The 72,089-nt window shown below is 40.6% G+C and overlaps 2 protein-coding genes across 2 annotated transcripts; both read right to left on the minus strand.

The window, feature by feature from the left end:
* Positions 1-11,245: 11,245 nt before the first annotated feature.
* On the minus strand, positions 11,246-34,323 carry fxn (frataxin). The gene is made up of 6 exons (XM_078285293.1): positions 34,187-34,323; positions 33,961-34,044; positions 33,263-33,366; positions 23,961-24,081; positions 12,829-12,926; positions 11,246-12,484 (listed from the first exon to the last, which is right to left on the minus strand). Exons 1-6 carry the CDS (start codon positions 34,295-34,297, stop codon positions 12,346-12,348), a joined length of 657 nt encoding a protein of 218 aa, XP_078141419.1. The 5' UTR covers positions 34,298-34,323; the 3' UTR covers positions 11,246-12,345.
* Positions 34,324-42,238: 7,915 nt separating this feature from the next.
* hmgcra (3-hydroxy-3-methylglutaryl-CoA reductase a) lies at positions 42,239-58,438 on the minus strand. The gene is made up of 20 exons (XM_071902587.2): positions 58,353-58,438; positions 56,378-56,554; positions 54,105-54,216; positions 53,880-53,967; positions 53,712-53,796; positions 53,514-53,619; positions 53,069-53,175; positions 52,860-52,979; positions 51,892-52,052; positions 51,100-51,353; positions 50,093-50,250; positions 48,542-48,736; positions 48,026-48,184; positions 46,389-46,546; positions 45,701-45,806; positions 45,360-45,530; positions 45,060-45,200; positions 43,685-43,843; positions 43,409-43,563; positions 42,239-42,701 (listed from the first exon to the last, which is right to left on the minus strand). Exons 2-20 carry the CDS (start codon positions 56,540-56,542, stop codon positions 42,647-42,649), a joined length of 2,655 nt encoding a protein of 884 aa, XP_071758688.1. The 5' UTR covers positions 56,543-56,554; positions 58,353-58,438; the 3' UTR covers positions 42,239-42,646.
* Between the last annotated feature and the right edge of the window lie 13,651 nt (positions 58,439-72,089).

A 72,089-nucleotide genomic window follows, 5' to 3' on the forward strand; every position in this document is an offset into this window, starting at 1 on the left:
ACCCCTGTCAGAAATCACATCCTGGGGGAAGCCATGGAGACGAAACACATGCTGCAGTAGTAAAGTCGCAGTCTCACGGGCAGAGGGAAGCTTAGGCAGGGCAATGAAGTGAGCAGCCTTGGAGAAGCGATCTACCACCACCAGGATAGCAGTGTTTCTCTCTGATGGGGGCAGGCCAGTGATGAAGTCAACGGAGAGGTGAGACCAGGGGCGATGGGGCGTCGGCAATGGGCAGTAGGGAGTAGACCAGCGGGACGTTGCCGTGGGGACTTGTTCCATGCACACGTGGAACAGGCTGACACAAAGTTGTGGACATCCTGGGCTATGGAAGGCCACCAGAACCGCCGCTTGACAAACTTCAGTGTCCTCCATATCCCTGGATGAGCCCCACATGAGCACACGGGAGCGCACAGGTGCCGGGACATAGAGATGATTAGGCGGAACAAACTCAGGACCAGGATCCAGCTGTTGGGTGGCCTTGACCTCTCCACTCCCCAAGTCACAGGGGCGATAATGCAGGACGAAGGCAGGATGAGCTAAGGATCCACATTCTCCTCGCAGATGTTAAATTGGTGGGAGAGTGCATCGGCCTTGACATTCTTGCTGCCAGGTCGGTAGGAGAGGTTGAAGTTAAACCTGGTGAAGAAGAGGGCCCATCATGCTTGACGGAAGTTGAGGCGTTTGGCCTCCTTGATGTAGGAGAGGTTTTTGTGGTCCGTCCATACAACAAAAGGATGCTCAGCCCCCTCCAACCAGTGACGCCATGCCTCCAATGCCTCCTTCACAGCCAGAAGTTCACGATTGCCCACATCATAATTGCGCTCGGCCGGTGTCAGACGTCGGGAGAGGAAAGCGCATGGATGAAGACGAGCAGCCGGGGAGCGCTGGGAGAGAATGGCACCAACCCCAACCTCAGATGCATTCACCTCCAACACAAAAGGGAGAGATGGGTCCGGATGCCGGAGAACTGGTGCAGATGTGAAGAATCGCTTCAACTCAGAGAAAGCCTGGTCTGCCTCTTTGCTCCAGTGGAAACGAGAGGAGCTGGTCTTCTTGGTGAGAATGTTTATGGGGGCTGCGATGGTGCTGAAGCCTCTAATAAAATGATAGAAGTTGGGGAACCCCATAAAACATCTCACCTGTTTGACAGAGGTAGGTCGTGGCCATTCTGTGACTGCCTGCACCTTGTGAGGATCCATTTGGACACCGGAAGGAGAGAGGATGTAACCCAGAAAGCACACTGTCTCCTTGTGGAACTCACATTTCTCTGGTTTAGCATAGAGACCGTTCTTCATCAGCCGAATGAGGACCCTCCGGACATGATGGGTGTGTTCCTGACGGGAGTGAGAGAAGATGAGGATGTCATCAAGATAAATGAAAACAAACTGGTTGAGCATGTCACGAAGGATGTCATTGACAAGGGCCTGGAACACAGCAGGAGCATTGGATAGACCGAAGGGCATTACCAGGTACTCGTAGTGGCCGGTAGAGGTGTTGAATGCAGTCTTCCACTCATCCCCCTCCCGTATGCGGATGAGATTGTAGGCGTTGCGAAGATCTATTTTTGAGAAGATGGTGGCTCCCTGAAGATATTCAAACGCTGAAGCCAACAACGGGAGAGGGTACCGGTTCTTTACTGTGATATTGTTGAGGGGACGGTAGTCGATGCAGGGGCGCAGCGAGCCATCTTTCTTGCCGACAAAGAAGAATCCTGCCCCGGCTGGAGACGTCGACGGACGGATGAAACCCAAAGCAAGTGCCTCCTGGATGTACTCTCTCATGGTAGCAGTCTCAGGCGGAGAGAGAGAGTAAAGTCGGCCCCGGGGTGGTGTGGTGTCCACTAGGAGGTCGATGGCACAATCATACGGCTTGTGGGGAGGCAGAGTGGTGGCTTTCTTCTTACTAAAGACTTTGGGGAGATCACTGTACTCCTCAGGAACCCCGGACAGGTCGACTGGAACAGGAGGTTCGGGTGGAGTTGAACTGGCAGGAGCCAAAGTAGAGCCCAAACAGGTGGACCAGCAGGATGATCCCCATTCTTCATGCACCCCGGTTGACCAGTTGATGCGTGAGTTGTGACAAGAGAGCCAGGGAAGGCCTAGGACCAAAGGGAGCTCTGGTGAGTCAATGAGATAGAAGGCGAGCTGTTCCCTGTGGTTCCCCTCCAGGACCAGCCGAAGAGGAGTGGTGATGAACTGGACCTTGCCGGTGCCTAGGGGCTGTCCATCCAGTGCCGTGACATCCATTGCCTCCTCCAACTGGTGAGAGGGGACCAAGCTTGAGCCAATGAAGAGTCCAACAGGTTCCCTGGAGCCCCGGAATCGACGAATGCTGAGAGAACATGTGACTGTGAACCCCAAGACAAGACAGCTAACAACATCACTCTAGCGGGGGAAGTTGCTGGAAATGACCCGTCAAAAGTTCCCCCTCTACTGGCGGGTCTCCTCTTTTATTGGGCGCTTGGGACAGGAGGCTTGGAAGCAGGGGTTAAAGTGGGCCGGAACGATCCGGAACAAAGTAAGTAAAATAAATCTTATTGGCAGTTTCATACATAATAATGTGTGTGAGTGTGTAATGAGTTCACAGGGCTGCCAACTCTCACGCATTGACCGTGAGACTCACGCAATTGACATTTTTCACACGCTCTCATGCCACAAGTCCATTTTCTCACGCAGTGAAAAACAAATTCATAACTCATAACATCGCGGCGCGAAAAGAGACACTGACAGTGCACGGACAGACAAGACAGAGCAGCACTGTGCAGCAGTGAGTTATTCAGACCATCTGAATAGCGAGAAATATACACAAATCTATTATATTGTAATTTATTCCCATGCATGGTGCTCAGAGTAATCTCAGTCAGCGGCTCTTCTGCGTCTCTCCCTCTCCTCTCGCGCTGTGCGCACGCAGGCAGGAGTGAGAGTGAGTTACTATAGAGAGCCTAGGTCCCTCCCCTTCCGCTGTCCCCATGGGGGACAGCGGAAGGGGTGATGTTTTGTCAATTTAAAAGATAATTTTGCAAGTCAAGAAAGTCGCAGTTTGTCGTAAAACAGTAAAGTAACGTTTAGTTTTGTGTGAAACCGCTCAGTGAACTACATCTCTCGTCTCGCACAATATACGTCACCAACACTAACATGGAACGAAACATACGAAACACACAGGCATCGCGTTAACGTTAGCCCCCACTGTACTGAAACGATCCTAAACCAGTTTAAATCCATTCTTACTGTCTACCTTCCAGGTTGTGTATAATACTCCTGCTATCTGAGAGGGACTTAGCTTCAGCGGCTCTAGGTAGCTTGTGGAGAGAGAAAGTTATGAAGTCACTTACGCGACTTTTGGGTGTGTAGTCTTTCTAATTACGTATTTTCACAGTCTATAACTTCAACAGTTTTACGACAAACTGCGACTTTCTTGACTTGCAAAATTATCTTTTAAATTGACAAAACATCATATGTATAATTCATGGCACAATTCAAACGGGATCAAACAATTATTTGTCTCTCGCCGTTGACTACCGTACATTTTTTTTCCGAAATAAAGTCCCATGGTGGTCCACCGGAAGGGGAGGGACTTAGGCTCTCTATGGTTACGGGGACGCTCTGTGTCTCTGTCGCCCCCCCGGAAATCTGCCAAATCTCACTTTAACCCCTGCTCGGAAGTGCTCAGGAGACCCGCAGTACAAGCAACAGCCATTTCTCCTTTGTCGGTCGCGTTCCTCCTGGGAGAGACGCATTCCTCCAATCTGCATGGGCTCCTCATCAGAGGCAGCATGAGAGGTGGCATGAATGGGGACACTAACAGGAGGCAGTCGGTGACTGCTAGGTGGACCCACCGGGCGCGAAGACTTCTTCCTCCATCACTCCCGCAGACGCTTGTCGATCCGGTTGGCGAGGACCATGAGTGCATCCAGATCCTCTTGCTCCTCCCTTGCTGCCAGCTCATCTTTGATCTCCTCTGCGAGCCCTTGTTGATAAGCAGTGAGGAGGGATGCCTGGTTCCAACCGCTTCCTGCAGCCAAAGTGTGGAACTGGATGTTGTATTCAGCCCCGGACTGGATGGTCGAACACTCCCTGAAACTCAGCAGCGAAGGCAGTATAGGAGTGGGAGTCAAGAGGAAAGGAATCCAGATAAGCCCCTGCCCAGGCCAGGGGCTGGCCAAGTCTTGCTGACAGGCTTTTCAGTATTGGACCCAAGTGCAGAGAACAGACAAGAGGCAGTGGAAAGGTTCAACAGGTTTATTTTGAACCACAGGAAATACTGGAACAGGCAGGGAGTAGAATACCTACCTATACTATAATATATATATATAACAAAAACTAATCTAAGAAAATAAAATTTAAAAAACCTGTAAACTTACCTATCTCTAACTGCCGTATATGAGACCAAGACTCGGCAGACAGGGGAGAGAGGGGATTATAAAGGAGAACAGGAAAGCAGCAATAGGATGACACAGGCTACATTCTTCCCGTGAGTAATAGAAAAGAGCAGAATACTTCACGTGGATAATTGTCTCCTCCTGCCTCGTCTGCCCGGACGCGCCGTGCCAAGATGCACTGCTTCAGGACGTGCTGTGCCAAGACGCGATGTGCCAGGACGCGCCCCTTCAGGACCGCGGACAGCGGCGGTCGTAACAAGGTGTGGCTCTGTGTGAGATCCAATATGGCATTATCAGTGTGTGGGACTGAATGTTGCATTTAGCCCATAGGTGAGAGGCCATCTCTTAGTCAAAGACGCCCTCTAGAGGCTATCTCACGAAGCGACATCTCACTAAGCGTTATCTGACTGACTGACTGACGGACTGACTGACTGACTGAATGCATGACCTGAATTTGCCTCGTGATGCCCTCGGCTGCACCGTGGGAAAAACCAAAAACCAACGCTGTTTTTGACTTCATGGGTTCAAATGACGCTCACAACCTCTGCCATCCCTTCACTCTCTTCATCTTCTCAGTCCTCCTCCTTTGTACACTATCAGAAACACAATGAAATGATTGAAATTATTATTTTAAACACAGATTAAAATAAAAAAAATTTTACATTGCAAAAATAACCCAAGCTTGTATAACTGAACCAAACCCCTTAATTTTATCCCTGAAATGTCCTTAATTTCTCCATTACATAAACATTAATTATCTATTAAACATAATATAGCTTTTAAAAAGTAAGGTTAGTATCATGGGTTTATAAGGGATTTATTCATAGGTTGATTCATAGAAACATTAGTCATTAAGGGATTTTTCATGCCTTTTGTGCAGGTTTACAGGGTTATTAATGAGTTATTAATGGAAAGTTCCTGTCTCCCTGAATTTTACATTAAATTAGAAAATAAGCAGTCAAACATTAAGGGGTGCTTAAGGTGGTTTTGATGGGGTGTCTACCATTAATAACTCCTTAACTCATTTTAAGGGGATTTTGCATGAATTAAGGGGTGAACTCATGTAAATGTAAGGTTATTTTAAGGGATTACTGGTTCGTAGAGACTAGCGACTGTACCATACAGTGTCACCCTGCTGTACTGTGTGCTGTGCTTTCAACTGAGCTGCACTTCTCATATTCCAGCTCTAAGAATAGGAGTCAGTTCTACCTCAACAGGAGCATTTGCCATCTCAGCTAAAATCCATAAATCCTCATTCCGCTCACAGACGCTACGTAAACCAATCAATATATTAATCAAACAATCAATCAATGTTATTATAGATGCACTAGTCAGCAGTAGTGGCTGTGAGGAGGGACAGATTTTTTCTCAGGACAGCTTGGACCACAGACCACCTGAAATATTGTCTGTTACAACTTTTTTTCTCTTGTTTAGTCTCCATTGCTGTTTCACTTGCTAATCTACAGTGCAACAGAAAAACATTTTCTCCATGTAAGCTGTGTACTAGTTTTAGTTAGGGATACTGTGTTTTTGAAAAGCTCCACTTAAAGTGATGTTGAACTTTGGTAGTACCTTGGAGAATTGTGTTTTTTTTCTCTCTCCATTCACTGCCAGTGTATGGAGGAACAGTCTGAAAATCACACTTCTAGCACATAAATGAACGCCAACAAAGCAGATTCTGACAATATAGAAAAAAACTAGTCCTGTCACTGAATTGTGGTTAAGTGAATCTCTTTCTTTATGTTTGTTAAACCTTTCAGTTTGAACTGTAACACCAGAATCCGGTCAGAAGAAACTTATGCCGATGCAGCGAAGAAAATAGTAGGTTTACCAATAAATGTAAATAGGCGGGGAAAAAAGTGTGTTTTTTATATATTGTCAGAATCTGCGTTGTCAAAGTCCTGTCTCCCACTTTTTTTTCGCCTATAATTCATCAATAATTCTCCAAACTGTTCAGAAACCTAGATGTCCATCGCCAAGACTAATTCCTGCACATGTATTTTATCTAGCAAATAAATTTATTTTAATTATTCTGCAGTTTTAGAGATTTTTTCACTTATTCCAGCTAAAGTTTTCCTCTCTGTGTGCAGAGGAATTTCTTCATGGGAGGTGACAGGGAGAGGTAAGCTGGGGCGAAATGGAGACAAATTGCTTCACTTAGAATTGAAAAGATGAATTTGTGGCTGTTGACAGAGGCTGTGGCACGTTCCTGTCTTCAGAGGCTGAGTCAATGTTGATTTCTTTGCTCCCCAGTCCTTATCCTGTAGACACAAGATCTGAGAGAGACAGAGAGAGAGAGAGAAACTTCATAGGACTCTAACTTGCTTCTGGATGTGTGATATCCTGGCTTGTTTCCCAGAGATCACCTGTCAATCAAACAGTGTGTCCAGTACTGTGACGTCTTGTTCCTTGGATTTTCTGTTGATGCAGTTTGAGTTTCTCTTTTCTTTGTCTGTTCAGTCATGGTGGCTATCACTGCTCATGCTAACTACCCAGTTCTTCTTCTATTTATTCCAAACAGACCGGAAATGTAAAACGCATCACTTCCTGTGCGGCAGATGATTTTTCCCAGGAAAGTGCTACCAGGCACCGAGTGTTTAGAACAGCAAATGTAAAAGCTTTCATGAACTGGATATGGGTTTAGCCACTATTGTGTTATAGCAAGCAGACAGAATAACAAAATGGATATTTATTTATAGGAAAATGTTACTGATTATTACTTTAAATTGGGTTACTTAATTTTCCTTAATCACTTCTATAGCAATGTAGGCCTTTGAAAATGTAAAACTGAAATGATCAGTTATCAGAGATGATAGACCCAATCTATGACAGTCTAGCCTGGAAAGAAAGAGTAGGAGTGTGTCAAAACACTCCAAAAGCAAAAACCTTATTTTAAACACCATCAGAAGAAATTTACAACATTCTAGTTTTTTCTGAAAGCAAAGCAACAAATAAATGAACAAAAAATGTATCTGAAAGAATCAATGTGATCATTACCACAACCTGCACAGTAGTTACTCCTGTCAAAGCCACTGGGAGTTTGTGCAACTGCCAAGTAAGTAGCTGCAGGCTTTTAAATTCAGTTTAACAAAATAATGGATATATTTTAAATCAGTGATTCTCAACCTTTTTCATATCAATGAATCCCTTAATTTAGTCCACATTAGAGCCACAGAACCCCATTTGATGAGTTTTTGCCTCTCAGACCCAAATCTGAGAATATTTTTGTTGTCTAAAAGTGGGAGTATTTGTTGTGTTCTGTTATCTTTTTATTTTACTTGATTTGATTCTTCTTTTAATGCAATGTATTTTGCTTGTTCTTTTATATGAATTTGATCTTTTTATCTGTCTTTTATCTGCCTTCTATTGATGTAAAGCACTTTGAGCTGCATGTTGTGTATGAAAGGTGCAATACAAATAAAGGTTATTATTATTTTGTCCAGAATTCCATGACTATCTGTATTGTAGAGATAACAGAGAAACTATGATCAAAACAGTCATTCTTCTACATTCTCCAATTGTGTTCACTTCTTGTAAATGAAATAATGGTGAAGTTTAACAATTCATCAATTTGCTGGGGACCCCCTGGAACCCCCTCAAGGACCCCTGGTGGTCCCCAGACCCCACGTTGAGAACCACTGTTTTAAATGATCACATTTCATCTCAACCATGACTTCCTTACATTGTTCTTTATGTTTGCATATCCTTTTCATGTTGAATAAACCACCAGCTAGAAGCTTTGCTGCTTATTTGACTGGTTGTGTGGATTGTAGTATCTGCAGCAGGCTGCAGGCTCATTATTGAAATAGTAAAGCTATTTATGTGAAAAATTAACATATGGCTGAGGTGTCCAGCATCTGGAAAACACAGGTATGACAGGCTGAAATTCTGTACTAGCATTGTTGTTAAATGCAAAAAGTGAACTACAGTAAATCCTGCACTTTGATGCATTGATTTGATAATTAGTGTGCTTGCCGTAGGCAGAGCACACTCTTATTATCTCACATACTTATTAGTGTGCTTGCCGTAGGCAGAGCACACGATCGGGAGGAAAGTTAGCACACAGTAGCTGAAGCTAACTGAAGCTAAGGTAGAATCAGATCAGTATGGATGTATTTGGCCTATTATTCTGTATATTAAAAGTCTAGTGTAGAGTTTTTAATGGCTGGCTTGATGCATTTGGGACAGACGGACGGCTCTGCGGAGATCGGGACGTTAGCTGGTTTCTCACACACAGTAGCTGAAGCTAACTGAAGCTAAGGTACACACACAGAGTATGGTGGTTTCTGCGCGTCGGCCGACGCTTAACGGAGCTTCTCACGCGCTCAGTTTTTAAGCTAGAGCGGGAAGTGGGAAGTGGGAGTGGGAAGCGGGCGTAAGATAGCTCCAAAGTCGGTGAGGTTTAGCTCTAGAATTGTGATGCGTTTTAGGTTCTTGGAAAGCTGGGAATCTGTGATTTCGTTCGATACCAAACATGTTGTTGTGGAGTGATGAGAAAAGTATCCCAGTGCCTTTGAACGCAACTGGCTCTGTTTACTGAGTCTAGTCTGTCAAATTCAAAAGGGGCCAGTGTTACAATTACCTAGGTATCTGGTTAGATGAAAAATTGTCTTTTAAACCCATGTCAATGAACTGACTAAGAAAGTAAAATTTAAACTGGGTGTCTTTTTTTTTAGAAATAAGCAATGCCTTACCATGAGTAGTAGGATGCAGATTGTATAAGCAACACTTTTTATCAGTGCTTGATTAGGGTGCTGCTGGGTGATGCATTTTATAGGGATTGCTCTTGTTTTTCTTAGTAGACTTTCTTATTTTGTCTGCATGTGGATGGTCTGGAAATAACTTATTTTGTTTGTTGTTTTGTTTTCTTGTAGTTGTGTACACAGGTCTGTCTTGCAAACAAGATCTCGATCTCAATGGGACTTACCTGTTTAAATAAAGGAAATTAAAAAAATATTTTAGGACATTATTATTTAAACTCTTTGTGATCAGACACAGTTTGGACAAAATACAATTGGTTTACAGATTTACGTAGCAAAATGCTAACAATTGCAATGCTGCACCGCTTAGCAAAAGTAGTGAACGCCAAGTCTAAGGGCAGGGGCATTGCAAGGGCGGCAAGCACACTTTAAATTTTCTTTAGAAAATTTAGCTTTTTCTAGTTATTAGTGTGCTTGCCATAGGCAGAGCACACTCTTATTATCTCACATACTTATTATTAGTGTGCTTGCCGTAGGCAGAGCACACTCTTATTATCTTGCATACTTATTCTTATTAGTGTGCTTGCCGTAGGCAGAGCACACTCTTACTATCTTGCATACTTATTATTATTTTTATTCTTATTCTTCTTCCGGACAAAAGTTTAGCATGCATCTCCTCCTACAGTTTTTACAGTACATAGACATATTAAACATCAAAATGCGCGGCTCATTGAGGAATCGTGCGCTATTACTTTTCTAAGAGATCCATCGTAAGCTCTTTGAGATATTAATGATTCAATGCATTTTAAGACGCAATACACACCCATTGTAAAAGGATGAGAACCTGAGAACCGTGTGGACTCAATCACAGGATCACAGAGCCAGAAATTGAAGTTTGGTTTTGTCCTTATTTCTCCGCGGAGATCGGGAGGCTCCCACTCAGTAGCTGAAGCTAAGGTAGAATCAGATCAGTATGGATGTATTTGGACTTTTATTCTGTATATTAAAAGTCTAGTGCAGAGTTTTGAATGGCTGGCTTGATGCATTTGGGACAGACGGACGGAGATCGGGAGGTACGTCTGGTTTCTCACACACAGTAGCTGAAGCTAACTGAAGCTACGGTACACACACAGAGTATGGTGGTTTCTGCGCTTAACGGAGCTTCTCACGAGCTCAGTTTTTAAGCTAGAGCGGAGCTTTTTTATTAGCGGAAACTAGACATCCAGACGAATACGTAGGTACCAGCCATGTTATGTAACATAGCTCCAAAGTCGGCGAAGTTTTTGACAAAGGTAAATGGGCATGACTATTTTCAAACGGGTCCCTTGACCTCTCACATTAAGATATCTTAATGGCTCATTAGAACCGCAAGAGTCTTAGCTTTACAGCCATATCTGACATATGTCAGCTAAATAGGGTATATGAGCTCCAGGGTACTAAAGACACAGTGTTCTACATGCAGTGAAAAGATGTTATTCTCGCCTTTTTTTCTTTCCCTATTTCTGCACACTGTGGTAGCTAAACAGTCATGGAATTGTAGAAATTGGGCATGGCTACAAAGCTGAGACTCTTGTGAATCCAAAGAGCCCAATTGCATTCATGTGTGATTAAATATGGCCTCATAGTAACCATTTCAATGTGATGACAGCATTTTTTAAAACTTGACCTTACTGTATAAAATGACATGAAATGAAATGGTTCGAGCTCATTCATGTCAGTGCTTTGACACAGCCAGCAGATGGCGACAGAGACCATGAGTTCCCCACATCGGCTTTCTGTCAGCCTCGGCGCCGACTTTGTGATGCGTTTAGGATCCTTGGAAAGCTGGGAATCTGTAGTTTCGTTCGATACCAAACATGTTGCTGTGCAGTGATGAAAAAGTTTCCCAGTGCCTTTGAACGCAACTGGCTCTGTTTACTGAGTCTAGTCTGTCAAAATGCTAACAATTACAATGCTGCACCGCTTAGCAAAGTTAGTGAACGCCAAGTCTAAGGGCAGGGGCATTGCAAGGGCGGCAAGCACACTTAAATTTTCTTTAGAAAATTTAGCCTTTTCTAGTTTCACAATTACTGTCACAACTTTTCTGATGCTAAAGCTACCTTCAAAAGCCAGAGAGAAGTGCTAGACTCAATAGACTTAAATACAAACAAGACTGATATTACAGGAAAGCATTTTAATAGTTTTATTGTTGTATTATTTAAGTTACAATAAGACGGCAAAGGAATATATCTGAACACATTCTGAGACAAACACAATTGGCATTGGGCGCATTAAAAGTGGTATATCTGGTATATCAGTTTTCCTTCGCGTTTCAACCCCACCATGTAAAAATGGAATAGTAGATGGTAGTTTGAAATAGGTTTGTTGTTGCGTTTGTTGTTGGGAAGTGGCGTGTTATACGCGCATGTTGCATGTTGTTAACCATGTCAATAGCATGTTGTGCTGACTGCTCTGGAAACAGGGTCATGTGTTCATTGATTGTGGTGAGTGAGTGATTAGAGGGTTTGGAGAGTGAGTATTGAGGCAAAGCAGAGAGAAATCTGAGGAAAGTGCAGAAATTAAGAGTTTGGGATTTTGGAGACCGACTTTTGGAGATTGTGGTGATTGTGAATGAAGGATTGCCCACTGGCTGAATTCCACAAATTGAATCTCAAGGCTTTTCATATGTTTCAAATGAGAATGTCTCATTATCACTAGGCTCGGACAATATCCCAAATTTTATATTGCAATACTGTCCCGCCAAAATATCACGATATACAATATTATCAGGGGAGTTTTTTCAAGTTTTTTGGGGGGGATATTTTATTTAATTTCTTCCAAATGACAGCAAATCTCTAGGCTATAACAATAATTCTTATTATTAACATCCTAGAAATTTGATCTTACTATTCAAGCACTGGATGAAACAATGGCCATTTGGTGTAATTTGCTCATTCCTGCTATTTCCAGAAAAACAGGCTGATTGTGGAAAAGGGAACCCACTTGAATTAAAAAGACAAATTACATTGTTTTTGTTTTTTTTAAATATCGCAATATTCACAAAATATCAGGATATATCGGCCCAAACCTAATATCTCTAACCTAATAAAAAGCTCCATCATTGTCATTAAATACAAACTGCTTTCATACAAGGGCTCCTTTTAACAAGTTAGACTGCTACTGGACAAAAAATGTGGTACTCTTTGGTTCTCTATTGGCTAACATATCAGACGTTCCACTGCTTTAGTAGTAGTACTGGAGGCAGAAGTCATTAGCAAGCGTGGGGTGTTAGGAGTGGGGCAGGTCAGTCAGGTCCATGTTGGAGTTGAAGATGATGGAAAACTCTGTGGAAAGCAGCTGGTGGAGGCTGACGCCGTCACGAGAGTAAACCCAGCGTTCACCCGTCCAGCCGTAGCGCTTAGGTCCGCTGCAAAAAGAGGAGGAGGAATGAAGTTCAGGGCATTCGGCTGCTTTCAAGGCTGAAAAACACATACAGTATGTTCATTTACAGTACCATAGTTTTAAGCCACCTACGGAAAACTGTGAAATTTGACGCTTTGTTTTCTGGGTCCGCAATTTCCTAATAATTTCCTAGAAAGGAACTGTTCATTTCTTAGGAAGTGACTCTCCTTGCAATTGCAATCATACAAATCTAAACTAAAACAGACTCATGAGTTAAAGGATAAGGACATCTGGTGTATCTGTCTCTTTACTCCGAACCTTTTGGGTTGAACAACAGTGGTTTTTTGTGGTGATACTCTTCAGCCTTACCTGGTGGGAGAAGAAAGCCAGATCTGTTTGTTTGGTGTCTGTTTGTTAATGACGTAGGTCCCGTGCTCACCACCCACCTTCACTGTCAACACACCACTCTGTAGATGAAAAAGAGAGGATACAAGACATTGAGATGATACTGTAGAATAAGGGAAGGACACAGCAAGTACAGCAGAGAGCCTTTGACTTTGTAAGACCTTTTTTTAAATGCTAGCTGGAATTCAATTTAAGACCAGTTTAACCGCAAAAACAAAGAAGCAAAAATCTGTCAAAAAGAGCCTATTTCCGACTGAAATTAAATGAAAGTTCTAAAATTATACTGCCAGGGGCAGCATATGGAAAAGAACACTAACTGTGTTTATTAAAGCAGATGCAATGGAAACAAAACATGTTCGTCATATTGTATTAACCCTGCCAAGTATTAATCTAAGACTCCACACTCATGGATCAAACTTACTGCAATCTCGGAACCCATCGTCTATCAGTCTGACGACGATTAGACTCTGGGGGCGACGGGCAATATTTCGGGGTTTCCGGTGTAGCCAGTGGACATCCGGCCAAGACTTCCTCTTCCGTGCGCCGGTCATTGTTTACAGTCCGATTAGCAACTTGAGACGCGAGAATGGAGTTGGAGTTGAGAGATGACGTCTCATATGCAGATATCTGTTTATAGAGATTAGCCGAAATGTCGTCTGGACCTAAAACACCTACAAAAAGTATCGATGTTTGTGTATTGTGTGGAGAAACGTGCGACTTGTCGCATCTCAAGTTGCTAAGCGGACTGTAAACAATGACCGGCGCATGGAAGAGGAAGTCTTGGCCCGGATGTCCGCTGGCTACACCGGAAACCCCAAAATATTGGCCGTCGCCCCCAGAGTCTAATCGTCATCGGACCGATACACGATGGGTTCCGAGATTGAACTTACTGTGACCAACCAAGTGCAAATAAAGTAATACAAAAGAAAAAACAAATGACACTACTGCTGGTCCTCTCCACATGTTTTAGTGAAACTACACAATTCATGTCATTTGCCTTGTTTTGTTTACCCTACTTTACAACTCTGGCTCGACTAAATATGACTGAAAGTGAAGAATCTGTCCATACCGCTATCTAATTTCCTACTTGCATAAAAATTAAACTTAATCACAAAATACAAAAAATAACTCAAAACTGTATTTAAGACATTTTAAATGTAGATAATTTCAGACCTTTTCAGATTTTTAAGGACCTGCAGATACCCTGTATAGTATTGCGTGTTCGGATCTAGTAATGTCTTTGATTGAGGACAAATATCCTATGAATAGATGGTATTGCTTGCACAAGCATCTACCGAACCTTTAGATAAGCAATTCCTTTAGCTGTTAAGTTCTGCCTCCTGTCATAAAGAAAAATCTCTGTTATCTCATGCTAAAATCATCATCTCTTCCTCTCCACTCTCCTTCCTTCTCATCCACCTCCTCCTTGTCCTCCCTGCTAGGAGTTCACCTCTGGTTCTGCAGAGCTACATGGTGGGCTCATTAACGGCTGCTAATTAATGATGCTTTCCTTGTTACAGAGATGAAGTTTGGCTATGGCAACGAGGGAGTATTATTTTGGAACATAATAAAAGCAGGAAATATTCCGTTCTGTATTGTGGAAATGCTTCTTTTGGCATTTCCATTGGGACAGGACAGTATGCTTCACAGCAGGTACCAAAGTCTGCCATAATGGATTTTTTGCTACCCTGCCTTTTTTTTGTTTTGTTTACTTTTTTCCCCTAAGACCTTTTCATTTCCTGACCTATCACGATATCACGATAAACGGGTTCACTCAGATAAACAATATTGCTGCCATCAACCAATGAACTAGACAAAGGGCGTGGCCTAACACAAAATTGGCCATAACTCATTGGCCATTTGTTCAGTCATCATAAACCTTCTTCCAAATGTTGAGCAGGGTTCATGAAGCATCTATGCAACAGCATTTTAAAATCAACCTATAGGGGGCGCCACAAATGCCAGCAAATCCTAACTGAACACAAACAACTCCAGCTGCTCATTTTAACCACTAGAGGGCGAACTGAGCCGGGTTTAGTGAGAAATACGGCATTGTTGTACTTCATAACTAAATAAATACCAGTTCACAATTCAAAAAAAGTGTCTTGGTATGGGGTTACTCTTTAATAGAGTATACGACTGGGTATTACAGTGTAGCTTTCAGCCTGAAAAGGCTGGCCAGCCGAGTGAGAGCTCTTTTCAATTTACAGTGTGTTTGTGTGTGTTGTTTATGGCCCCATATGTTACTGCGAGCGGTTGAAAAGGGGGTCAGCTGCCAAGTCGGGAACACCGGCCAATCAGTCAGCGCCTGCAGAGACAGCCGCTGTCCTACCACCAGTTTAAAAAAAAACACTCAACTGCTTTATTAATCACCCTCTCACGGACAACTGACAGGGTGGAGGAGAGGAAGATGTTACAAGAGAGAGAGAGAGAGAGAAAGAGGAAGAATAGGGAGAGAGAAAAATAAAAGACAGATAAAAAGAGATCTTGAGACAGTTCCATAGATCTTTCTGCAGTGTACGTCCCACAGGAAATCAAATGCTGCCAGCAAAGTCAAACACACCAATGGCAGGCAGGAAGACAGTCCAGTGTGATGATAATAGTGGGAAACAGGAAAGACTATGGGGGGAGAGGGGATGACCCAAAGACACACACACACAATACATAAACCTGATCATACAGATTTGAAGGAGGTTCCACAGATATGATGAAGAGTGTAATGTATCTGCAGGACAGGGCATTAGATGAAGTCAACTGTGTAAACGTGATTAGCCAATGAACTACAAGCCATTATATAGTTGTAACAGGTCCAGCTGTACATCACGTCAAGGTTACATCATGGAACTATTTTTATTCAATTAGAAATTAGGCTTGGGCTGATATTCGATATTATCGAATATCGCAATATTTCCCGCTATTTCAAATATCTGGAAACAGCAGGAATGAGAAAATTATACCAAATGGCCATCGTTTCCTCCAATGCTTGAATAGTAAGATCACATTTCTAGGCCGTAATAATAATAATTATTACGGCCTAGAAATTTCTAGGCCGTAATAATAATAATTATTATGGCCTAGAAATTTGATGTAATTTGGAAGAAATAAAATAAAATACCCCCCACATATTTTGGCAGGACAGTATCGCAATATAAAATTTGACACCAAGCCTAATGAGTGCAAAAGTATAATAACGTTCAATTACTGGATCAGCAAAATTACAAGCAAGCAATAGTAAGGAGTGCAGAGGTCAGGGCCAGGGATATTCCATATATCAGCCAAACGTCCAAAATGTAAATATAAAATGCAAATCTCTATCGCATCATCTGTCACTAAGATATGATCTATCAGGCAATCAGTCATCTGGACAGACAGGGCAGCAGCTGTTATCAAGCCTTGAGACGGAGTGTGTGCGGCTGTTGACAGTATAGAACCATCAATAAAGACAAGGTGACACCCACCCAGGCCGTACCAACACACACAGAGCCCGTCAGTCTCTCCGCCGCTGATGTCAGTCTAAACAGCAGGTAATGCAATCCAACATTACATCAATTTGTAGGGCATGTCATAATACTGTATGTCCCATTTCTTTAAAGAGTAAATGAACCCCAATGATGAAAAGTAGGGTACTGCACTAGCCATCTGCTATTAGCTGGTCTTTGTGCCAGTTACGCTTTAACCACTGAAAACTTTATTGAGTCAAGTTTATGGTGCTTATGGTGAGTCGGTTGCTCAAAGAAAAAAAATATTCCACAAGGCAATAAAGACAAGGACAGGATCACAATTTATTTATAAATGTATTTATTTATTTATAAAGACTGTAAATGGAGCGTATAATAATATATAATATATTTTATTATTTTCTGTTCTTTTATGTAACTTATGTAAGTTTATATTTACATGCATATATGATCATTGCGTACACAGCTCGGACTTTCTCTACCTTTTTGTTTGTATTTTTTGTTTTTTTGTTCATAACCGGGCTGTGATACACTTTGTTCTATAGTTGCTATGTTTACAGTATTTTTCTTCTCTTTTCTGATGTATCTACATATTTATATTTCTGTCAGTTCTGTGTGTTTTGTGTTGTATTATTATTTTTGTCTATTAATAAAAAAATAATAATAATAAAAAAAAGAACAGGATCACGAGTAGGGGCAGTGACTAAGAAGAAACGCATTCCTGGAGTGCTGGAGTCAATCTTTATGTAGTTGAAAGGGAGAACTTATGAATTGTGTAAGATCCTTTAGCTTTCCATAAAGGAAGAAAGAAAATAACAAAGCTTACAATACTGCTGTTGAGTGCTCAGCTGGTGCACTCAAGAGCAGTACTGTATATACATTGCTGGAAATAGGGAACAGAAAGTGCTCTTTGATGGAGTCCATAGGCCTAAATGTTTCATATGCACAATGGAGTCTATCGAAAGAAACGGGTGATGTACACATTGCACTCCAAAGTCAATTCAACAATACATGCAAAGTTACGCTCAAACAGTTATTAGGTGCATCATTCCTGATGTGAACAGGAAAATATATCTTTATCATGTCTGTTTGGAGACGTATGAAGAGATCGTCCTTATGGGGGATAAGGGATGAATTGTAAAGTCAAAATGAAAAGTCGAAATTATCTAATTCTATACATAGTCACCCCGTCTTGCAATGTGAGCAAGTTACATGCTCCCCATAATATCTCAATCAACACAATCATCCACCGATATTTGAAATCGCTGGGAATATGATGATAATTACGAAATATCCCCATATTCGATAATATTGAATATTGGTCTAGCAGGAATGCCAAGGTCCTGTTCGGCAAGGAAACAAAGTCTCTTGAAACAGTTTTCATCCCTCTGCCACCACTACAGTGGATTTTGTTCAGGTAGGATGCATGACTCGTGTAAGTAAAGTTCTGTCTTGTTTTGGTTAAATACAAATTTGACTGAAGCTAATAAATATTTTTAGTAATTATATTGTTCATTACCCAAAATCTATCTGGATGTCAGAAGTCAGAAGACTCGTGCCTATCCCTAGTTAAAATACTGCCATGACTGACGGTGCCTGACCAACTTGGAAGTGGCCTCTCGCTCCCTTGTCTTCTCTCTTCTTGAAAAATGATCCCCTTCTGTTCTGGGTCAGAGCGGATCAGAGGTGGAGAAGTGTTTCTCTGGCCATAACTCCAGAGTGCCTTGTGTTTTTTAAGCCTACTTGCCTGCCAGCTAAACGAGGGCTATCTGCCACCGACTGGAGAAGCCCTAATTGTGTCGACTCTACTGGGCAAGAAATCAATATGGCAACAAGGCTGAACGGCAAAACAACTGGCCTCGCCTGAAAAGACTTTCTGGAGCAGAGAAAGCTAATGGGGTATGCACACACACTCACACACACACACACACACACACAAACACACAGAGTCTTGGAGAATGAACAAAGAACTTTCCTTCCTCCTTATTGGAAATTGTAATAACATGTGGTCGTCCCTAGGTCACACTGCTTTTGACCAATCCCTGTGTACCATTTCCCATCAGAAAGTGTGCTGCCATTACAATTCCAGGTTGTAGACAAAGTTGGAGTGAGTAGCAGGAATCAGGAATGAGACGCCTATATGCCACAGTAACTTGGCACATACTTTAACTCAAGAGTATATACAGCACCTGAGCAGCAGACTGACAGCATGTTGATGACGGAACACATTAAAGAGTAAAGCCAACTCGCATTTGTTCTTTTTAAGGCGGTTAAAAAGAGCTGGAGTACCTATAAAGGATACTTCCGCCCAACTCTTGAGTTTGCCACCCTTGTGACAGCTCACTTACAACACAACAAACCACACAGCTAGTACAGCTAATACAAAAGAGCAGGTACAGCATAGCCTACAGTATAGCCTTACAGACAATTCCACTACCCCTCCTTAGTGATCGACGCCTAACGGCCCTGCTCCACTAGAGCCGTCAGCCATCAAAGGAATGATTCCTTTACCAGCACTGAAAGATGCTCCACTGCTCGCGCTGCGTTCATGTTGCGTTCCGATGGCTGCGTCCAAGCGAAAAAATCACAGAGTTTCAATTCTCAATGACTGATGCACGCGTTCTCCCTCATTGAAATAAAGTTGAATTGATTGTTTTCTAGTGTATCCATTCAAAAGTCAACGCGCCCTGTGGAGCAGGGAGACGCAACACTGGTAGTGGAGCTCTAACGTAAGGATGCGGCTACGCTGATCCATTGTGTCTGTCTGTCTCCGTTCATTTCAAATCATTTTCAGTAAGAGCTGTCCATTGTCCGGATAGGACAACGGACAGATGATGCGTCCGTGTCCGTCAGATTTCCATCTGACGGACAGAAAGTTCAACCCAGTTGAACTTTTTCTGGACGGACGGATTCGTCACCATCCGTTTACCCAATCAGAGGCGTTCCTACGTTTGTTTTGGAAAAAATAGCGGCGAACACAGATACAACGGCCTGACCAAAACATTGGGAAGACTAGAGGTTTTCCAGGTCAGTTTCTTACTTAATTTATACAGTAGAGTCTGTTTCTTCTTTTTTCTATGAAGTATCACCGTTCTGAGCAAAGCTTTACTTTCCTGTACTTCTGCCTCACCACCATGTTGACGCTCCAAAACAAACCAATGGACAGAAATCTATCTGTAAATAATCCTGTCTGTTTTCTGATGGATCAGTGTGGCCACCGCCTGACTCTTCATAACATGGCTACCCCCAGCCAGAGAAAACCCCCCAAAATACAAGAAACACTAACAAATTTAAAGACCCGTACACAAATCAGAAGATACGAAAAATATCCCATACCCTTCCTCTGCATCTTAATCAATTAACCATAATCCTCTGGAACCTTTTCATACTGCCTACATTTGCAATCTAATGCTGATGTGCTTTTTAATAGGGGTTCTTTTACTGCATCTTAATATTTATCATTTATGTTTATTGTGTTTTACCTAGTTTTAGATTTTATGCACGTTATATTTGTAAATGCCCATGTATTTCAGTTATGTGCATGTACTTGACTGCCATATGGGATCAATAAAGTCATGATTTCAAGTTTTTTTGTGCTACAGTAATTGAGGAACTGATGTTGCAAGCTATTAGTACATTAAGAGCTACCTCTAATTTACACAATTTCACCTGCAAGTCAATATTATGTGCGCAAAAAATAGAAACAGAAATAAATACAGAAAACCAATCAAATATAAATAATAGTCAAGATCCTTTGGGGAGTTTGCTGAACGTTGATGTTCAGTGAAAATGAGTATCGCTGTGGTGTTCTGGGGTTTGTGCTGAGGATGATGATACACAGTACAAGGGAATCAAGGCAAGGTAAGATCATCATGAGTTTGATTTCTATAATCAGTTTGAACTTATAAAACAATAAATTCAATCATTCCATACAAATTCAGAAAACAGAATTTAAATTCAGTCGTCTGCTGGAACAAATCTCATCACTTTCAATCTAAGTCATTTACACAAACACAAGATCTCAAGTCAAGACTTTAGAAACCTTTTCAAGTCATCAAAGTACAAGTCAGAGTCAAGTCCCAAGTCACCAGAACCTAAGTCAAGTCAAGTCTCAAGTCTTCTCTTCATGCATCAAGTCAAGTCTCAAGCAATGAAAGTTGTGACTCAAGTCTCAGTCATGTGACTCGAGTCCCCATATCTGGTAAAAAAGTCAACATTGTACAAATGGATACTCCCATTAAACATGTTACTGTGACATGGAAACATCTTAAGGCTAATTTATACTTCTGCTTCGAAGTGTTGCTGTAGCTACGCTGTAGGTCTTTACATCCTCCACTTCCTACCTGTATCCGGTTAACGTCCGCCAATAGTTGAAGACAACGTGGAGCAGATCTAACACCTATTCCTAACATTCTAACACCTATTCCTAACATACCGCGATGCGACAGAGCGAAAGACTGAGCGACGCAAAAAAAAATAGAGAACATCACTTTCTATTGTCTTGTCCTCACTGGTTGCATGCGACAGACTGAACATTCAGTGCAATGTCGTTCAGCTCCGTGTCATCGCTCACTCTGTCTCTATTTCAACGACATTTCGCTGGTGTACACCCAAAGTAATGCCATTGGCCTACCGAACCGTGTGACTCGAGTCCCCACCTCTTTCAAAGGGGTCATCAATATATCCATTAACTCAGTGGTTCTCAATCCTGGTCCTCAGGAAGCAGAGCCCCATCTATTCAGGGACTAATCTACACCTGGGATGCAAGGTGAATGCATTTAACTAGCTGGTGAGATAGAAACCAGCAAGGACCAGAACCACGGCATTAAGTACATAGCCTATAGCAGCACTTGCCTACATCAATGGCTCATATATTTCCCAAAAACATCCCACTGAGCAGCACAATGATGACTGTGATGATTCTCAGTCTCTTTACATTTTGAACTCCTGCATGCACACTGGACTGTGGAAAGGCCCTGTGTGCTACAAATAGGTCCATATTTTTATGCACACGGCGCACATGTAAATATCCATTGATCTGGGCTTAGTGTCCTGGGCCTGCCGGTGATTAGAGAACACATCAATCATCAATCAATAATCTTTTCACATGGTGACCTGTGCCCTCTGTATCACTTCAGGTGGTTAACGGTAGGGCCTTCCCAGCTGCCAAAGCCTTTTCTGCTAGCAGCAAGGTGAAAACATGAGGGACTGAGGGTGTCATTCCACTCCCATAATAAAAAATCAAAGATATTTAACTATGAACAACTCAGTTTACTGTTACTATCTCCACGGAAAGAGGGCTCACACTGACATTTTCCTGCCCCTGTTTTTCTCCATGAAGTCCCATAGAAAAAAACCCAAAGATCCTCCAACAAACTCAAATTAAATTCTGAACAACAGAAACGCAAAGATGACTCACTCTGACAAATATTTCCATCTTGTTTTTCTCCATTAACTTAAACAGTAAAATCAAAGATCCTTCGACTCACAACTCCTCTTACTTTCTCAACAGAAACGCAAAGAGGACTCACTTGGACAAATTTGCCAACCTCATTTCTCCATTAACTTAAATAATAAAATCAAACATCCTGCAACAAACCTCCATTTAAACAGTTTCCTCCTAGCATTGTTACAGAAAGATGACTCACTCTGACACATATTTCCCCACCCGTTTTTCCATTAACCTCAATAATAAAACCCAAAGATGCTTTAAGAAACTTACTTTAACCTGTTTCCTCTTAGTATTGCTACAGAAAGATTACTCACTCTGACAAATTTCCCTGTCATTTTTCTCCATTAACTCCCATAGTAAAAAAATCAAAGATCCTTACATCACTGCAGAGCAAAAAAAAAATGACAAGCAACAGGAATGACTTACTTGACTTGGGTTGCGATGACTTGGGACTTGACTTGACTTGGGACTTTACTTGGGTTCTGGTGACAAGTCAAAGTCAAGCCCGAAGTCACCAGAACCCAAGTCAGTCAAGTCCCAAGTCACCAGAACCCCAAGTCAAGTAAAGTTCTATGGAAGTTAATGGAGAAAAATGTGGTCAGGAAAATATGTCAGAGTGGGTCATCTTTGCGTTTCTGTACAAGGAATACAGGGAAAAATGACAAAAAAGGAACAGAATAGTGGAAAAATAACAAAAATTAAATAAATAAAAAATATACATAAAACAATCTAAAAAAAGGACAGAGCACAAAAAATGTTCAAGAACGACAATAGGCCCTTTTCACATCGTCATGGTAACAGCTTCCATGCTGAGAAACCGTGCATCATAACTTCCTGTGGCAGAAGCATTGAGAAACAGAATGTGAAAAGGGCCTATAGAGCCAAAAAATGACAAAAAAGACATAAGTGAAAAAAAAAGAAGAAACTAACTTCAAATCAAAGATCAGTTTCCTTTCACCATCTCTACAAATTCAAAGTCAAAAGTTGTAGCCACACTCCCATAGCTCCGATGCAGAATTCCTTATTGTTTGAAAACCAACGTTTCAACAGAAATCTGTCTTCATCAGGGTATATATATACCCTGAGTGGAGTGTGGCTACAACTTTTTACTTTGAATTTCTGTTCCTGTGAGCCAGCACCCCTCTAATACTGGTGTACGTTTCAACCAACTTTTCAAGATACTATCTCTACAAAAACATGAAGAGGATTCACTTGGATATATTTTCCTACCGTGATTTCTCTCCATTGACTTCCAGTAAGTGCCATAGTGAGAAACCCAAAGATCATACAACAAACTTCCAATTTAACACATAGCCATCTCTAAAGAAAAGCAAAGATGACTCACTTGGATTTATTTCCCGTCCCTTTTTTCCTTAATTCACTTCAAAAGTAAAAAAAACCTCAGAAAACTCAATTTCTTTTCACCTAAAACGACTTTTTGAGTATCTGTACTTCCTCGCAGTACTTTCTGCAGTACTGTGTACTACTATGCAGTAGTATACCTAAATGTTGAAGGAACCAAAACAGAAAAAAATGAAAAAAGACAAGAAAAAGAAATGACAAAACCCTTTCAAGCCATGTTTCACCTATCTTTGGAAAAAAAGGAGGACTCATTCTGATATATTTCCCTGCCTCCATTTTTCTCCATTAACTTCCATAGAAGAAAAAAAGGTCCTCCTTACATTTACAATACATCTACAGAAACGCAAAGACGACTCACTCGGATTTATTTTCCTGCCCCCGTTTTTCTCCATTAACTTCCACAGTAAAAAAGCCCAAAGATCCTTACATTTACAATACATCTACTGAAAGGCAAAGATGACTCACTCGGATTTGTTTTCCTGCCCCCGTTTTTCTCCATTAACTTCCACAATAAAAAAAAACACAAAAACAAACAAAACAAAGATCCTTACACGTACATTAAACTACAGAAACGCAAAGATGACTCACTCAGATTTATTTTACTGCCCCCGTTAACTTCAAGTCTTCTCTTCATGCATCAAGTCAAGTTTCAAGAAATTGAAATTGTGACTCAAGTCTGACTCGACTTCCCGCCTCTGATCCATTGCCTTCCTTTCAATACTGGCATCATCAAATGAGGCCCGCCAGCCTGGTACTGAGTCTAAGACAATATGTCATAAGTCATGGAAGACAACAGTGAACAGGAAGTGGAGTGAAAGACTTACAGAGAAGACGACATCATAGTCTGCTCCGGTGATGGGCTGGTCCGTCAGGTCTTCAAAGTAATCAGCCAGACCATCCAGCGTCTCCTCAGCCAACTTCTCATACAGCGGCTCTGACAGCTCACTGTGGACACCAGAATGCTGATTAAAGGAACAGTTCACCCCAAACATCATATTTCTGTCATTATCTACTCTCCTACTGTGCTTCCATCCCAGCTTCCTCCTAAACCAGTGATTCTCAACCTTTTTCATATCAAGGACCCCAAATGTAGTCCACATTAGGGCCATGGACCCCCATTTGATTCTATTTTGTCTCTCGGACCCAAATCTGACAATATTTTATTGTTAGATATGATATTGTCTAGAATTCCATGACTATCTGTATTGTAGGTAGAGAGATAACAGTGAAACTATGATCAAAACAGTCATTCTTCTACATTCTCTAATTGTGTTAACTTCTTGTAAATGAAATAATGGTGCAGTTTAATAATTCATCCATTTGCTGGGGACCCCCTGGAACCGCCTCAAGGACGCCTGGTGGTCTCCGGACCCCACGTTGAGAACCACTGACCTAAACAATTGAAGTGAATGTAGGCTGGTTGTTTGTCTAGAAACATTACATAAACATTAATTATCCATCAAAAATAACATAGCTTTAAAAAAGTAAGGTTAGTATCATGGGTTTATAAGGGATTTATTCATGGGTTGGTTCACAAAGACACTAGTAATGAAGGGATTTTTCATGCCTTTGTGCAGGTTTGTGCAAAGTGCATGTCTCCCTGAATTTTACATTAAATTAGAAAGTAAGCAGTCAAACATTAAGAGGTGTTTAATGTGGTTTTGATGGGATCGCCTCCATTAATAACTCCCTTAAATGTTTTAAGGGGATTAGGGGTGAATTCATGTAAATGTAAGGGTATTTTAAGGGATTACTGGTTGGTAGAGTGTGGTGGATGTAGACACCTTATCTGTACTAGGGATGTCAAACCAGTTTTCGTGATTTTTTTTTGGTATTCATGCAGTAAATTTAACTTACTTTACAGTTTTAGTAATACATTTTTTTATGAGATGCGGCATTTTGAGGAAAGTGTACTCTCAAAACGGCGTACGCGCAAAACGGCCAAACTCCCAACCTAGTGGGCCTCACGTCAACATTCTGACTGATTCCAGCACACCATCAGACGGCTAGGACCGGCGGCGAACGCTGCCGCGGATATTTAATAATCTTGTTGAAATCACACATCGTTTAATAATCCTAGCTTGAGCTGTACTCAAGCTAGGATTCCACACAATCAAAGTTAGTTTGCATGGTCCAACATAATATAAAATTATAAATTATAGCCTAAATTGTTTAGTTTTCATGGAGTCTGACTGTATGCCAACAGGTCAAAATAATACTACTTTAGTCATATAGGCACAAATAAAATAAATGGATATCTGATATATGCCAAGGCCACCTTGTGATATCAATTTAATTTCAATAAGACATTTTAAGACAAAGATGTTTTCAGTGGTAACGCTTTTATTTGGGTTTTGTTGCCATCTAGTGGACTTCAGCTGAAAAGATAGTCTTCACCTGAAAATAGATGAAAGGTTTCTAGGTTTCATAAACAATGTCAATTTTAATTTGATGATCTCATTCATGATCATGAATTGACTGACTTAAAAAAAAAAGACAGTTTTAAGTTGGTTAAGGGTGTTGCACCTATTTCTCATGTTCAAATGAATGGCAGTTTCATAGGAATTGTAAGACTTTGGTGCAGTTTTATTTTCACAAGGCTTGTCAGGCCTTAGTGAATGGCATCATCACAACAACAATGGGATCTCTGCATGAACCTGGAAAATTAAAAAAAAACATCAGAATTAAGGCTCTGAAAGAGAACCCAAGAGGAAGGGAAGGGAACCCAAGGCTGCACAGCAAGGCAAGTTTTTTTTTTTTTTGACAAACTATATACAGTTATGTACAGACTCACTTCACTACAGCACAACTAACCAAAAAAATCTAAATGTTACAGGACCAACAAAGAGCAGCAGCATCCACTAACCACTTAATCTAAGTTTTACAGGACCATCAGAGTGCAGCAGCATTCACTAACAACAGTCGTATACTAAATGGACGGCTGACACTGCTGGCTTGAAACGGCCCGCTCAGCAGTTCAACCATTTACCCACCTAACCTAGTACTTCTTCTAGTACTAACCCTATACCAAACTTTGCTGCCATCCTCTACACTGCATGCATGTCTGACTAACTTTCCTACAAGCTGTTCTGCTGCAGTGACATGTGGGACTCCAACCTGTGGAAGCCCTCCTCTTTTCCTTCCTAAATCCCTAACCCGCTCCTGCTGCTTCCCTGCCAGGTGAAGAAACTCTTCCTTAGCCAGAGTAACAACATCAGAGGGAGCACAACCATATTCTCTCTCTTCAGTGTCCTCTTCTACTGGCAGCTGGCTGTCAAGCAATACACTCTTCAGATTACTGACCAGAGTGTCCAAGGGTAACTTCCTCCTGTCCTTACTGAGGTTAAAAACTCCATTCACATTCTTCATTCCATGGACAACACGCCTGAATCTCAACTGAGCTGATACAGCTAGCAGTTGCATCCTCTCATCTAAACCCTGCAGCTGGTCATCTACCTCTTCAACTGTTGTCCACAAGCCTCCATATTTAAACATCTCAAGTGTGAGATTTTGCTTTGTGGCAACATTCCTAACTTCTCTCTCTGCCCGTTTTGCCCTAGTGTCTGGTAGCACCCTAATTCTCTCATCTCTAATAGCCTGGGCTCTCTCAGAAAATGTGGCTGTTTGCTCATGTACAGATTTTCTGGCTACAGACATTACCTGTGCTTTCCTATCACTATCTAACTTTGACAACCAATCCCAGGACCTGTTCTGCTTAAAAAGCTCCTGCAGTTCCTGGGTTACAAAAGAGTAACGGCCGTGCTGCAGATGGTCAGCCAACATGCAACTGCATACCCTGACAAGGCTGGCTAGAAGGATCTCTACTGCCTGCACAGTTAGAGCGTCAAACTCTGCATTGGTGTTCCGTATTAAACACTGAAAAACAGGGCTATCTGATACATCTATATCCTCAAACAGCCTCACCTCCCCTGTCACAAATGGGTGTCCATCTGCCTGCCATTCCCCGAGCTTCCTAACTAGCTCCTGATACCTGTCATTCATGGCAAGTACACTCTCTTTCTCAGAAAGAGCAACCCACAGAGGATATACTACCAACTTGTCAATCAGACCTAATGCCCTACAACCTGCAAGAAACTGAGGAACACCAATGTCATCATTCACAGCCTGAACAAGCTTGTTCTCTGCCCTGTTGGCAGCTGTGAATTCGCTAAGGTCATTGCTGAGGAAGTATACACCAGCAGCATTGTGGAATGTGATGTTTGCTCTATTGCCTTTAAAAGGGGGCAAGGGGAACACTGTCAGACCCATTCCTGTCCATAAGAAATGTTCTGAACTGGCTGACAGGCTTGCCACTCTTCTCACATTCACATTCCTGTACAAGTTTACACACTGTTCTGAGTAGTCGAACAGTGCCGCTCTCATTTCTAACCACATATTCACTATCCTCTACATCTCCGCTGTCATCTCCACCCACACAACTGGCTGTCTGTGTGCCCCGCTTGCTGCCTACCCTATCAGTGCCAAACACCAGATTTTCTGTCAGAATTTCATTAAACTTCTTCTATATGTTAGCCCTATCACTCATTAAATTCTTGATCTTGGAGAAGACATTTTTCTCACAGTACTCAACATTCACCTCTCCTCCACCACTCCTAACTACATAGTGAATCATCTCCCTAACTGTATCAAAGGTGCACTGGGCAGAGCCGGATGCTTGCTCTCTTAAACCTAAATGCAACCTAGTGCCATCCTTTAAAAATATGCCTGCAGTGCCATATTTATGCCCATGCTTACTAGTGGCATCAGTACACAGGGTGATGTCATTTTCTGTAAGAATGGCATCCTGCACATGTTGCAGTGCCACCTGTCGTGCCTCCAAGACCATATATTTGCAAAAGGTGGCACTTGGCAACCTCCAGCTTCTCTAGTATGATCCTGACCACCTCTGTGGCTTTATTGGCGCTTACCCCTCTAGTTGTCACTAAATCCATGTACACTTCCCTAACAGCATCAGAATACTTGCCATGCTCAAAGGTGGTGATATGAGCCTGGCCTACAAGCCTATCTAATTCTTCCCTGACAGCAACATGCTCACCCTTCCAAAATTCTACCTCCTGGTTTAAAACCTGTACCTGCTCTAGTAAATCAGTAACTGTATGACTGTTCTGACCTCTGCCTTCATTTTGTAGTAATTACTACGGAGAGAGTCCTTTCTCTTCTCTAATTTCATTTTCTCCAAATCCTCACAAAAGGTCTTGAATCCTGCTTTCTGCCTGCACTATTGCCTTTACTAGGCCCTTGTTCCTCAGTCCAAGTTCCTCTGTGTCTTGCTGTACTTTCTGCAACTTACTCTCCCTCCGCTTCAGCTTCTTATAAAAGTTCCTCGGGTGCTGCTGAGTGAGCCTCTCACTACACCTAGCCAACTTGGACTGTAGGCTTCTAATTTTAACTTCAGCCTCATACAGTTTTGTGTTTGTGGCCTTCTGTTCTTTATCTAACCTGTCCCTCTCATTACAAAGAAGATCAAACTCCCTCTGCAGCCTGTTTTTATCTACTATCTCTCTATTCAGATCCCCTACAAGCTCACTGACATCCCTAACACAATCAACAGCCTCATCAGCACTGACACTGTCTGTACTTGCCTGACATGCCACATCATGTGCTTTTGGGAGCTGAAATACTGCCCTGTCAAACATCTCCCTGTCATGACTACGCATCTTTCTGGCCTTCACATGAGCCCGACGCAAATATGTCCTAACACATTTTTGAAGTACGCTACGATAGCCATCACCATGTCCCTGAGTGTCGAAGTTGTGACACACAATGTCAACTAAGCTACGCTCATTGCTTGGCACATCCATCACTTTAACATACTTCTCTATCTCAAACATAACTTTGTTGGTTAGCAAGTTATGATCCAACTTCTCTGCTCTGGCAACAGTGCACTCACTCGTCCTGTCCTTCCTTCTTGGGTCTCAAGTAGAAATAAACAAACAACAAACAGGTGCAGGCAACAGATGTGTGTGTGTGTGTGTGTGTGTGTGTGTGTGTGTGTGTGGGGGGGGGGGGGGGGGGGGGTAGTGGGTGGCCGTGGGGGTCTGATTGGAAGGTATTTGGTGGCACCATTTAATTTTACCAATCACAGTGCTTTTAGTGCAGACAAGTGCCACAACACTTTTTCATGATGTTAACCACTGCAAGTGAATGAATATGAGATCGGATCAACGGGGAGGATAGAGGAGGTTCAAGACAACCGCAGGCTTAGATCAGTGTTAAAAAGTAAACATGCTACTGTACTATGTTATAGTAATTTATGGTAATAGGAATACCCATGACATTTCGTTGCTGTAAATTACAATCGTGTGCAGAGGGGATGTTGTGCTTGGACTGCTGCCTGTGCAGCTAACTGCAGAGCACACAAGCTAATCTGGATAATCAACAAAGCTAGAAACAAGCAGACGTTAGATTTATTTTTAATACGGCGCACCTTTTGACAGAAATTAAAAAAAAAATTTTTTTAAATTAAATGTAAAACTGCCTTCAGTGTTGTAGACGACAAGTTAGTGAACGATCAGACGTGTGTATCTCGTTGTCCGCTAAATGTTAAAGCTAGTAGCCGACTGAGTAAACGGAACTGACGCAATTTTCGTCAGTATAACTCAGACGTATCAAATTCGGACAACCGGCTTGACGTGTATAGAGAGCCTAAGTCCCTCCCCTTCCGGTGGACCACCATGGGACCTTATTTCGGAAAAAATATGTACGGTAGTCAACGGCGAGAGACAAATAATTGTTTGATCCCGTTTGAATTGTGCCATGAATTACACATATGATGTTTTGTCAATTTAAAAGATAATTTTGCAAGTCAAGAAAGTCGCAGTTTGTCGTAAAACTGTTGAAGTATAAGACTGTGAAAATACGTAATTAGAAAGACTACACACCCAAAAGTCGCGTAAGTGACGTCATAACTCTCTCTCTCCACAAGCTCCCCAGAGCCGCTGAAGCTAAGTCCCTCTCAGATAGCAGGAGTATTATACACAACCTGGAAGGTAGACAGTAAGAACGGATTTAAACTGGTTTAGGATAGTTTTAGTACAGTGGGGGCTAACGTTAACGCGATGCCTGTGTGTTTCGTATGTTTCCTTCCATGTTGGTGTTGGTGACGTATATTGTGCGAGACGAGAGATGTAGTTCACGGAGCGGTTTCACACAAAACTAAACGTTACTGTACTGTTTTACGACAAACTGCGACTTTCTTGACCTGCAAAATTATCTTTTAAATTGACAAAACATCATATGTGTAATTCATGGCACAATTCAAACGGGATCAAACAATTATTTGTCTCTCGCCGTTGACTACCGTACATATTTTTTCCGAAATAAGGTCCCATGGGGGACAGCGGAAGGGGAGGGACTTAGGCTCTCTATACAGGGGTTGGCTATAATTTAAGTGACAGATCAATGTTTCCGGTGAAAAAAACTGTCAAATATTTAGATATTGATGTAACTAAAGATATGTTAACTAGACAACAAGTTAACTTTCTTCCTAGACTTAAAAAGACAAAAAATATTATGAAAATGTGGCTTCAACGTGACCTGTCTATTTTTGGTAGAGTTCTCTTAACCAAGGCTGAAGGTATTTCAAGACTTGTTTATCCAGCTCTATCAATGTTTGTCCAAGACTCAACATCTAAGGAAATCAACAACATACTTACTAATTTTGCTTGGAAAAATAGACACCACCACCTAAAAAAAGAAATACTTTCAGGGTCCAGAAAAGAGGGTGGATTTGAATTATTAAATTTTATTGATTTAAATAATACATTTAAAGTAAAATGGATTAAGGAATGTCTTAAAGTGCCACTGAAACGGAAGTTAGAGCGTCTTTAGCTTCTGTACTGTGACGCATTTCCCAGTGAAACGGAATATTTGAGCGGTGTACAGTTACAAGAGGGATTTAAAAAATATCCTTCGCATTTGATTGGACCGCTAAACAGTGGGCGGGGCTTAGAGTTTAGCACGATAGGGAGCTACAGAGGACTGTTGGCTCCACACACACCTCCCTCACCTGTTGTTAGATCAGGAGGACAAGGTAGAGATGAATGAATTAGACCTCAGTGACATTGTTTTGGAAATGAAAACAAAGTTTTCTTCCTATTTTTCTTACATCTCTTCCTATCTCTCTCCATATTGCTCTGTCAGCTACTACGACACAGAAATGGTGAAGTGCGGTTTTATATGACCGGTGTGGCTAGCTAGAGGTTGAATAATGATTGATGGGTGGATGTCATGATATTATTGGTTGAAATTGGTTGGTTCATGCTTACATAAGCACACGGCATATTTTGTTTTACAGGAAGAAAACATGATTGGATTTTGATATAAGAATACAAAGAAATTGATTTTTTGTATTTTTTTTTTGGCATATATTATTAAATAGGTGCACAATATGACTGGGGATGTGATCTAAAAAGGGTTAAAAATGCATTTTTCATTTCATCTCGACTTTAAAGCCCCAAATTCTATTTGGTATTTTATTCCACAATATTTTTTGAAAATTGGGTGGTCTTTATTTTCTACTTACTTGTAATTTTAACATTACCAAACTGCCTATAAAATTATCTAAATTTTATCAACAGGCCCTCCTAGCTTGGAAATTATGTTACATACATAACTTTTCCCCACACAAAACCATCATATGGAATAATGGAGACATTACTGTTGGAAAAAAAATCAATCTTTAAGCAAAATTGGGTTGATAAAGGTATTACTTATGTAAGTGATCTCTTTGATGCCAATGGTTTATTGTTTAGTTATTAACAATTCCTTCTTGTTAAATCCTTTCCTGTAACAAGCAGGGAATTTAATTATGTAATGAAAGCTATTCCTAATGGTCTATCCCATCTAATGAAAAGTCATCTTCAATTTCAAGAAGCACTGAGGATAGAACCCCTTTTGATTATTAATGGTATTGACATTATGAATGCTAAATGCAACAATAAACATATACGTAATACATTCTATGAAAGAAGGAAAATTACTCCTAGAGGGAAAGCTTTTTGGGACAACATTTTTTACAGGTACTGATTGGCAGAGGGCATGGCTATTACCATATAAATTCTGTATTACCAATAAGATTAAAGAAGTACACATCAAAATTTTACACAATATATATCCAACAAATCTATATTTCTCCAAATTTTTAGATATTGAAAACAAGTGTAATTTTTGCAATGATGAACCAGAATCCTTAACACATTTATTTTACCATTGTATACATTACTTTTTGGACTCGAATAGAAGATTATATATTGTGTAAATCTAATCATAATATTAAAATTGAGTGTAAAAATATCATTACACATTTTGAACAGGATAAATATAACATTGAATTCATTGTAAACTTATTGATTCTATATGGTAAATTTCACATCCATAAATGCAAAATAACAAAAGTTACCCCCAATTTCACTAGATTTTTATGTGAATTTAATGAATATATTAAGACTCTCAAACTTATAAACACTAAAAAAAGTAATAACACTGTCAAACTGTACGGTGAACTCTTTAAAGAAGAATAACATGTAATTTATGTTCTTGTTTCTTTGTATACTACTATGCTGAGCACGTCTGCACTGTTTGTATATTTGAATGTTTTTTCAATAAAGAATTTTTTTTTTTTAAAAGTGACAGATCAATGTACAAATCAAAATACCCGCTTGGTACGGCCCCCCTAAAGGAGACTAGTGCCGATTTTTTTGTGTGCCATTTCTCCTCCAAACAGGCTGCAGAATTCTAAGTCCCGCTGGACGGTAGCGCGTAGCGTTTTCAGACCACCTATATACCGCAAATAGCGGATAGATAACTATCAGGTCATCCATAAATTGTCAGATTTCTTAGTATAACCCCTTTATTTCTGCTGCGGCGATTTCTTGCCGCGTTTGCAGGAAAAAAGTCACGTAAACAGAGTCCAATTAGCATAATTATTTCTGGGTTATAAAATAAAATGTTGATTTTTTTTAGGAATAAATGTGCAAATGAAACGATTCAACCAAATTATCTACTCTAACATCACCCATTTGTATGTTTAATACTATGTTAAAATGAGCTGAGATGTCAATTTTGTTGAGAGCGTCTGCCTGGAACTCTTAGTGTGATTACATACCCTGTGTCACAGGGCAGAACGTTAGGAGTCTGTTCTAGCGGTGTGGAGGATGTCAGGTGGATCTTCCTCTTCCATCCATCACCAGTAACTCTGCTCTCAAAGCCCTGACACAGAGAAAGACAAGGACAGGACAGTTACTGCACAATATATGGAGTACAATAGAGATTATATGAATACATTCATGATTGATTATCAGAACTTTATAAACGGTGTAAATCCAGGTTGTCCTTCCTGAGAGGCACTAACTCCCTCATATTCATGATTTCTCTCTCTCTCTCTCTTTCTCCTAAAACATTAAAGCAAAAACATTTTCTGAATCGTTACATAAGTTCCAAAGGAAAATTTGGCAGACATATTACCACGCAGCACTTATTTGAATAACATTTCAACCGGTTAAACTGTCCGCCTGTAATTCCTGCAATTTTCTTCCGTATACATATTATATATACCGTGGAGTGAAGCAGTGTGAACCAGTTCTAAAAGTTGACATTCTATCAAAGTAAAAGCTGCTTGGTGGATTATATGTATGCCGACGTTACCAGAAGCCTTTCTCACTTCATAAAAGCACATAAAATATGTTCTATGTGGTACCTACTTTTGCCGATAAGCAAGGAAATATTAAATTGCCACATTTTTAAATGGAGTTAAGGGACCAGTTCTCTCGTCCAGACAACGCAATATCGATGCAGCCAACTTACTTTACATGGAAGTTGAGAGATGGTGGGATGCAGTGTGTGTTTAGCTGACGGAGGAACCCTCACACAGCAAGACAAGCCCCTCAGCTGAAATTGATAAACGTTAATGCACGAGTTAAGTAATATTCAGTTATGAATACACTGACACAGCGACCTACAGTTAGCTAGCGTTAACTAGCTAACAGCCAGGCAGACATTAGCCGTTCTGTATCATGTCGTATGGAGTTACCTGGTTAGAGAGATATCTGCTCCCCTGCGCACTCATCCCATTGAGTTGTGTGTTTGTAATGTGACAGATTTGTAGGCAAATACATGGTGTTTTACTGGAGAACCTCAGCATGGTCTACTGGCAACTGGCAGATTGTGAAACCAATTGTATAATTGCTTAGCCGGTGTCAAGCTACTTAAAATAAAAATAACAGTTCCGGTTACAACCTTCAAAATAAAAGCCGTTTTGACGAATAGGTGACAAACATTTTTTCCTACTACTACAAAATAGAGATGTGAAATTAAAGAATGCGTTTAAGGAGTAATCTGGAGTAAATGAATATAAGACTGCTGTTGTTTGCAAAATGTCCTTTTCTCAGCAAATGGCTGCCAAAAACATTAATAATTTCCAAAACACCACCCTTACGTGTACTATCCTGTAGAAGCCCATTTTGATCTATTCCAGTTACGATTCTTGCTATTCTGTGCACCCTAATACGTAACCATTCCTTTTTCCAAGAGTGACACATTTTAGTCTTATAGCCTTTTTTCTTATTAATTTAATTTTAATTTTAACAAAATTCCATATGCACAAATGTCAATTTACCAACAGGAAGCCTGAATTCTGTGTGTTCTTGAAGGAAATGAGTCTTCACATTGATTAAGTGTCTCTCTCATAACAAAAAGGCCATTAGAACTATTAATATTTGTCATTTATATAAGGTCTTTGTGTAATTTGAGTATCTGTGTATCCCCCCATACTATTATTTTTCTTTACATCAATTATTTACATTTTTTTATTGTACGTCTGTCATTATCTTTACATTTTTGTATTATATTGCTGTATTCTATGAAGATTCTTTCAATAAAAATAAAAAACAACGCTACGCTTTTATTTTGAAGGCAAAATGACGCAGCTCTCATGCTCAAGCCGCTTTCGAGCTCATCATCGCCATCTGGTGGACCGGAGGGAGAAAGTCTATTACATAGCCTACCTGTATTATGTTTAGACTATTTCACTCCCAAACATAGTCAACATTATGATTTGGCTATATATATATGTATATATGTATATATGTATATATATATATGTATAATTGTTTTGTTTTGTTATTTTTCAAAAATAAGATGCACCCATACACCCACCCAACCAACACACACACACACACACACACACATGCACACACACACACACACACACACACACACACACACACACAATAGGACTATAAACAGAGAATGTACACTTATGTACACTTGCATGGTCCTATAAACACTATGGGTACATGTGCACAAGCGCAATGTATATACACAAATACACACCCAGTATCAACATACTTGCACACCATACACATATACACATGCAGATGAAACAACTGGGCTATAAAAAATAACAGTAATCCCTTAAAATACCCTTACATTTACATAAATTCACCCCTTAATTCATGCAAAATCCCCTTAAAATGAGTTAAGGGAGTTATTAATGGAGGAGACCCCATCAAAACCATCTTAAACACCCTTTAATGTTTGACTCCTTACTTTCTAATTGAATGTAAAATTCAGGGAGACAGGAACTTTTCCATAAATAACTCATTAATAACCCTGTAAACCTGCACAAAAGGCCTGAAAAATCCCTTAATTACTAGTGTCTCTGTGAATCAACCCATGAATAAATCCCTTCCAACCCATGATACTAACCTTACTTTTTTAAAGCTGTTATTTTTAATGGATAATTAATTTTTATTGTTTATGCAGTTTATGTAATGGAGAAATTAAGGACATTTCAGGGACAAAATTAAGGGGTTTGGTTTCGTAATTTGGTTGATAATGTTGATAGAGTGCTGTTCAAAAATGATGTGATTAAAGTCAATATTCCATATCCTATCATCATATCACTATCATTTCTTTGAGAGCCAAAGCGGCTCGCTCCATTCATATTAAATCCATTAAGTCCCTATAAGTCCAATTTGTCATGTGATTTTTGTATTATATGCCATTGCAGATATAGATGTAAAAGTAGTTTGAACTGCTTTTTCTAAGTAACTTCAGCTACCAAAACTCTATTTGTCTTGAGCAGATGGTCTTGAGGCACGCTTCACTGTAGTTCAGCATCTTCCAATGTGAAGTAACTGGTACCTTGTAAAACTAGACTTAACTAGACCTTGTAAAATTAGACTCAAAGGACTCACTGATCCTGCTTTACTTGTGTTGGGCTTGTTTATAATGAGGGGTTCACATTTCCTATTGCTATGGTAGGAATGGCTTTTGGTCAATTTGCCTGTTCTATATTAAAACCACTAGAGGTCTCTATTCACTCACTTTTATGTGTCATCAAAGTCTGGCTGCTTGCTGGTTAATGTAAAGACAAACTGCAGCCTGGTGAACTGTGCAAAAGCCTAAGACTTTTGCACAGTACTGTATATAAAACGCATGATAAGATTTCAACACTTTCAATAAATATGGTAGAGTTGTAGAGGCTGTGACAGTATCTGGGATGAAAAAGCTACAAAACTAGTCCTGATAGCACTTCCAGGCACTGTGTTAGTACAATATGGCAGGTTAGGGGTCTTGGTTCTCTGGGTTGGGGTTAGGGTTAGGCCATAAGAATTCATATGACTTGTTAAATTCACATGAACCTTGTTGGTTAGAACAGAGTTTCGGTAAGTACTGATGCCATTTCAACCCAGCCGTTCCATCAGCCTCATGTTGGTGTGAGCTTCCTGGAGGTGTTGTATGTGTGTGTTGTCCCATCACACACCCCCCATCCATCTCCCATGGATTGTGACTTTATTTCTCAGAATTCTGACTTTATATCTCAGAATTCTGACTTTATTTCTTAGAATTCTGACTTTATTTCTCAGAATTCTGACTTTATATCTCGGAATTCTGACTTTTTTTCTGAAAAAAAGTTAATTGTGAGAAAAAAAAGTCAGAATTGTGAGATTTAAAGTCAGAATTGAGTCGGTTCTTTTTGAGTGGCGGGAATGGGCTTCCATAATTGGTAAATTCCACCAACACCACTGCAAAGTTTGAACACTAGCCACTATCTGGCATGGTACTGCATGTGTCTTTATTGCAGTAAAGACCTTCAAACAAAAACCTTGGACTTTGACATGGAGGCTGACTATACACATCTGTGCTCCCCAAACACTTCCACCCTCAGCCAACAAGAACTTGTTGTGCTTCTGTGCTTCAGGTTTGGCATTATGTAAGATGTTTTACGCAGCTTTGTTGAATACTCAGTGCTGATTGGCCAATGAAGCACTTGCACTCTGAGGCCTTTTTTAATGTAACAGTAGTGGAGAGAGACAGGAAAGGGGGATGACATGCGACAAAGTCCCAGGCTGGGTTTGAACCCAGGATGTTGAGGTTACATGGCAGTCTGTGCTCCTCAGCCAACAGAGCCACCAGCACACCACAAGGAATGCTGACAACTGCTATTTCTCAATGACAAACTGCTGTTTCACCTCTAATCATATCAATCTGCAGTCAAGAAGTCTGGTCCAATGTGTTGATTTCTAATTAACAAGTGGCACCTCGTGGTAAAAAGACGTTACTCCTTGGTTACTGCTGACAAACGCTTGGCTAACCGAGGTTAGAAATATGGAAGATTTTTACAATATTGCTATTAATTTATTCAGAGGGAACCAAACTTTTGATTATTAACGGCAACTGATTGGATTTATTTCAATGGTTACAGTTCTGTTACAGTGTAGCATGGATGCTAGCTACAGCAGTTTCTATGGTTACAGTTCTGCTACAGTGTAGCATGTTTCTATAGTTACAGTTCTGTTACAGTGTAGCATGGATGCTAGCTACAGACGTTTCTATGGTTTGCCTACAGTTCTGCTACAGTGTAGCACGCTTCTATAGTTACAGTTCTGTTACAGTGTAGCATGCTAGCTACAGACGTTTCTATGGTTTGCCTACAGTTCTGCTACAGTGTAGCATGGATGCTAGCTACCGATGTTTCTATGGTTACAGTTCTGCTGAACTATGTTTTTGGTGGAAGCTTGTAAATTACTTCAACTTGTAGCCTAATAAAATAATTTAAAATCAATATTGTGTCTTACATTATTAAAGAGTTACTAACTAAAACACTTTTTTGGAGTTGTAAACTGGACAACTGTTCTAAGATACTGGGTAAAGAAATGTTACCATCCCCAGTATTCATAGTATTCCCATGATGTCACATGCATTTCCTATCAGTATGGTGCTTTAACATATACACAGCTCATTGGCTGTGGCTGTCATTTGATTATAATCACCTGTTCGTTCATTAGTTATTTTCCTCCCAAGATAGCTGTGTGGTGATGGAACAGAATACTATGAATAAAGGTAGATTGAGACAGTCCACCCCGTTCCTCTTCTCACCAATCCGGACCAACCACAACCCCCCTCCTCTCTCCCGCTCTCCACACCCACTTTGTTGCATTTTCTAACAGCTTTAAAAAGGTAAGGTTAGTATCATGGGTTTTTAAGGGATTTATTAATGGGTTCATTCACAGAGACACTAGAAATGAAGGGATTTTTCATGCCTTTTGTGCAGGTTTACAGGGTTATTAATGAGTTATTAATGGAAAGTTCCTGTCTCCCTGAATTTTACATTAAATTAGAAAGTAAGGAGTCAAAATTAAGGGGTGTTTAAGGAGGTTTTGATGGGGTCTCCTCCATTAATAACTCCCTTAATTCATTTTAAGGGGATTTTGCATGAATTAATTATTATTAATTGTATGCTGTAATCCACAATGGCTGTACTAAATATTAGGAACAGTAAAGGAAAGTTTCTACATCTCCTTCATGACTGAAAAGGTTCTAATCACTGAAATCAATAAGTGATAATGGCTTTCATATGGATTCTCCTCCTCAGTCTATTTCATGAAAAGTGTTGCTGATATTAGTAGTCAGTGTATGTGATACATCAGAATCAGAATCAGAATCCTTTTATTGTCCTGATCGGATGCACATTGTACTAAGTGCAAAGTGCAAGTGCAAAGAAACCTCAGTCTTTGTATGCTGAAAAATAAATAAATAAATAATCTCTAATAACTGTGTTTAAGACTTTTTAAAATACTTTTACGGCCATAAAGTTAGATAATTGAAGACTTTTTCTGACTTTTCTAAGGATTGTGGAGACCTGGTTTTCACATGCTACAAGCAAACTGGAACACAAAGAAGATGGAAGGTTTTCAGATTCCAGATTTCAATTTGTGACAAAACAATAATCAATACAGTAGTCATTCATTGTAAAGTCCTCTTGTGTTTATTACAAAATACATGTAAAAAATCAGTTTCAATTTGAACTATTTCGGCTAATGTTCATACTTGACATTTGCTCTCTCCTTGTCAGCAGTATGAGACTCTCAGATCACTGAATGCATTTTTTCCACACCTTATCCACATTTTTAACCATCAATACATCATTATCAAATTAATTGTGATACCTTGGTATAATTCCCCTAAACAAATGAGACGAAATGATTGGTAGCCTCTGTCACACCAGGTTGCCCTGTTGCTTCTTGTCCCTCCTCCCCCTCCTTTTATTGGCCAAGTATATTTGCACATACAAGGAATTTATAGTGGTTATTTGTGTTTAAAAGACAAAAAGAATAAAACACAATCGAAACCACTAATAACAGTATATAAAAAACAATATACTGTATATGAACGTTTGATTGCAAAACGCTATATCCATTTTGGAAAAAAATTGCTTCCTAAATTTCATCGGACAAAATTTCAAAATCACTGACAATTCTATCCTCAAAAACATAATTTTTTATTTTTTTATTTTTATTAAGTTAACATCTTCAGATGACTCCTAACTTAATTATTATAATTAATATATTATAATTATCCATAGTGGACATACCTTTGTTGCCAAACATCATTTTGTATGAGTAGGTGTCAATGTTTTCAAATGGTGGATATTTCCTTTTGAAATGAAACTCTTCCTATATAAAACAGTATATAAAGAAAAACAAAACCAAACAGAAACAGTATAGAAGATAATCAGATACAGTAGTCAGTGTGTGTGATCCATACTGTATTATGTTATCAAATGCTGAACAGTGACAAGTGAATAGGGATGTCAGTGCTAAACCCTGCTTGATCTGTTGCTTAGTGCCAGACGTCAGAGCAGCTAACAACTGATATTATTCATGAACCCGCCCTAAACTGTCCTACTCGGGGATTAACCAATCCGTCGCCTCTGTGCTGGTGAGATGTGCCGAGCCCGCGTCTGATTGGCCGGCGGCTCCTCTGGTGAGCCCGATGCACTGACAGATCAGTGGAGGATTTCTACCGGTCCCTCTCCTGTGGAAATCCATTGGCCCCAATACAGGATTTAGGGTCAAGGGGAGAAAGTAAAGGCTCTGTAATCTTATTTGAAGTGAAACTTTCACTAATCCACAACTGTCATTCATTGATGAGAGTCATCTACACTAAACCAACTAGAGATCCTATAGCAGGGGATCTGGAGGTTTCAGAGAGTGAAGCCAAAGTGGAGACTTTAAGATCTTTTTAATGCTACCTGGAATTGAATTTTAGACCAATTTAAAAAATAAATAAATAAATAAATAAAGGGGCCAAAACCAGCCTATTTCTGATTGAACATAGCTAATAAAAGTTGTTAAACTATAAATGGACAGAATAAGAAAAAAGACACCAGAAAATTAATTAAGAGTCTTAAAGTAAAGTTGTGTTTAGTAAAGGGGATCAGATGCACATTGTACTAAGTGCAAAGTGCAAGTGCAAAGAAACCTCAGTCTTTGTATGCTGAAAAAAACCCCATCTCTATCCTATACTTTTAAGGCCATAAAGTTAGATAATTGAAGACTTTTTTGGACTTTTTAAGGATTGTGGAGACCGTTTCACATGCTACAAGCAAACTGGAACACAAAGAAGATGGAAGGTTTTCAGATTAGAATGCACACAGAAACGCTCTTTGCTATGAACTTTGTCAAAGCCATTCTGCTGTTCATTGTCAAGTTGTTGTAAATTCTATATCTTAGCTTGAGTGCAATTTGTGACAAAGCAGAATACAGTAGTCATTCATTGTAAAGTCCTTTTGTGTTTATTACAAAATATATGCAAAAAATTAGTTTCAATTTGAACTAATTAGGCTAATGTTCATACTTCACATTTGCCATCTCCTTGTACAGCATGAGACTCACACTATACAGTAGATCTGTGAATGCATTTTTTCCACACCTTATAACCACATTTTTAACCATCAATACATCATTATCAAATGAATTGTGATAGAATTCCCGTAAACAAATGAGACAAAATGATTGGTAGCCCCTATGTCACACCAGTGGAGACCACAGTAAGACTCCCACAGTGGAGACTCCCATAAGCCCCGATGCTTCTTGTCCCGCCTCCCCCTCCCTGAAGAGGATAAACATGTTGAAAGTGATTTTTCCACCGTTCTTTCACTCCTTCCACCATCTGCTGCCAGAAACTCTGAAAGCTTTACCTCCGTTTGCTCAGCAGATTTCCCTGCCAAGTCAGACCCGGTAGCACACAATGTAAAATGGCTGCCAGTCTTCTTAGTGATGGTCTTGGTAGTCTCACAGTAATTATATTGTATCAACATTAATGTGCTAATGATTTATTGATGTTAAAATGCCACATGTTGCACCTTTACCAGTGCAGACACTTGAGGCCAAACTAGTTAGTCTTTTTCATTTATACTCTCACAGAGCACCTTTATGAAAAAAATGCATCATCACTTCAGTGACTGATATTAAAAATATATTTCCCACATGCTCAGCATTGTTCTGAAATTCCCAAATGCAGCCGTGCACATTCAACAAACACAAACACTCATCTTTAAGGTATCACTAGTTCTATGTTAGGAATGTTCCATTTGGCAATTAAAGCAAAACAGATGTGTTATTGTTTTTTCAGAAAGTAATTAATTTTTACAGAAGAGGATTAGGGCCACATGAAAAATTTATTTGAGTTCTGAGTTTAAAGTCATAATTCTGAGGAAAAAAAGTGAGAATTCTGAGAAAAAAGTCAGAATTAAAAGTCATAATTCGGAGTTTAAAGTCATAATTCTGACTTTATTCTCATAATTCTGACTTCAAACTCAGAATTCAAATAAATCTTTCACATGTGGCCCTAATCCTCTTCCGTACATTTTAACCAAAAACATGAATGAACTGGTAAAAATGAACTGATAACATTCTTGAGTGAAAAAAATCAATAACTAAGTGCTCATAGTCAGCTCCATATAATACAAACAAAAACACAATATGAAAATACTTCCACAGAAGAGTCCAATTGGATTATCAGACTTACTAATATCGTGGATCCATTTCATTTCCAGCATAATGATTGGTTAAAAGACGCCCTTAAGTCTCTTTGAAAGCACTTGGAATATGAATTAAGTGAGGTCTGTGTTCAGTGATGAATGATAAAATCCCTTTTGGAAGGTTCTTTCCATGTGTTTGAGAGTCAGATCCTGCTGCAGCTCTCAGGAAGCTTTCTTGGTGCAGGTTCCTGGAGCTTCTTGCAAGTTCACCTTGGATCTGTAGGCAGACAATAAGCTTAGTTACTGCAAAGCTTAAAAAACTAATAGAAGAAATAGTACTGAAAAAGTACTGAAGGAATGGCCCAGAGATCAATGTGACTTTTGTAATTTGGCTGTTAATATTTTGTTTTTTAAATACTGACACAGTACTGTGTAAAAGTCTTGCAAAAAACATGCAAAAAAAAGTAAGATGCTTTCAAAAATAATGAAATGAAAAGTTTCTAAATATCAAAAAGATTTCTCTAAAGAGCAGTCTACTGACACACTAATGCAGAAAACAAAAATAAACATCTAGGGTGTCTAAGACTTTTGCACAGTACTGTATTAGGTAGACTGAATATGAATAATATAAAATAATAGAAGAAGTCTAACTTGGTAGGAATGGCTCATAAAAAACGAATATTCAAATATTTGCTGAGATCAATGTGACTTGTAATTTGGCTGTTCATACTTTGTTTTTTAAATACTGAGAAATGTCAGTAAAATAATTTTAAAGCCTCAATCTGCGATCACTGTTGAGATCAGGTCTCTTGTGGCTGAGCAAGGAATTACAACAACAGAATTGTTTTGGTTTGCTGTTTGCTCCGCCCCCTCCCACACCCACTCTACTGGTCTCCAAATTGAGTCCAACAGCATATGGTCTTTCTTTTCTTTTTGTAAGAAAGGACTTACGTAAATCATTCATTGAAAGTTGCCCCGTCTTACCTGTTGTGTGTCATGTGGCTCTTGACCAGATGGCCAGCAGCTAGAGCAGCCATCAGCGACAGCTCTCCCGCCAGCACCGTGGCACACACCACCCTGGCCAGCTGCCGGGCGTTTTCCCCCGGACACTCCTGACTGGCTCCCTGCACGCCCAGCATCTGACAACACACAGGACACTGGATTCAACCCCACGCAACCACACTGATGTGGGATTAAGGCCAGGCTCGGGTCAAAATGCAGAATAAGTGTTTGTATTTGTGCGTGTGTGTGTGTATGTACCTGGAGGCAGGCTTGCTGTGGGGGCAGATTGGTGCCCCCTCCCACAGTGCCCAGCTCTATGGAGGGCATGGTACAGCTGATGTACAGGTCCTCCCCTGTCGGCCCTGATGCCTCCATCAGGGTGATGCAGTTACTGCTGCCCACAGACTGGGCTGGATCCTGGAGGACACATACACACACACACACACACACACACACACGATTCCATACATTAATTCATACATACATTTTTTCAGGGTGGTGGGGGGCAGCATGTATTGGGTGGAAGGCAGGGAGACATCCTGTCCAGGTCTCCAGTCCATCACAAGGCTAACACAGATAGAGAAGACACTCCCATTGATACCTATGGACAATTTTGATTCTCCAGTCCACCTGACTGTGGGAGGAAACCCAGGAGAACAAGGGGAGAACATGCAAACTCCACTCAACTGGGAATCAAACCCACAACCTTCTGACTGTGATTCTACACAATACCAAATCATTGCATGATGATGGTTTGCCTTTCATGATACAATTGAATCTTCATAAGATTCATAAGTGACATTGTATTTAAAGATCTTGGTATATGATGAAATAGAGTAAACAGTAACCTAAAAGTCTGGACATGTGGAACTAGTGTATCTTGACAATTGATAGCGTTGACAGAGGTATGTGCTCTACTGAGTGCCATCTAGTTTCTGTGCTGTTTTTGACTGGGAGCTGATCATTTTGCCACTGATAAATCTGACTGATTTTGTGTTTAATGTCAGCTTGTTAGCTAGCTAACCATAATCATATCATAATCTGGTCAGCTAACCATCATTGTCTTGTTGTAAACACTTCTGATTTGTGTTGGCTAATGTATTTAGCAGAAGCTAGCGTTAGTAATGGCCTTAACATTGATTGCTTTGCTAAATTAACCCGCTGGCTAGTTAGCTAGCTAACAGTTTGTTCAGGTTAACTGAGCTGACTCTTCAAACTACAACTCAGAGTGGTTTGGAGTAGAGACTAGGGCTAAAGACAAGACGGTTTACTGTGTGACATCTACATTTGGAAACAAATCTGCCTTATCACACTATTCACTTTTACTTATAATGTCACTGAATGCATCTACAGTCACACAACAACAATCTTTTTCAGGTATTTCTCTTTTTCTAGCCTGGTTGCTATGTATTTAGACATTATTTGCGCACAGCCAATTCTCCAAAGGACCTCCATGATGGAGCCAGACCTGGCTGATCGGAGATTTGTGATGCAACCACAAAGCCTCTATAGTGGGAATCTATACTAATGCTATACTAAACTTATAACTGACATTTATAATAATGTTGACCACAAACATAGGACTAAAAGGCATTGATGCTCAATGTGTTTATTTGCCCGTAACTGGCAGTACCTGTCCACAGGCGATGTAGATAGCTGCCACTAGGTTAGCTGCATGTGCGTTATATCCACCAATGCTGCCAGCCATGGCCGAGCCCACCAGGTTCTTGTTGATGTTCACGTCCACCAGAGCTTCAGTAGTCGTCTTCAAAACCTGGAGGACAAGGACAATGCTTGAACCCTTGTCTACTTGTTCTCTACTTTATTGTAAGTGGTTAGAGTTAGTTATTGTCCCATCCCTAGTAAATGGAACCAAAAACTCTATTCAGGATGTGAAAGTCCTGTAATGACGACAACACTATGCTGCTCTTACCTCTCTGACAACATTAGCGGGGATGGTGGCCTCACACACCGCCGACTTGCCCCTGCCCTCAATCCAGTTGATGGCGGCTGGTTTCTTGTCGGTGCAGAAGTTTCCACTGACAGCCACGACCTGCAGCTCTGGGAACCGCTGCTGCACTCTGGACAAAGCCTGCTCTGTGCCCTGGAGGCAGAAAATGGTACACACCATACATGAGATGCAACGGGAATAAATGTCTTACACTTTTCTGCAATTCTAGTAGGGTTCGCATATCGAATTGTATCATGAGATAAGCATATCGTCCAATGACTACATTCACTCCCTACATTCATTCGTTCCCACAGAAAAGTCACCTTAGAGATCATGTTCATCCCCATGGCATCTCCTGTCCTGGAGTGGAAGCGTATGTACAGGTTTCTACCAGCCAGACCAATCAGCAGCTTCTGTAGACGAGCAAACCTGCAAACACCAACCACAGACATTAGCCTTTCACACAAATACATCACTCTGACCCCGCAATCCAAATTCTAGTTCCGTGGCGAGTTTAGGCTTGGGCGATATCCCAAATTTAATATTGCGATACTGTCCCGCCCAAATATTTATTTATTTTATTTCTTCCAAATTACATCAAATTTCTAGGCTATAATAATAATAATAATTATAATTATAATTATTATATATATATTATATTATTGTAATTATTATTATTATTATTATTATTATTAACAGCCTAGAAATTTGATCTTACTATTCACTGGAGGAAACAATGGCCATCTGGTATAATTTGGTCAAAAACGGGCTGATTGTGGAATTAGAAAGACAAATTTTTCACTTCAAGTATGACTTTTTTTTTTTTTTTACTACTTTTTTTACTATCCTACCACTAGTAGATTATAGGTTTATCAGGTCAAAAGCTTGTACATTTGTGATCTATAAGCAGCATGGCCGGGAAGGGTGGGGATATTCTATATCGCGTGAAATATCGCGATATTCGATAATATTGAATATCGGCCCAAGCCTAGGCGTGTTTGAATCCTTTACCTGCTGGTGCTGTCGAAGGCCTCTTTGACGGCCTGGAAGCCGTCGGCGCTCTCCAGCCAGGCCTTGACCTCCGCAGCCTGGCAGGCTGAGGGCAGCCTCACCACGGGTCCTCGTGTCATGCTGTCGGCCAGGATACGACTGTTGGCACCGCCGCCAAGCTACAAGACGCAGGGGAAAGGGCAGCGTGTCAGGCTGATATGCATTATGTAAATATACATGTAAAGTAATGTAAGTTGTTGTTAGGGAAGAAATGGAAAAGTACCTATACTAAGCAACATTCCTATATGCTCACCATTAATCACCTTACACACAACTAGTTATTCATCCGAATTAAAAAGTACAATGATCTCTGATTTAATCCACTGTCTAAATGATACGCAAATTCATATCTTTCCGAACTTTTGATCTGTTATGAGCTTGCATACAGCCTCCTTAGGCAGGAACCTTCTGACTGTTCCTGTGTCCAGGTTAAAGACTACAGGTGACCAGGCTAGGCTTCTTAAAACATACTTTTATCGTATGGCCTTTTATAACCTTTGACTTTTATTCATTTTTTAACCTTGCCTTGTCGGTTATATAATTCCATTTGTTGTTATCCCTATGGCTGGATCTATTTATCTTATCTTCTTATCTTGTCTTTTACCTCACTGATCTATTGATATTGATTGTGAAGCACTTTGTAACTTTGTTTTATTATTGTTAATACACAATGTGTTTGCATTTGTAACCATATTCAAAATATAAAATTCCATTCTGATAAGACAAAAGGAACTTGTGGTGCTTTGCCTTAAGCTGAATGGCAATTGTGTGTCAGTTTCAAAAGAGGTCTGACAATCCCCACTTTTATATGTGAGATTTCAAAGCTACATGAGACACTAACAGATCCACAAAGGTCAAATAGTCTGTGACCAAATTCCAAGAATATTGGTCACAAAACGTCCTACATGAATCAGTATGACAAGGGGAACAGACTGGAAAATCAGGACAACATGTACCAAATACATAAACAAACTGCATTGGCAGCAGGATAGTCAAACTCCTTCCATGGCCCCAGTGATCTAAACATCATTGAACCTTTCTGGGAAGTAGATTTCCACCTGCTTCATCCCTCAAAGAACTGGAGGCTTTGACTGTTAAAGAAAGGTCCAATATCCGCTACACACAGTTCAGGATGCAGTGTGACTGCAGGACAAGACATACTTGATACTCATATATTGTAAGGTGTTTCAATCATTTCATCCACCCTCTGTACATATACTGCCTGTCAAAAGTTTGGGGACACCTCATTGAATGTACTATGTTTTTCATTCTCTTAAAGCCATTTTGATCTAAAGGCTTATGCTTAAATGCTTGAAATGAGTTTCTAAGACAAATATAAATAGTGAAGTTGATCCTATGTATGAATTTCTTTCCAAAGCCTTTGCCTTTCTATCAAGGCAAAGGGCGGCTGCTTTACAGAATCTAAAATATAAGATAGTTTTGATTTGTTTAACACTTTTTTGGTCACTGCATAATTCCATTAGTGTTATTTCATAGTTTTGATGTCTCTACTATTATTCTAAAATGTGGAAAATAGTAAAAATAAACCCTATAAGCCACTATCAGAATCTTTGTCATATAACACATTGGCCACTCACAGCAATTGCCCGGCAACCGCGGTTGGTACTGGCAACCAGGCAGCCCTCTGTGGTTGCCATGGGAACCTGGAACTGCTTCCCGTCCAGATGCAACGGTCCAGCCACGCCCACCGGTACCGGCATGTAGCCAATCACATTCTCGCAGCAGGTGCCCATCACCTGGAAAACCAAAACATTGTATGGAGTCAGTTTTGAGGTCTTACAAGCAAACTGACTGTAAAGTCTGACTGTGCAGAATTATGTTTATTTCTGAGCCACACATCTTTCTAGCAATGGCATTGCCCTGTTAGAATGTAAACAACAATCTAAAAATGTCATTTCAAAGTGCAAATAATATAATTTGGATGGAGAGCTTGTGAAATTGTGATGGGTGATTAGTATAGCAGAATACCACGATACGTATTGTCACATTTTTGCATCGCTATATATTGAATTTCAATATATCGTCCCATCCCAAGTGCTCCTGTATCTATAATCTGACAACAAAAAGCACAGGGTTACTGGGTGTTCCCTCACCTTGGAGTAGTCATAGTCAGTGTATGGCAGTGAGGAGAGTGCAGAGGGGGAGGGCAGCTTGGCGGATATCATCTGTCTTCGTATGGCTACTCCTCTCTCTGGCCGCTCCATCATGGCCTCCAGCTTGTAGGCGGGGATGTGCTTGGAGTTGACCAGCATCATCACCTCAGCATCGCTCAGGAAACCGGCACCCAACTGCAGGAGCCACAAGCAGTGAATTACTGACAAAATGCAATCGTGAACGATAGTGTCTAAACATTGTGTAGTTTGGTTAGAGCAGTTTGCCGGATATCAGTCAGTGTCGTCCACCTCTGATATGATGGTGATATGAACAGCTAGTGAATATGTTTTTGTTATTTTTATATCAGATGTCTGACCAGAGAAATCTTTCCAGTGTGGTGTGGGATTTTACTCAACAGTCTGTAAAACCTGCAGTGAAATCTGCGTCACTCTGACTTAAGGAGCTGCTAACCCACCTAAAACTATTTCATTAGTCTGGCTTTCAATGGAGAGTTTTAGTGTCCCATGATGGTTCAAGTGGTGCTTCAGAGGCTTTTCCACCCAGACAAGAACAAAATTCTGGGGTAAACACTGAATACTTGTAATTTAAAAAAAAATCTGTATTAAGATGGTGAAATTTAAAGATAGTGAACATTGGCACTGGAAAACCATGTGACTTTCCGCTAGGCTTGGGCCGATATTCGATATTCAATTTTATCAAATATCACAATATATTGTGAATATCCGGGGGAAAAAAAACCTGCACGCGATAATATTGTATGTTGCAATATTTTGGTGGGATAGTATCGCAATATTACATTTTGGATATCGCCCAAGCCCACTTTCCGCATTGACAGAAACCAATATACAGTATTTTGTTTTGGGTGAGTGTGAGATCTCTAAGGGTGAGTTGAGTAAATGTCAAGCCACGTAGAGCCGGTGGAGTCAGTGCAGGTGCCTTTTCTATTACCGTCATGCTCTAATTGGTTCACTATTTATATTTGTCTAAGAGTGGAGTGACTAAGCTCATTACAGCCTAGTTAAATCACACAACTGCCCCAAGACCCTGCAGTCTATTGGTGGGATGTGACACCATGACCAAAACAGACAGCGGAGGGCGCTGGAAAGTGGGTCGAGGTGACCGATGTAACAGTTCAGCCATCTGAGAGAATGTTACTTCAGGTATTAGCTGTGAAAGGGAAATTGTGTGCGTATGTGTGTGTGTGTGTCTAACCTCAGGATTGTTTTTTGGAAACTCTTTTTATTGGTGTTTTTGGTACAAAACATGCACCATCTCCATAAGTTTCCTCAGAAACAAAAGCAAATATATACTGTATATATATATTTATATATAAATAAAATATTGGAATAGTGTATGAATATCCCATCCATAAAAATATATAAATAAACACATAAATGATAAAAATACAAAACAAAACAAAACAAAAAACAAACAAACAAACATGGATTTACATTTATCGCTTTAGTACATACCAAGCCAATTCTAAGGTGAGTTCAACAGTATTATTAAAATAGTTTATAAACGGTTACCTCAGGGTTTTTGAGGATGGCCACACATGTGTCCAGGTCTCTGGGCTTGGTGGGGGGGTTAGGCTTCAGCTGTCCCTCCTCCTCCCCCAGGACAAACATGCTCTTGGACTGGGGTTCAGCAGCTGGGGCAGGGGCAGGCAGGGGCCGGATCACCTCATCTAGTAAATGAAGAAGGTGGAGTAGAATAGTAATAATAGACTTTACTTACATAGCACCTTTCAAAATAAGTGTTACAAAGTGCTTTATATAGAATACAGAAAATCAAACGGTAAGAGCAAATTGCCATTTGGTCAACACCAGCGAAATGAGATTCACTGGAATTCACAGGGGATAATGTATCGTATTGTATCGCACCGAGTCGAAGTTGAGTCAGACTCAAGTCACAGTTTGAATTGCTTGAGACTCGACTTGATGCATGAAGAGAAGACTTGAGACTTGACTTGGGTTCGGCTGACTTGGGACTTGACTCTGACTTGTACTTTGATGACTTGAAAAGGTTTCTAAAGTCTTGACTTGAGATCTTGTGTTTGTGTAAATGACTTAGATTGAAAGTGATGAGATTTGTTCCATCAGATGACTGAATTTAAATTCTTTTAATTTATTGAAGTTGAACTGATGATGCTCTTACTAAGTTTTTATCCTCTTAAAACCATATTGTATTGAAAAGTCCTAGATATTTAGTTTTCCTTAAGATATTAAATTGATACTGGACTCTTGATTTGGTCTGACTTGACTTGCTGTTCTACATTTAGACTTGAGACTTGACATTAATGACATGGACTTGACTTGGTAATCTACATTTAGACTTGGGACTTGACTTCAGACTTGTGCCTCAAGACTTGAGACTGACTTGGGACTCGAGCAAAGTTGACCTCTGATCATCCTTGTTTATTTACGAGTCGTGATGTACATTTGTGAAAATTGTTGTGTGCATTTCTTTCTTTTTAAGACAAATCTGACTGCATAGATTAGGCACATGTCTGTGAGAGTGTAGCAGTCAGCCATACCTCTCTCTTCCTTGATGGCTGGGGCTGGGGGAGCCGCGCTCTGGGCCATGGCGAAGACTCGTGGGGCCAGCGGCTCCTTCCTGCAGCAGGCCTCGGGGAGGCGTCGGTGGGCCGGGGCGGGGGCAGACATGCTGATGGGGTTCTTCAGGGACAGCGTGGACTCCATCTCGACCTGCTCGAAGAAGATGTACTTGATGGCCAGCAGCAGGGCCAGGCCCAGACAGATCACCTGCTCTACGTCCATCGTTATCATCCTGCAGTCGAAGAGGGAAAATAAAATGCAAGAAAGATTTTTGTTATTAATTTAACCTTTACTAATCAACTGAAGATGCGTGATCTTTTCCAGCAAAACGCTGCTTCACATTCACAAACTTCCCTACATTCTGGCTGGTAGCTGGACAGATTTGCTCAAGATCACCTCAACAGTAGTTTGCTGAAGGAGGGGAGAATGTTACTCATTCACTTTCCCACCCACATTTTCCCAACCCGTCTTGTTGACCTTCCAGTCACAAGCCCCAACCATAGAAAAAGTGTTGCAGAGAGACAAATTTTAAAAGAATGAAAGGTTGTATTTAGATTTGTAATTAGAATCCATATCCATGTAATTTAGGTACAACCTAAACCAAAGAAGGCAGTCCTGACCTTGGAGCCAAATCGCACCAGCTGATGGTGAAATGCATCTTACTGTATGATGTACACAGAAGCAGCTTTACCACTTCAATGCAATAAGATGCACCACAGTACAATATTATCCCTTTAATGGAAACAATACCCAAAGAACTGGCTGCTGACCTGGCCAGGTAGAACTGCCAGAGGGGTTGGTTTGGGTCGATCCTCCTGGGGGAGCGGTGGTCCAGGCCCATGCCGACCTGGGGGATGTCCACTGTGGTGTTGATGGACAGGGGCTCAGCGATCCAGCGGCTGTGGGCGTGAACCATCACCAGGCCCAGGGACTATACACAGACAAGAGGAGAGACATTAACTGAGTTTCTGAGTTTTTGGTTCAGCCTGAATCTGAAGCAGGGCATCTGAAAGCAAGAAAGAAAGAAAGAAAGAAAGAAAGAAAGAAAGAAAGAAAGAAAGAAAGAAAGAAAGAAAGAAAGAAAGAAAGAAAGGCCCTAAGAAAGAAAGAAAGAAAATGTGGAAGAAAAATGAACATACATGTATTAACAGCTGAACTGGGGTCCCCTCAGAGAATGTACGGTTGCATGATGAATGGTCACCTCACTGTAACCCTTGTGCCATAACTTACTAGGCCAGAGGTCTGTAGATCTGTAGATTCTCTAAACTAAGACATAACATATGTTGCTGTAACTCTTTTCTGTGACCTGTTCCCATGTCAGCACATTCTGTGCGTCCTTATACATAAAGACCAGCTCAAATCTATTCTCCTTTGAAGAAGTGTATGTAGCCTACGTGCTGTGTGCATCTCTTCCTCTCATGAGACTCCTTTTAATAAATATATACTCAAGTAAGACGAACCTCTGACTCCAGAACTTTTTCCTCAACAGAAAACAAGAAAGAAAAATAAATACAATAGAAAGCAAGAAAGAAAGAAACAGAGAAAGAAAAAAGGAAGAAAGAAAGAAAGAAAGATAGGAAGAACAGAAAGAAAGCAAGACAGATAGAAAGAAAGAAAACAAAGAAAGCAAGAAAAAAAGAAAGCAAAAAGAACAAGAAAGAAAGCAAGAAAGAAAAAAGAAAGAAAGAAAGAAAGAAAGAAAGAACGAAAGAAAGAAAGGCAGAAAGTGCAGTGTTACCATGATCATCTTGACTCTCTGGGTGACGGGGTTGGGTTTGTTGTCCTCCTCCTCCTCCATCACTCTGGAGAAGTGGCTCAGCTGCCAGATGGGATGGCCCTCCTGACTCTCTCTGGACAGCTAGGTACACACAGAACACAGTCAAATACATCCACAGTAACAACAAACACACACACACCCACACACATGGTCAAACACCGAACCCTTACCTCCAGCACCAGTGAGACACATGCGGGGAAGAAGGTCATGAAGACAAAGTAGTTGGCCAGGACAGACATGCAGCCAAAACAGCACATGATCTCCAACTGGCGGACACCTGAAGGATACAGGGAGACATCCACAAGAAAAAATTCAGTTTGCACAGGGAAGAGTGGGCGCTCTATCACCAATATGACCAAATCAGAATGCCATGCAATTTACTAAGCGTGTACAATGAGTGGAAATCTGCATTGGTCATGGTCATGTATATGTAAATTATCAACAAATTTTTGTTTGTGTATTTATTATGTTGATTAGTTTAGTCAGTTTAAATTAAAATACCAGTGGGCTTGTTTGTGACACAACTTGATTTGCGTAAATTTCTTAGTGAAGAAGACCAAAACTCAGACTGTTCACAGCAACAGAATAAATAAAGCTCCAAATGCCTGACAGTACCTGACATGGTTCCCACTCCGATCACCAAGCACTCCACCACGGCATCCAGAGTGAAGGTAGGTCCCAGAACCGCCATGCCACGAGCAATATTGTCCCTCACTTCATCCTGAGAGAGCAGGGTAAAAGACAGGTCATATTCACAGCAGTACTTCATGTGGTACTTGACACTATTGCAAGCGAATGACCTTTTCTTTGTACCTGAGAGTTGGAGCTCAAGGCGAACTTAGCGAGGGCGCACGCTTTGGAGAGGTCGATGAGAAGCAGGAAGAAGGGCAAAGCCTCACTGGGAGACAGAGCGGAAAGAAAATGTAACCATTTGCTTTTGTAACAGAGGTGGAAGACAGTTATGTTGAAAGATGGACTTACTTGAGGCCAGTGAGCTCTTTGTCAAGGAAGTGAATGACCACTGTGCTGAAGACGAAGCTGGAGAATATGGTGAAAAGGCCAGCGATGCCTGCAAAGGTATGGATGAGACAAAACATAGCATTCAACTGCTCCTCTGCTGCTGTAGTAATGATGGATTGTAACAACACTGAATGCATCTTAAACCATCATATGTGTCCATAAATTCTGGATATCGCCCAAGCCTACCTAGAATATACTTGGATCCCAGCTGCCGTAAGTTCTGGAACTGGAAGTAAATGTAGACGATGGCGATGCAGCGTGTGATGGTCAGGATGATGATGTCACTGCTCAGAATTTGCTGTAAAATCAGATCAACGACAAAATCATAGAAATTCATTGAAAGAGTTATGGGTAAGATTTACATGTGGCAGTGTTACTACTAAAGTTTGACATATAACCTGAATGACAGCTGTTCCAATATGGGGAGACAAACTAGTATGAAGGTACGATAGGAGCAAAACAACTGAGAACCCCTGCATCATGTCAATATTTGAATGAACGGAACAGAAGCTGCGAAATTTATCTAGAACATGGGTCTCAAGCTCGCGGCCCGCGGGCCAATTGCGGCCCGCGAGACGATATTTTGTGGCCCCCACCTTAATATGAAAGTTTAATGTTAGTGCGGCCCGCGAGTTTTATATGGATGGCACTTTACAGTATTGTGTGCGGAGCTGAACGAACCTACCAATCACGGTGGGGTATATGGCTCTCGGGGGTGGGACATCGACCGGGCTTGATGCAAGCAGAGAAACATTTCTCAATGAGTGAAAGTTACAGCAGCGTTGCCATGGAGAGTTTTCTTCCGTGCCTGGCTGGCTGCCTCGTTTCTATTGGGCACACGCGGACATTCGTCCCAGCGCGCTGCGTTCACAACACTTCCAAAAAAAAGTTTTTTAAGTTGCTGCCCAGCGGGACATTATACGTATATATGTCTCTCTCTGACAAAATAAATGTGATGTGTACGCGGCGGGATAAAAGAAAAGTAAGGAACTCAATGTAGCCTAATGTAGTCTGCAGTCACATAGCGACACCTGTCCGTCGGCGATAACAGTCCCCGGTAAACCGGACCAATTATAGGGTCGCACCGTTATTTGTGGGTCATTATTTTTTATTTGCATCGCGCTATTTGCATTGCCTCACACGATGAACACTACTAGGTGAGTGGAAAAGCAGACAAGCTTGGGCAATTTTTGAGAGAATTGACCCCCAGCTTCCCTGAGCTTTCCCGAATGTTCAAGCGGACCATGTGCCTTTTTGGGAGCACATACTTGTGCGAAAAGCTCTTCTCCACCTTGAACTTCAATAAGTCCAAGTACAGGTCCAGACTTACTGATAATCATCTTCAAGCCATACTGAGGGTCTCAACTGCTTCCTACCTCAAGCCAAATGTGGCTCAGCTATGCGAGAGGAAGCGCTGCCAGGTCTCTAGCAGCAAGGAGTAGGCAAGAGAAGCCATGTTCAGAAGAACAGTTCATGTTCTTCAATGTTCCATTCATGTTCAGGACAATTCATATTCAGAAGAACCCATTGAGGTTAAAGAACTGTTAATAAAGACGTTTAAATCTTATTTTGTGTTAAAAAATAAAAATAAAGACATTTGAGAAGATTGGAATTTTTTTAACAAAGCTTTTCTTGTGGAATACCTGATGCGGCCCAGCCTCACCCAGACTCTGCCTCCAGCGGCCCCCAGGTAAATTGAGTTTGAGACCCCTGATCTAGAACATCAGGTGGACATGAAGTTCCCAACTCGTGCCAACTTGTAACTAATCAAATCCAATATGATGAAATGCAGATACAGCAATATTCCACTTAGTTTTAACATGGGGGTTATTTGGCACTTGAACGCCATTTAAACCAGAATATAAACTAATCACCAAGATCAGCTGGATGAGTTTGTAGCATTTATAGTGTTTTAATGAGGCCACGAAAATATCCTGAAAACTTGCATTTAACACGTTTGTGAACAGATTCAACAACATATCGCGGTTTGAGACAATAAAGCAGTAATTGGTCATCATTTTGTATTTCTATACTTGGTTTACAATAAAATTAGTATTTAAGAATAAAAGTAGATCCCAAACAGGAACTATCTCTCCTAAATGGTATCCCTCCGCTATGTTCTCTTCTATCAATGAAAATGCTATTTGGCGAAATTATGTTCTAAAACACCGGCCGGACCAAAGGTCCATTGAAAATCACAGCAGCAGGATCTGTTGTTGAATCTGTTCACCAACGTGTTTAAATGTCAGTTTTTAGTCTATTTTTGTGGCCTTGTTCAAATGAATGAGAAGTAAAAATATGAACGCTACAAACTAATCCAGCTGCATCAGATCTTGATGATTAGTTTACATTCTGGTTTTCGTGGCGGTCAAAACTAAGTAACAAACGTCCACCCAGACACGCTCATGAACAAACACCCCAGTTCAAAAAGCTTCCATCCATCCATCCTCCCTTCTTACCTCCTCTGTTTTGGGGCAGTCAAAGTTCCAGCCACAGATCTGGTCATTGCCGGTGAACATGTTCATGGACATCATACAAATGGTGAGGGTGACTGTGCCGACGATAACCTCCCAAGGGTGGGAGGCCACCAGGAGGCCGTGCATACGGAACAGACGGGTCAGCATGGTGACGCAGAGCTGCCAAGTAACACAGAACACTATGAAGCCAAACCCCTTCATTTTATCCCTGAAATGTCCTTAATTTCTCCATTACATAAACATTAATTATCCATTAAAAATAATATAGCTTTAAAAACAGTAAGGTTGGTATCATGGGTTTATAAGGGATTTATTGTTGGGTTGTTTCTCAGAGACACTAGAAATTAAGGGATTTTTCATGCCTTTTGTGCAGGTGATGATGTAGGAAAGACAGGTGTTGGGCTTGTAACTAGTGATGTAGTGGTAAATGAAAAGGTGTGTAAACTATGACTCGCAGCTGGTGACCATCATAAGGCAAACAACCGCAAATATAAATAGAAAATCAATTATACTCTCTGAAAAGTATGAATTTGTATTAGTATTAATTTGTATTATTGAGCTCAAAAACAGATAAAAAGTGGTTTAATGTTGAGCTATTTCAAAATAAAAGCGTGGAGTAATGATAAATGATCTATAGTAAATACCTATTCTATAAAAGCCATTTATAAATGCTTTTCTGGAAAATAAAAGGCTGCGAAAACTTCACAATGAGCTCAAAAACAGATAAAAAGTGGTATGTTGATAGGTTGAAAGAGAGCTATTACAAAGTAAAAGCCTGAAATAATGATAAATGATGATCTATCAATATCTGTTCTATAAAGGCCATGACTGCTTTTCAGGAAAACAAACAGCTGTGAAAGATTCATGATGAACTCAAAACAGATAAAACGCTGTTTAATGTTGATAGGTTGAAAAATTAGGGTGCTATTACAAAATAAAAGCCTGAAAAAAGGCTGATTGTAGACTAACTATTGTCCTGACAAACAGCTTTGAAAACTCACACTACACAAGAGAACCTGTTTAAAAGTAGCTAGAACTTGATAGGTTTTTTAAATCAATAACATATAACAAAATTAAAGCATGAAATAATGTTCTATCTATCATATATATCTATAATAAAGCTTTTCTCACAAACTAATAAGCTGAAATATATGCAAGGTTAGAAGTGGACAGGTTGAAACATGAGGGAGCTTTGAAATTTCTATCACAACAAATTTATTTCATAAGCATTTGAAATAGAATAGTTGTTCTATTTGAAAATACTTATATTGCACTATTAGCCACTCCTTACTGGGAAAGATATTCGGTCCAGTCATTTTGCAATTTCGTCAAAACCGCTGAAGGTGGTGAGTTTATCAAACATGTGAAATGTCAGCCTCATTTATCTATACAAAATAACACTAACCTGAAAGGAATTGGTGCGGTTTTCAGAAAGCTAGTCCGGTTAGAAACGCAAATAACTCGCGAATATCGAATATAAAACCAACTTTACCGCGCCCAGGTCTGTCTAGTCGCCTGCTTCAAGTTATGTAATATTCTGCCGCTTGGGAACTGAGATGAGCAAACCTTTAGATGTGTTTGGTGTCCATGGGACTATACCAGGGAGGTGGTGCAGGGTTAACGCACCTAAACCCCATCTTTTTTAGTTGCAGAACAGTTTACCACATTTTTAGACGATGTACATTTATAGAATACATAGACTAGTAAGTATTAAAGTATTATCAGACTGATGCAGGCTAAGTTATATGAAGATAGGGTCTTCTATGTGGAAAAAACATAAATTAATGCTTTTCTATAATTGATTTTTGTTTATATCGGTGGTTGTTAGCTTAATGGTCACTGGAGTTGACCCATTTTCATATCACTCTATCACTTATGTGACATCTTCTTCTGTACGTATAACTGTAGTAGGCTACATCTCAGCTAAAACCAGGTTGAAGAGATAGGCTTCACTTACCCAAACAGGGTGAGAGAGTCAAGAGCACGGCTGAGGTTTGATATTGTCCGGTTTCCAGCGTCGCCCCGGTTTCAGTGGAGTCTACCAGCCTAACGCAGAGCGCACACCGGTCTGACTGAGACTGCAGACAGCTAAAAAGCCGGTCAGACTGACAGACTGAGCGGCTTCTGCTGCTGGAGCCGGCAGGATGGAACGATGGCACGCTTCTACATCATCCGACACGTCAGCCAATCGCATTGCTCACCTGCTTCACGAGCGCTAATACCACGCCCCGTTTCCTAGGCGACAGTGGTGACGGGGCGTGGCCAGAGTGAGGACGCGTGATCTCACCATGGCTGTATTACTGTAAACTGGATCTCACCACTACAGTGTACCCATCACTGGGCCAACAGTAGGAAGAAGTCGTTTCACTACATGGAATGAAACTAGTAGTTTAACTACATTTTGCAGGAGCTTGGTTGTATTTCAGATAATATTCACAGTGGATAGTGTTTTTAGTAGTTCATTGCTTATTTGTTTTTTCAACAACAATCTTTTTTTGTGATCAAATATTTAGTTTTCAAAGTATGCCTTATGACAATAGGTTCATAGAGATTATACATTTGACAAATGTAGCATCCAAAGACCCCAACACCCTCTTTTTATTTAAACTTCACAGAATAACATAGAGTAGGCCTATAGAAGACAACATCTGATTTCACAATATTGTATCCAGACAAAAACAAAAACTGCTGTACAAAATAAAATAACAATTAAGTAATAATAATAGTAAAAAAATAATAACATAAGAAAAACAAGAGGCGAGAGTTACAGTAGGCCTAATACACATTAAATATAAGAGAATTATTCTAGTAGATTGCAGTTAGGATTCTAGGATAGAATTCTAGTGCATTTGATAGTCATTTTTAGATTCAAGGATAGGCTATTAGAGATTTGGCATAGTGGAGGAAATCCATCTGGAATATGGAGAATAGCGGTTTTTAATTCATAAAATGTGTTTTCTGTGTAAAGAAAATCCCTAGTATAATGTATAAATTAAGAATATATTTATTATTAATATTATTAGCAGTATTGTTTTATTTTTTATCACTGTAGCTCATGTCTTGATTCAACCTGCTTAATCCCCCTGCCACAGTTTTTTTTTCTTTCATCCTGACCCTTGAAAGTCCAATCACGCTTTATATAAACTCAGTCTGGACCTAACCTGAACCGAACTACACTGTTAGGCTTATTCGCAGAGAAAAGTGGAAGGTGTAAACGAAATAAAGAAATGAAAAAGGATATTGAAGGGAGACATGCGTGAGAGAGAATAACTTACTGTTCACTTGGTCAGTAGGGCTACTTGATTCCTACCCTTGTCCTATAATTTAATATAGAACCATGTCTTCATAACAGAGTTGTCAATATGAATAGAAAACTAGAAACTATCGGTGATGTAGGTACTACGGTGTGGTATATGTTATGTTATTTACGGTATGCAAAGTCACTGTGGGAATGTCCAGTACGCCCACCAATGGTAGAAAAGTGAAATTCGCCATTGTGCTTCGCGCCACTTGTGTTACTGATATGAATAAACCGTTAGCAAGCGGTCACTCATGGCTGCACCTCCCGATCCTAACATTGAGTCACTTGTTGGTGACTCTGAAGAAGAGGAACTGGATGGAGAAGGCGACCATGCTCGGCTTTATTTAGACAGGTAATGTCAGGACCCGAGCACACAGGATGCGTTTTTGGCAGCAGAGGGACGGTTTTTCTTGTTTCCAATGTGAGGGAAGCGTTTGTCATTTTAGCTTGCCGGTGTAACTTTACCATCAGTTGCCCAGCCAACAACGAACTTGTTGAACTGTTATTTTTAGCTAACATCAAACTGCTGAGATGAAGTTATTTTACTGCCAGTCCTTTCAATATGCTAGCTAGTAGGTAACGTTAGCGATTTAAACACAAAGAAGAAATAGGCAACAGTTAAATACTAACGTTAGTTGACAGGAGTCCAGACAGTAACATTAGCTATTGTGAAAAGCGACAAGCGGCTAACTTGAGCTGCTTTTTTATCTTCACAAAAACAAACAAGAACAAAAAGCAAAAACTCAACATTACGTAAGTTATTGGAAGTTAGTTTGGTCGAACCCAGCACCACATATCCTTGCACAGTTTGATAATAAGTTAGGCTAATTTGCTAAATTGTTTAGCTAGCTAACTGCTATCCAGCTTAGAAAGGCATTCAAAAATTCAACGTCAGAGTAGTGGTTTTAAGTTTGCCTAAAGGGATAGCTAGCTACCTTGACATTTTATGTGCAGTGGGTTATTTTCATTACCTGACATACAGCTAGAAAATGTATCTACCTATATCTGTCCTTAACTTTCCTCAAAATGGCTCTTTCTAATTAAGGGGCTGAGCAAAGCAAGTGCCTGGTGAAGAAAAATAACCAACACAAATATTGAGGCATCCTTTCTCGTGGCTGGGGACATATTGCAAGCAACCTTAAATGCTATATCCAGGAGGTTCTTTTGCCTTAGAGTAGTAATAGCTCTACAAACATACGCAAACTTTACCTACTACTAATGCCAAATGATGAATAGGAGTCATAGATGCAACCATGATGTGTTTTATATGTCTTTGTTTTGCAATATCACATGAATCAAGGTGTATTATCCTTTAATCACTATATTTGGGCACAAAGTAATTAGGAAAAAAATAGGCTTGGGTCTCTTTTGCCAATGACATATAAAGGTGATTTAGTCTCTTTTTTTTCTGTATCTGTCATCTAGATTAATGCTTGGTGATTTTTTGGAGTCACCAGTCCCCTCCAATACCTGCAGATACCCTAATGACCCCAGGGAAGATGGTAAGAACCTTGTTTAGGGATTGTTAGTATGGTTTTACAGTAGCATGTAGCATGGTTTCATAGACTATTAAGACTGTAGTATGGTATCGTAGACCATAAAGACGGGAACTAACAAGAATTCTCCTGTCTGCTTTCCAGTGCTTTCTCCAGAAATAAGCCTTACACCAGAGATGGTAACTATTTGCAAATTTCTCATACAGCTCCTTGTTTTATAATGGTGTTATGTGCTGCGCTTTACAAAGCATAAAGGAACTATGTATTTCTGTCTTCAGAACAGAGATACACCTGGAGTTTTATTGAGGTTGGTTATACATAACATAACAACATAACATAACATAACATAACATAACATAACATAACATAACATGTAGACTGTATCCAGCAGAATGTACCACAGTGGTTCCAGTATGATTGTCTTTTCATTTTATCCTAGACTAACCACACATGAGGCTGACAGGAGTTCCCCACCAGAAGATAACGGTGTGTTCAGTTTTGTTTCTATTTTGTTTCATTTTAAGTGCCCACTCAGCAGTATCAGGGTTGATAGCAATCTTTTTTTTGAGTATGTGCTGCCATCTAGTGACTGGTATAAAAGCAGACCACTTAGTATTCCAGTTCAGTATTAGAGGACAAAGTTTGGACACACCACATTTTTCGTTATTTTTTACTATTTTCCACATTTTAGAATAATAGTAAATGCATCAAAACTATGAAATAACACAAATGGAATTATGCAGTGACCAAAAAAGTGTTAAACAAATCAAAACTATCTTATATTTTAGATTCTTTAAGTAGCCGCCCTTTGCCTTTGTAGTGGAAATTATATTATACCATTATATACCATTCTATTCATTATGTATTAAGCACAATCTCATTCCTCAGTTGAATGCTGTCTCTGCCTTCAGTAATTTTCCATTCTCCACCAGTTTGAGATAAACAAAGGTTCTGCCCAGAGACGGCCCTGAGTGTCCGGTAGGAACTGGATTTTGTTATGCACAGATCGCATAATGTTTCAAGTATAAGAATGTGTCGGACTTCGCATGACTCAGCTGTTTCTACTACATGATTACAAAAAGGATGGACAAAACACATTGGTTCGCTCTTTGTTTCACACACTTGTTGTGTAGACATTTAGTCCAGTAATAATGTAACTTGACCTCCCACAAATTGCAACAAAAACAAACTCAATGGATTTTGTGTCCTCAATATGTTCTGAATGAGTGAAAAAAAGTCCTAAGGAATTGTATGAAGGGAAAGTTTTGAAAATCACCTAAATATGATCCTACCAAAAACTCCTTTTTAGCCTTTTTTTACAATGTAAGTCTATGGGAGGACTGTTCAAACCATGCCCACTTTGAACTCTAACTACTCTTTCATACTTTAAGCTAGAAACTCCATTCAAACTTTAAACGGGTCACCACTTTTAGTAGTTTATTACTCTTATTCAGCTTTTTGATACCTTTTGTACTTTTTTCATCACATCGATTCTCATCGTGAGCAATGGAGAGAAATAACTGTAGAGAAATAACTGATCAACTGCTAATCAAACAAACCAATTAAAATCAAACTGCTGATCAAACTAACCAATTATCAACTCAGAGAAATACCTGATCGACTGCTGATCAAACGAACCAATTAAATATGTGCATGCAACACAACACTATACAATGTCATCTTCATTCTCGTCACAGGGCGTCTGTATTGAGTTAGTGCAGCTGGATCCCCTGCAGTTTCCACACGCTGGAGTGCACTCGATATTGTTCTTTTTGCATGTGCATCTCAGGGTGCTGCAGTCAGCCTGGCAGTTGCACCTGATGACCTGCAGAAGCTTTTCAGGAGCAGGGGGTAGGGTTGTCTGAATTGGCACAAACCCCTCGTCACACTTCTGCCATCCCCACTCTGTAGGACGAGGTCCATCTGTAGATCCCTTCCATTCTTGTACTTGCAAGTACACACGCAGGCTGTGATACTTTGCTGCTCCTGATGTTGGTGGTAAGACCTGTGGCTGAACGTAAGTTGAGCTAGATGCCACCTTCTCACAAAACCGATGATATCGGAGGGAGTCCAGGGTGTCAGTTGATTTTCCATTGTAGAGAATCACCATCGCTTTCTCTCCTGCTTCTGCCACGTCATCTGTAGAAGGTGAATGTGCATAGAACACCTCTGCCTGCTCTCGGAATATGTCGCTTTCTTTGAATTTCCCGATCCCGTGGAGGCGAGATGTAGTGTCGCATCCAAGAACTGCATGTAAGAACAAGATGTGCTTACATATGTCTGGGCCGAGTAGTTGTTTTGTAGCCTTGATGTTCCAAATGCGAGGCTTCTTTGTGTTCTTCCTCGACTCAGAACAAAAGAACAGGTCATGCGAGCTTTCTGCACAATCAGCAGGTCAGCATCTCCTGAGGCATGGTATGTCTCACAGTTTGCCTTCTGCAGCTCTTCACTTGGCATGGAAACAAATCACTACTTGTTCTGCCTGTTAGCCAGGAACTGTTCCTTCTGCATTGTGACAATCATGTCGGCTGTAAATGTCACAGTGGCGCCAATCTTCCCTTTTGACCGCCTGTGGTGTGTCATGTCCTTTGTGTTGTTACTTTCATATCCATCAAACACCACTACAACCTTGCCATACTTCTTCCTTACATACTCCGTGAACTGGTGGCATATGTCTTTATAAGTAGATCCATGGGACCATGGGATGCGTTGAACAAGTGCTCCACCATCCAAGACATACTGGCTGCCATCAACTGCATTATCTGGGACATAAGGCCTGATAAGATCCCAAATGGCATCAGCGAGGGCTGGCTTGTTTGCTTCTTGAAGCAGGAGAGAGGAATCAAATAGGGCTGGGGGATAGCTACATAGTTCGTATTTGAGGGCTAACTCGAGTTCATCGCATTTCTGTGCCACTATGACCAGTCTCTGGAAGAGAAGCTGTGGATCAACTTGAATTTGATCTCCATCGATCCTTATAGAAGACTTCATGCCGAGAGTGACAGCTTGATCCTTCCTCTTGAAGGCGTACTCAGCAGGTGTTAGTCCATCCATAGACTTCAGTATCGCGGCGCCAACTGACTGTGCTGTATCAACGTTGACGATGGAAAGTGCATGCTCCCCAGTGGCAATGTTCCGCAGACTAGGGTCATTGCTAAACGGATTTCGCTCCTGTAGATAACTGAGAACTGTCAGTGTGTCCTTCCAGTCACGGGCTTGCCTTGCTTTGGTCATGTCCTTGTTCTGCTCTCCAGTGTTGTAGTTGACCCCTGTGAGTCCCTCCATTGCCTGGTTTACTTCTGCACAGGCGGGCATCGATAGCAGCCACAACAGACGTTGTTGCTCCGTCATCCCTCGCCCCCGTGTGAGCCCACCACTGGTTTTCAAACTTCTCATCAGAACCTGCTCAATGATCAGGTCAGGTGAGAGACCTGCCCATAGGCGATCACTTCGCCGAATCACGTGGAACCCTTCCTCACAACGTTGTTGGATTTCTGGGTGTTCAGTCTTGAGGTTGTGCATCTGCTGAAGATACACCCTGGCAGATTTGGTGTAAAGATTGTGTCCCGATGCTGCCAGATAGGGTAGCATGTCCTGGATGGCCTGTAGATGTAAGGCCCAGTTTCCAGTGCGTTCTGCACTGATGTATTTTCGTAGGATGTCTAGCATGTCCATGTACTGAACCCAGAGAGCTGAAGTTCTAGAGGACTTCTTGGTGGACTCGATGTGCTTCTGAAGGCGGTCTTTGATTCTCGCTAGAACATCAGACAGACAGACTTCTTCAGCAGATATAGTCCCATTCATCAGCTTCTCATAGATCTTAAAAGCTCCGTCCAGGTCCGCATCTCTGCTTACATCTGTTATCTGATGATCCGGCGGCTTTGCAGCTGCTTCGGCAAAGTCCGACTCTCCATCCTTACTGTTGTCTGGATTTCCAGATTGCTGTGGTAGATGGACATTGAACATGTTTGCCAGCATCAGTGCATTGAGGGCTGCATCAACAATTGAGTGTGCACGAACTGCTCGCGCAACAGCTTTGCCACACATCATGTGGATTACTGCATTTGGGGCATAGATCAACTCCAGCAGTTCTTGTAGCCCAGATGAGGCCATCAGGTGTCCGATGCAACCGAGGAAGCTCATCTCTGCATGGAAGCCACCCAAACGTAAGACAATTCGTCTCAGATCGCTTCCCATTGGCTCGGAGTTGATAATCATGAGAGCCTTCCACCAGAGTGGCTGATCAAAAGTGATTATTGGGGTGACATTGTGGCATCGTGCATGCTCACTAACAAATGTCAGGGTCGAGAATATGCATGTGCTATCACTGGGATTCAGATCGATCATCGGCAGAAACATAACAGTCGCCTTGCCAGGGTGGTCACCATTATGCACGAACTGCATCATTCCTGACCATGCAGGTCTGGGAGACCCAAAGAGGACGGATGCCTTCCACAGGACATCAAGATTTTCACAGCTGTTCTGGACCTGAAGGTTGACAAGCTTCTGGTAGGTCAGTGCCGTCAAATCGCGCCTTTCATCTTTGTGGTACCGTACTTGTACCCTTCCAACCATTGCCACATCCAAGGAAGTAGCCTTGACCCTGGGGATTGGCTGCCTTGATCTAATTCCAGGAGTTATGGCCGCAATCATCCCCATACCATGGAATGTACCATGCCCATCAAGCGTGCGGATGTTATGGTCAACGTTGTCGGCCACATATTGGACAAACTCTGTCGTTAGGTCAGGAATGTTTGTTCCATGGAACTTGGCCGCATTTCGTTCAAACTGGTGCACCTCCTGGTATAAGCAACAAAACCCAAGATGATGAAGAGTGTCAATGAGGAACCGTGATGCAAAGTGGTGATATAGTTGCACGCCCAACCCAAACTGAAGTGGTGCTAACATGACTCTTGGTCTAGTTGCCTGCATCATTGCTTGTCCAATTGCCGCCACTTTGGCTTGAGTTTTGGTCCTGGCAAATAGTTCTTCCAGGAGCATGCGAAGAGTATCCGGAAGAAATCTGATGCCAGCCTCTTGCGATTCTATGTCATCAAAAGCTGGGTAAGATTCATAGGATAACCCGATGTCTCTGATATCTTGTTTGATGAGCTTTGCAGCTGCCTGCACAAGCTTGATCTTCTCTTCACTTGTGTTTGTTTGTTGCTGCTGTTGTGTCTTATAGTAGTCTTGCAGCACCACCCTGGCTGTTGTCCTGAAGGTAACCACGCTTGGTTTCCCATTGATCTCGGTGTATATTATCTTCTCACCGAAGTGTTCTTGCAGCCTCGTCTTCATGTGGGTGTTACAATATGCTTCATGTTCACTGTGTGCAAGCTTCTGCTGCATGAGGTCATTTAGATCATTTATGGTGATCTGCTCGTCATCATTTTCTTCAATATACTTTGCAACCTCCAAGAATGCTGCTGTCCTCTCATCAGCTTGAGGCCGGCCAACCTTCACCCTCATGGACTCTTGTGTGTTTGTCTGATACGCTACTGGTATCTGCTTCTTCGTGTGAAAATTCACGCTGCAAGTCTGGTGGTAGACTGCATCTGCTGCATGTAGGTCATGCACATGCAGAATCCGTGCCTTCACAGTCTCTGACCAATCATCACCTTGTTCGCGACATGTTGCCAAAAGCGTGTCCATTCAATTGTCTTGACTTGGAGAACATCTGGCTTCTTTCTCTTTCTTCCAAACTGAGCTGGTGTGCCACAAAAGAGGCAATCAGTACTGAAAGAGAATCTCCCTTTAGTGGATCTTAGTGTATAACTCTCACTGCTTGTACTTGGTTTTGACTCTTGTTGCCTGGTGTCCTTGGCTATCTGTTGTGGGCTACAGTATGTGCGGCGACAGTCTTTGTGTACCTTCTCACCAGGTACAGCGTGAATGTTGTCTCCCCTCGTATTACTGGCCTGGTTGATAGATGAACTTCCCTTCTCTCCAAGAGTTGATACTGACGACCCTCCTCCGTCTACAGACTGCTTGCAAATGACACGCTGTTCATATGCCTCCATTTCCTGAAAATGGAAAAAAATACACACGATTAACCCTCATCCTACCAACATATTTAACATACAAGGACTATCAACTGGACCCAAAGAATAAACTACTGTAAGAAACAACCATCACAGCAAAATGTTAACTTATTTCTTCTCAAAACATTATTAGTTATGTAATTAATGTCATCTGAAAAAAAAAAATATATATATATTATTTTATCTTGGAGCTCTGAGAAACAGAGCAAACCTCCTCAAATCCTTCTCCTTGCATACCCCTCCTTCTTGCCCTCTCCCTCTGCAGCCTCAAAAATTGTTAAAATGTCTACATTTGTGCTTTTTCCCACACTCACACCATGTCCTGATCATGCTCTGACTGCATGTCAATCATATGCACACTATTTTACAGTCTTATCTTGTATAATATAACATAAACATTTAATTTGATAGTCATAAAACATTTTATTATGAAATTATGTATTGTATTTCTGACTTTGAATATCATCTTACCTCAGGAAGAGCAGTATTCCGTCGACAGAGCACATGAGGAAATCTGTCTGCTGCATCTGTGTCTGTCTCCTTCAAAATGACTGACAGAGTTCACCCCCCCCCCCCCCCCCCCCCCCCCCCCCCCGATAGTGTGTGATGCTTTAAATTAGGACCCATGGCAAACATGAACTCAATAAATAGTTCCATCTATTAAAACTGCATAGGCGGAATTGGGTGCTTTTGACTGGGGTCCCCCAGGACCCCAATACATTGGTATTTTTAAAAAGCACTAATTAAAACAGGAACAGAAAACAATGATATGAAGTCATTAGGAACAAATTGATTGACAAAGTCATGAAAAATTGGAATGATAGAATAAAAACACCTGTGAGATATGACAAAAAGTATACCTCTGGGGTCTGTGGGTACCCCAGTCGGTAGGATTAATGTTAATTACAAAATAAACTCAAAATTGGATTTCTCATCCCCACAAACCCCTGAAATGTGGTATTACATATGATTGTAGAAGGGTTTGATGTATAATATGTGTATGTAGTATTAAAGTTGTGTGAACTGTCACAGTTTTAAAATGTGTGAATTTAGTAAAAAGTACAGCCTGTAAAGTCTGCTAGAGTGAGTTGTGACATCACGCACTGTAGGCTGGCTCCATAGGATCCCATTATAAAGGTTGAAAAAAGTATAAAACTTATCAAAAAGCTGAATAAGAGTAATAAAGTACTAAAAGTGGTGACCCGTTTAAAGTTTGAATGGAGTTTCTAGCTTAAAGTATGAAAGAGTAGTTAGAGTTCAAAGTGGGCATGGTTTGAACAGTCCTCCCATAGACTTACATTGTAAAAAAAGGCTAAAAAGGAGTTTTTGGTAGGATCATATTTAGGTGATTTTCAAAACTTTCCCTTCTTACAATTCCTTAGGACTTTTTTTCTCTCATTCAGAACATATTGAGTACACAAAATCCATTGAGTTTGTTTTTGTTGCAATTTGTGAGAGGTTGACCCATATTTTTGGGTAAAATGCCTGGACTAATTGGCCTGCTTGCAAGCATTAAAGATCAACAGAAAGACATCTCTCAATCTCCAAGTCTCTTTTTATTATTACGGAAATTTCCACCACAATTTGGCGTCACGAACAGGATTTCCACGTGAGCGGCGGCGACTCAGCGTTGAGGGATAGGAGACTATGGCCATAGCCAGGGAACAAAAAATTCTCTGCGAATCCCATACCTCCTCCACCGAGGGTGCGATGGAGAAGGGGACTCCCCCGACGCGCTGAGGCGGCGTTGACTCACTGCGAGATTCCAAAAGAAACTTCCACCACAGCCTTGATGGAAAGGCAAAAGCTTTGGAAAGAAATTCATACATAGGCATCAACTTCACTATTTATATTTGACTAAGAAACAAATTTCACGGATTTAAGCATAAGCCTTTAGATCAAAATGGCTTTAAGATAATGAAAAACAATGAGGTGTCCCCAAACTTTTGACAGGCAGTGTAGTTAATTGGTGGAAATTCCCCCGGTTTGTAATACAAATCAGTGTTTACATGTTTGCCTCCTATGAACTCAGGAGCAGGAGGCCCGTCTCAGCCTGTTGCTGGGAAGGAGAGCAGAAGTTCTGGTGGAGTGAAACCAGCTAGTGCCCAGGAAGGTGATGGCCATTTACAGATAAGTAGCAGCACTGGGCCCAGAGGTCAGAGGTCACTACCACCAAGCAACACAGCGGGACCGCATCACAATACCAAGAATCTGAGGACAGGGAGCATGACTACTGAGGCTAGGTTTGTGCTTGTAATGGTTTGTCCCAACTAACTATGTATGTTGGTTTTTACAGTTGTGAGCTGCCAGCACAATGGTTAAATACATTTTAAGGAAAAAGAAAAAGATAGAAAAACATTTATATACATGTACACTGCCCGTCAAAAGTTTGGGGATTGAATGCACTATGTTTTTCATTCTCTTAAAGCCATTTTGATTTAAAGGCTTATGCTTAAATGCTTGAAATTTGTATGTTTGACAAATATAAATAATGAAGTTGATCCTATGTATGAATTTCTTTCCAAAGCCTTTGCCTTTCCATCACGGCAAAGGGCGGCTACCTTAAAGAATCTAAAATATAAGATAGTTTTGATTGTTTGATTGTTGATAGTTTGAACACTTTTTTGGTCACTGCATCATTCCATTTGTGTTATTTCATAGTTTTGATGTCTTTACCATTATTCTAAAATGTGGAAAATAGTAAAAATAAAGAAAAATGTGGTGTCCCCAAACGTTTGACAGGCAGTGTATGTAGAATACAATACAAATCAAAATCAAATGGCTGGATAAAACAAAAACAACAAAACAAAACTGGTTCTTTACCATGTGTGACACAGTTCTACTGTTTTTCCATATTTAGCCCATAATGAAAAGTTAACACCCTGCATTGATGCCTCACAGTTTTCCAGGTGCATTAGTGAAGAAAGCGAAAGCCAGTGCAGAAGAGGCCGGATCAACAGTGACACCAAGAGACAGCAGTCAGACACAGCAGCAGAAGGAAGCCTGTATTACTAACAACAGAGGTAGGAACAACAAGCAAACTGAACTTAGGTAACTACAAAGGGCACAGGCTTAAAGGAAACTCTTGCAAAAGATGTGTGTTTGTGATGTTCAATGCATTGTAGGAGTTATTTTATGATGAAGTGTTGCAGAGGTGTGACCAAGTCAACTTGGTCACACCGAGTCGAGTCACACTGAGTCACACGCTCAAGTCCCAACTCAGTCTCAAGTCTTGAGGCACAAGTCTCAAGTCAAGTCCCAAGTCTAAATGTAGAACAGCAAGTCAAGTCCATGTCATTAATGTCAAGTCTCAAGTCTAAATGTAGAACATTGTAGATGTAATGTAGAAGTCAAGTCAGAACAAATCAAGAGTCCAGTATCAATTTAATATCTTAAAGAAAACTAAATATCTAGGACTTTTCAATGCAGTATGGTTCATTCAACTTCAACTTCAATAAATTCAATCATTCCATACAAATTCAGAAAACAGAATTTAAATCCAGTTTAGTGGAACAGACTATCAAAACATTTTCAAGTCATCAAAGTACAAGTCAAGTCAAGTCTCAAGTCTTCTCTTCATGCATCAAGTCAAGTCTCAAGCAATTAAAAATGTGACTTGAGTCTGATTCGAGTCCAAGTCATGTGACTTGAGTCCCCACCTCTGAAGTGTTGTAATTTAGTTTGCCACTTGCCCGCCGGCCAGAGCTCTGGGCCAGTAAATATTGATTTCTGGTGGCCCGCGTGGCCAGTGATAAAAAAAAAAATGTTGTCGGTTGTGAAATGATATGAACAGAATGACTATCTTTGCTATCTATCAGTGAAGATATAGCTATCTAATGCTGCCTCATCTTGTGAGGCGTTCACAGTGGCCCCATACAGAAAAGCTGTATCTTTAACTGCTCTGTTAGTCAGTCACAACAGCATACAGTGTGTGTGTTTATGTGTGGAAGAACAGAAATGACAGTTAGCTAGCTAGTAATAATCCAAACTTTTTCATAGAAATAGTCCTTTTTGCTACTCTCTAACGCTGATTGATATTACCATATGATAGTGATTCAACCTGTAGCCAGTTCATGAAGGTTTTTCCATTTGCTGTTCTAAACACCTATGAGGGCGTCCCTCTTTCCTCTGCTTCACAGGAAGTGATGCATTTTGCATTTACAGAAGTGGTTTGTTTGGAATAAATATAAGAAGTAGAAGAAATATAAGAAGCCGCAATCTACATGTCTTTATTATTACAGTATGTTGGGCCAGTGCAGTGGAGTGCAAAACATGCTGTAAAATAGTAGAGAATTTGCTGCATATGTAGGCAAGTGAGTAGAATTAGTGTAGGGTAAAATGAAAGTTCATTGATAAATTCTGTCAGTCCTTATGTAACAAAATTGGCCAACATATAGATTTTTGCCTCAGCTGTGACAAATCTGTTATGATAATGTACATTTTGAAAAGACAGAAACGATTCCCTTTTTGAATTCCCATTTTTTTGGCTCATCAATTATGCATAGCATTACTATGTGTCATATAAACCTGATTTATATGTCACTTTTTTCTTAAATGTAATAGTTATGAATGAAAAGCATGCACAGCTATTTCCACGCATATTTGGTAGGCTAATACACTGTTACTATCAGAAGTAGCAGTCTTAAAAATTATTCTTTTGGAATTTTGCTTTTTTTTATTAGACAGTCACAGTAGAGAGAGACAGGAAAGACAGGGCAGAGAGAGGGGAGGACATGATGCTCATTTTAACCACTAGAGGGCGAACTGAGCCAGGCTTAGTGACATAAATACGGCACTGGCACATTAGAGCTCTGACAGTATAACTGGCGTTGTTGTATTTCAGAACCACATAGTAC

Source organism: Centroberyx gerrardi, chromosome 8 (genome assembly GCF_048128805.1).
Source record: "Centroberyx gerrardi isolate f3 chromosome 8, fCenGer3.hap1.cur.20231027, whole genome shotgun sequence".
NCBI lineage: Eukaryota > Metazoa > Chordata > Actinopteri > Beryciformes > Berycidae > Centroberyx > Centroberyx gerrardi.

Bases quoted from the DNA above. Each gene is read 5' to 3' on its own strand.
- fxn (XM_078285293.1), bottom strand. From the start codon at position 34,297: ATGCTGAGGTTCTCCAGTAAAACACCATGTATTTGCCTACAAATCTGT. The intron at 34,045-34,186 runs GTAACTCCATAC...TATCAATTTCAG, and splicing joins GCAGATATCTCTCTAACCAG to CTGAGGGGCTTGTCTTGCTG. The intron at 33,367-33,960 runs GTAAGTTGGCTG...TCTCTGTGTCAG, and splicing joins TCTCTCAACTTCCATGTAAA to GGCTTTGAGAGCAGAGTTAC.
- hmgcra (XM_071902587.2), bottom strand. From the start codon at position 56,542: ATGCTGACCCGTCTGTTCCGTATGCACGGCCTCCTGGTGGCCTCCCAC. The intron at 50,251-51,099 runs GTATGGCTGACT...TTCATTTACTAG, and splicing joins AGCCATCAAGGAAGAGAGAG to ATGAGGTGATCCGGCCCCTG. The intron at 43,844-45,059 runs GTACTGCCAGTT...TGTGTCCTCCAG, and splicing joins TCTACATCGCCTGTGGACAG to GATCCAGCCCAGTCTGTGGG.